The sequence below is a fragment of the Strix aluco genome, chromosome 4, assembly GCF_031877795.1.
Source record: "Strix aluco isolate bStrAlu1 chromosome 4, bStrAlu1.hap1, whole genome shotgun sequence".
In the NCBI taxonomy this organism is placed as follows: Eukaryota; Metazoa; Chordata; class Aves; order Strigiformes; family Strigidae; genus Strix; species Strix aluco.
The window spans coordinates 50,132,515-50,193,462 of record NC_133934.1 but is presented as its reverse complement, the minus strand read 5'-3'; the positions used below and the strand labels follow the sequence as shown (position 1 = coordinate 50,193,462).

Genomic DNA, 60,948 nt, shown 5'->3' with positions numbered 1-60,948 from the left:
CCTCTTCCTGCTGGCCACACTTCTCTTGATGCAGCCCAGGATACTGTTGGCTTTCTGGGCTGTGAGCACACATTGCTGGCTCATAGTCAGTTTTCCATCCACCAACACCCCCAAGTCCTTCTCTGCAGGGCTGCTCTCAATCCACTCATCTCCCAGCCTGTATTTGTGCTTGGGATTGCCCTGACCCATGTGCAGGACCTTGCACTCTGCTTGGTTGACCTTCATGATGTTCATATGGCCCCACCTCTCAAGCCTGTCCAGGTCCCTCTGGATGGCCCATCCCTTCCCTCCAGCATGTCAACTGCACCACACAGCTTGGTGTTGTTGGCAACTTGCTGAGGGTGCACTCGATCCCACTGTCCGTGTCCCCAACAAAGATGTTAAACAGCGCTGGTCCCAACACTGACCCCTGAGGAACACCACTCGTCACTGCTCTCCACTCGGACATCGAGCCATTGACTGCAACTCTTTGAGTGTGAGCATCCAGCCAATTCCTTATCCACTGAGTGGTCCACCCATCACATCCGTATCTCTCCAATTTAAATACAAGGATGTTGTGCAGGACAGTGTCAGATGCTTTGCACAAGTCCAGGTAGATGATGTCAGTTGCTCTTCCGGTAGCCATTTACAGCTCTAATGCTGTACTTGTATAGATTCTACTCATATAGAACTTGACTTATGATTTTTAACAGATTTTTGTACCATATTAGCAAAGTGTAATTACATGGGAAAAGCGTGGCTAAGAAGAAGTAGCCATGAAAAAACCATTTCCCAGCAGTAGCCGTGCTACAGTAGTGGAGATCCTTCTTTTAAATATAACTTAATTATTACTCTTCCAAATACATCGTTTTGCTTTCTCTTTTTTAAGAGGCACCCACTGCAGCAGCAGGGAAGCGCAGCACAGCAGCATCAAGCTGTGCAACAAAAAGCATTGACCTTTTGGAAGCACCTTTTGGAACAATTGCGTTTTACTAAACTGAGGAAGTACTTTTAAATTAAGATTCAAGATTTCATGCAGAAGCCCTTGTGCCTTTTTGTTTCTTGCTGCCATGGCAAGAGTTGAACAGAATCCAAAATTTAAAGTTTGCTGTATAATCTAAACTTCTATTGACTGAACACTTACCCACACACTGTAAGTAAAAATGGTACTTTTTTGTTTATGATGTGAAAAGTGATAGTAAAGCCTTTGTGTGAAGTCAGGTGACAGGAAAATCCAGGGTGGTTGGTTTGGGGTTTTGGGAAGTTTTTGGAGGTTGAGGTTTGGGTTTTTTTGATGGGTCACAGTTTTTGATTGCAACCACATTACTGCTTTTTGTCAGCTGTATGACTTTTGAACTGTAAAGTTATTTTTATGTGAATAATGGGTATACATTTTATTCATTAAATGTATTTGAAAACCAGGGGATTTTTTTCCTTCTAATTAAGAGTTCACGCTTGAACTGGGAGCCAGTCTGTACAGAAACGTCCTCCTTGAGACATACATTAGCACTACTCCTCACTGCCCTCAACCTCGTCTGAGCTGGTGTCGCAAGCACCACATTTGCAAAAGGTGACTGAAGTCCCAGGGCCACAGCTGCTGTGCCTGTGACAATGTCTGCCCTGCAGGCACATCCTAAAGAACAATTCTGAAGAAGCATCTCCGAGGTCTGAGATAAATGTGATCTTTAAAATGTACGGCTTAGCAACCTCCAGAAGGGATTTAAGAACTTCAAACCCCTGGTACTAAATGGGATTTCTTTCCCTAATAAATGTAAGTGTGATAGGCTGCCTCAGGTTGCGTTTCCTCTTAATGGTTTGATCAGCTAAAGTGGGTTGGGACTGGGAAGTTAACCCTGGATTTCAGGGGATACTTAAAGCTGGAGCCGAAAAATGGAAGGTATAAAAAAACCAGCATAAAACACTCTTCAGGATTAAATAGCAGAGCAGCCCCTGGAAGCCAGCTGCACCCTGTGCAATTGTGGTAAGCCAGCTGCCTGTTCACTTCCTTCCCCACTGTGGAACAGTTCCAGGGGCCAGCAGCCAGCCCTGTGCTCCGAGCCCTCTGGCACAGGGGCAGGTTCTCCCCAGCAGAGATAAAACCAAATGGGAGCAACTGGTCCCTTGACTGAGCTGCAGCCTGAGAGCTGGGCTCTGCTTGGGCCCTGCGGGGCCGGCAAGCGCACGTCTGCTCTGCTGAACCTCGCTGCCCAAACTGGGATGGGAGCTGCCCAAGGGCTCAGGCAAACCTTGGTCAGGCATGCGAGCAGCTTGCGGGCAAAGTGGAGGGTTGGGCATGGAACAAGAAGGGGAGCAAAGAGCCTGATGCCAGTTCTTAGATAGAGGCACTTACCTGTGTGTGTGTGGCACTAGCCTCAGGCATGCACTTAAGCAGCTGGAGACTGCATCATCTCCCTGTCCCTCAGAAACCAGGAACGGTGAGAGCAGTGGATATTTTTTCCCTTTTGCTAGGCATGCAGGCACATGGGGTCCTCTTAATTACTGGTAGGTGTTTTAATCTGGGGGGTATGGTGTAGGGGAGAACGTTGTAGAGTAGGGCTGATGGTTGGACTCGATGATCCCAAGGGTCTTTTCCAACCTGAATGATTCTGTGATTCTAATCATTGCTACTAGTGTGCTCACACTAATTTACAGCAAGTTGTTTGTGTGCACCACCTGATTTTGCATTCAAGATCTGTGAACTTCCCCTCCCACAAAAAGGCAGCTAGAGAAGGTGAGTTTACACTTGCTGTATTACAAAACCAACCAGTACAGCTTCAGCTCTCCGTGCACTCATGGACACCCCCAGGAACCTGCTTCCCCTGGCTGTGTGGAAACCACCTTTCCGAAGGCCACACCGAAGTGAGGGAGATGCAAATGTCTGGGTCAGCTTCTGCTGTTCTTTTGCTCTCTGCCTTTGGCTGGGGAAGGCGAGGATGCAACGCTGCCTGAAGTACAACCAATAACCCCGATGCTACACGAGGAGGCGCTGAAGTTCATTTGCAGTGAACCAGACAGAATGAAGCACGTGTTTTCTGTAGACACTTGGGCAGTTTTCTCTTGTGGCTACTCTGACAGCTTCTTCTCTAGTAATTGCTTCACCAGAACAGGATTGGAGCGTCCTTGTGTTTCCCTTTGCACCAGGCCAATTAACTTATTTAGAACTTTTCGATTTCCTGCTTTGATCGCCATAACCTTTAAAGAAAAAACCCAACAGACACCACTGTTAGAGTAAACCTGGACATTTTCATTCATTCACAGCCAAGGTATGAATATTTTTGTCCTTGGGATCATTGTGGTAGAATACTATATTTTGGGCTAGGATGTTATTGATAAATAACTGCCTTCAGCTTTGCAATAAGCTCCTGCTGTGCTCCCATGAGACAACAGCAAGTCCCTACAGCAGCAGGGCCTTACAACTAATAGAAAGCTCTCCTCTTATTGAAAAAGTCAAAAAACACTTCTGCATTTTAACAGCGTCTGTAACTTGAACAGCAACTTCCTGGAAAGGAGCCAGAAAAATGAGGCTGGCTTTTTGCTAATAGGATCTACCTTTTTACTCAATGTAAAGCTCAGTTATAACAAGTAATTTGCATGGAATCATAATCTATTTGATAATATTTGTGAGGTCCTTCAAGCACAGACGTAGGTGTTTCTGTAACAGCATGTTGTTTCCCTTAAGCAAGGAACCCTTTGCAACATAGCAATTAATTAACCAATAAGAAATACAACCTCCTATCAGACAGCTTAGTAGTTGATGCACAAGCACCTACAAAATAGCAAGGGCCACATTTAAAAGCTAAGTAAAGACACTGAAAAAAAACACTGGAAATTTCACTTCTGGGCATTCCTCAAGGAGATGCTACTGCTGAAAGACAAGCGTCCAGCCTTCATGTTTGTGCAGCAGGAAGACGTTCTCTATGTCGTCAAGAGTTACTGAGCAAAACACGATAGCTTCAGTTAAACAGGATGTCATATTTACAGATATTATGGGAAGGATTGTGAACATATGAATCACCAACTGTGCCAATACCAAGCACAAATGCAAATATTGCTACTCATTACGGTATCCAAATTATTGGCAGGCTACAATCTTCTCTGTAATGCCACAATCTGGAAAGGACTCACTATTCCCGCTCTGCTCGAAATTACCTATATGGGGCAGAGTGCGGTACAATCCAGACACTGCATCTTCATAAAGGGCTCAGAGGTGGCTTGAGAAACTGTTTGCAAGTTAGTTCATTTTAAAGAAAGTTTACTGTCAAAAAGCATGCATTACTACTATTTTTTTTTTTTCCCGTCAAGTACTCAGCTAATGCTATTTTGCAAGGTAAGCTCTTGCAGCAGTTAAAAGCAGGGAATTACAGGCCTTCAAGGCAGCTTTTGCCTTGGTGAAAGATCACCTGGAGAAAGTAGGGAAGTGAGGCCATTCTACTGCATTTGGCTTGACTGAAACAGTGGCAAACAGAGAGGAATTACGTCTCGGAGAAAGCATTATTATTGAAATGGGAGCGTAGTTATGGACCTTCGGCTTCTGCACTTCCCAATCAGTTCTAATGTTCTCTCTATCCACACTTGTGCTTCCGTACCACTCTGAAAATACAGCAGCACTTTCATCAGGCTCTGCAAATGAGTCAGTCTGATGGAGGTCACACCGACCTACTGCAAGCTTATTTTATCAAAAGCTCTTGCAGAGCTGTTAGCATCCCCCAGTGAGATCTGGGGTGGGTGGTATTGTTCTCAAAAGATGTTAATGCTTTTTTCCAAATGGCAAATGTATCTAGACAATGTTTATATTAGAAGCAAGCTATTCACTTCTGCTTTTACATTTTCGCTCCAGAGAACATGTAAGCACTTGTTTTCATTTTGCTTTTTAAAAAGCAGATTTTAGGCTGTCAGGATCCCTTCCTACTCCTTCCCTTCACAATCAACAAGGGTTTTTTTTTTTTTCCCTTTTTCCCAGCTCAGACCTTTTTAGACCGACGAGCCAGGCAGGCTGCTGTGTGTCCTTCCAAGGAGATGGGGAAGAGCCAAAACCCCATCTTTCCTACTGCAGCATTTGCGCTGCTGCCACAGCCCAGCAGCAGAACAGCAGAGCAGAGAGCAGCTCTGGAGCCATGGCTGCCGCTGCCACGGGGGGCCAGCTCCTCCCCACCCCACAGCAGCCATCAGGCAGGAGAGCCAGCTAGACCCGGCTTTTGGCAGTGGAGGCAGGCAGGGACATGGCAAAGAGACACAGGCAAGTAAAATTTTTGCCCTGCCAGCTCTGATACAGTTTCTAATTCCATAACCAATATATGCCTTGCTGGCAGGTAACTTCAATCTCCAGCTTCAGAACAGTTTCACAGAGTTGCCCTAATCTCACAACAGATGACCAAAAAAAAAAAAAAAAAAAAAAAAAGTCAGAGTTATGTGGCTGGGTGGCCAGGTCAGGTTAATGGCAGTACAGCTGAAGAGCAACAGGGCCCTGCAGTTTTGCTTTGCTGCATTAAATTTTTACAGCCTTTCAAAATGACTTAGCGCATTAGCCAGACCGCTAATTTCTTTTGCTGATCATTTCGTGTAAGCTTCAATTTCTAAAAAATCACTTAGTAAAATAAGAAAGGAGAAGAAAAGCCTGATAATATCTCAGCAGCAGCTTTAATGCTCCTATACTGGCTCTAGAGCTCAGATGCCAATCAAAAGGAAAAAAAGAGAGGTCATTTTAACCCCCTTTTTAGCGCCACAGCCTGCTGTAGTGCACAAGCTTCCCAGCACCACTGGCAAATAATCACCTCATTTTCTTGTCCATCAATCACCGCCTGGCAGATCTGTTCAAGATCTTTTTGATCCTGTATCAGTTGAAGTTTCTTTTCTTTAACAATTTCAAGAGGAGTCTTCCCTTCTCCCTTCCACAATTCTGCAAACACCTGAAAAATCACAATGAGTAGCGAAGGTCAGTGTCTTGATGAATCAATGTTGTTTACACACAGTATTTCAGCTACTGATCCCAGAAGCCAGATTTCAGTTAAAGCAAAAGCAGATTGTCTAAATGTGAACAAACCCAAGATTTTATTCTGTGCCTCACTCAAAGACCTCTTATACCCTCCCTCCTTTTCTGCATCCTGAAGTAAGATGAAGCATTTTCACTTAAGGCATGAGCACAGGTGAATGGTTTGCAACTGGTGCTCTGCAGCCTCCGGCCATACCGGGAGCTGCCCGCTACCACCAGCGACGGTGCCTCTTCAACAACGGCAGTTTGCCGAGCGCAGCCCCCACGTACCTTGCTGCACTGAGAAAGGGGGGCACCCCGGCAGAGACCGTCTCTGACTGCAAGGCTGCTCCTCCGGCCGCACACGCGCTCATCTCGCATTATTCACAAGAACCACCCGAGAGCAGTAAGGAAACGCATTTCCATGAGCAATGTCTCTGCCTGGGAAGTGACGATTAACTGACTGGTGTACCAAGTCCAATCCCAGGTAACTCATCCCATTATCGGTGCTCATCAGCAAGGTGTAATGAGGATACGTATGACAAAGCAGAAGAAAAATAGCACCAAGTGGAATGAATGCAGCAGCTCCGGCCCACCTATGCATCACCTCCAAGTACTGGACTGCTGGGCGAACCCGGGCCTCTGGAATAATTACTTGTTAATGCTAGTGTGCTTTCCTACACTGTAGCAGGGCTTCGCCCTGGAATAAACTTGAGAGAAGAGAACATTTATAAAAAACCAATTTCCTTGGGCAGTCATTTTCTGTATTCCCTTTGCTCTTATTTCAGAGCTGTGGGAGGAGAGAAAGAAAGGCCTTATTAAAACAGCTGCTTGTGCTCCATCCTGAGCTGAAGATGTAATTGTGAGTTTGGGCCATTGCTGTGTACCAACATGGAAATGGATGTCATGTCAAAATTTCAGTATTAAACACTCTCCATAAGATGAAGAAGGGGCTGGGATGGGGGGACAAGAAGGGGCATTCCAACTGCATGTTAAATAATTAGCAGGGCAGCAAGACAACTTGGGAAAAATGAAGTTAAGTGTCTTAACTACCCCAGCAATTTTCTTCAGCATGAAGAATTTTCTGATACAAAAGACCTTCAAGTTAAACACCTCTGTAGCTGCAACAGGTATTTAAGAACCATGCATTGCCGCAATTCCTGCAAGAGGAGATTTGTTTGCCAGCAGTACCCCAAAGCTTTTTACAGGATCTTATCACTCTGCTGGAGCCCTTGAGAGAGGTAATGACACGCAGCTGTATCGTGGCAGCTACAGCTTGTTTTTTCCCTGTAAGAGGGTTAAAGGCAGATCACAATATTAAAGTTACTGATAAGCAGCCAGAGTTCCAACCACTGTTAAGTAATGCCTTTAGCTGTTTATATCTAAATAAATCAGTGCAGTGTATGTCTTCAAGATCTTCCTTCTAGTGCAGTACTTAAAAATCATCATGCCAATGCTACCTGGAATACCCCTAGAAAGAAACACATCCCACAGAGATTCAAGCTGTCTGCAGCCGCTTGCCTTTTCTTTGTTGCACTCCACTGCTAACCCAGGCACCCCCTTCCGCTCTTTCCCTGAGGGCGCAGGCAGGAAGCTCCCTGTTCTCGAGGCCTCCCGAGGCACCGGGAGGGTACATCACAGCACCTCTCACATCCTCTCACAGCACAGCCCACAGCAAAACACCCCGGAGAGTCTGAAGCGCTGCACAAATCATGGGCTGGACAATGAATAAGCCATATCGCTCTCCTGGAAAAAGGCAGATGTGTTTTTTAGGACTTCAAGCAGGATGCCATGGGCTGCAGGGGGGAAAATCTGCAACAAACAAAATCTATGCAGCTGACCACGGCAGAGTTACCCAGGAGCAACTCATACCTCAGGCTGACTTAGATCAGGGGCAGGACAGCCTGACAGTCAGAGATCCAGCTCTGATTCCCTGCAATTCCTGTGCCAAGCGTCTCCTGGCACTGAGAAAAGCTTGCCCATTAGAAACCTCGAAGGCACCAGATTTTCCCTGTGACATCTGCATTGTTTGTACTTTTTAATTTGGTAACCAGCATCTCCACTTGGCTAGTAGAGCAACGATGTTATCAAGGCCCTTGCTTGTTTACAGGTATGTAGGAAAGCAGAAAGAGATGTGGCCAAGACCTGTCAAAGATGCACTTTTAAAAATGTGTTTCTCCACTTGGCAAGGAGTACGAATCTAAAGAAAGCAGTTTAAAAAATGATTTCAACTCATTTACACAAACTGCCTGCACCAGAACAGGAGGATCAAATTATGAAGCCTCCAGAGCCAAAACGAGAATCTCAGGCCTCATTTCCATTACTGAAATCTCAGTAGTTTCTACTATTGATTCTTGCCTGAGCGTGATTAGATTTTAATGATGTTCTGCAGTCTCTACCTACACAGGCGTAGCCACAAACCATTGGTCAAGATGAATTAATCAGGACTTACACGTCTGGCTGCCACAGGCATCACATCAAACATTTTGCAACTGGTGAATGTGCCAGCTGACTGCTGTGTCTGAGAACGCTCCAACTGGAAACCCTATCTGCAGTGATTTGCTGCCAAGGGTGGGAGGGAAGCAGCAGGCAGCACCACTCCAGTCAGCCCTCTGGGCATCTCTCCCTTCCAGCGATGGAAGCCTCCATGTCTGGCAGTTGTCCCTCAGCCTCTGAGAAGAGTGAGGGGCAGGCTGGGTCCAGTCCTCCAGATGGTATAGCCATAATTGTCAAAGCAGATGGTTCTGTTTAGGTTTGTGTACTGTACTCATTTCCCTGCTATCTACTTTAAAGTGACCTGGGCAACTGCAGAAGCAAACAAGACCTGGGATCTGCTCTGCTCCACACCCTGCTACAGATCCCCGACAAACATGTGACAAAGGGGGTCCACGCGGAGTTGCTCCAGCGCGGCTCTCGGCAGCAGGGCGAGTTTCTGCTTCCCTGGCCCAGGAACCAGCCTGCTCCCACATGGCCATGACCCAGAGGCAGGCCCCTTGCACCAGACGCTTATTCACCGCCAGCCCGGCAAATGAGGACCGAGGGAGGCGCCGTCTCGGGCACACTTCCCATCAGGCTGGTTTCAGCCCTGGGTGAGCAGCACCGGCACCCCCCTCCCACCGTGGGCTTCAAAATGGTGCCTCTGGGGTGGGCCACAGCACATGCCTGCACAGGTCCCCTGACCGTGGACCGGCTCACCCCACGGCCCTGCATGCCGGCAGAGCTGGAAGCTGCTCCCCTTTGCACAGGCGGAAACTGCTTTGGAGACCTCTGGAGTAGGATGCTATATCTGATGGCAAGTTGGGCATGAGCTCTGTAATTACCTAAGTGGTAATTATGTAAGCACGTAGTGCCCTTTCCTTGGCAGATGCATCCTACCATACAATGTTCTGTGTTGACAATCAGTGCTCACAGCTTCTATCTGCCTGTGTTTTAGTGCCTTGTACAGCAGAGACCAAACACAAAACCTTTAAAAAATTTAAACTGTTAACAGCTTCCTGCAGCAACCATATATGTGTATGCGTGTCTGCGCGCTCACGCCATCAAACCCTTCCATCCCTCCACATTCGATCTGGCTCTACCACTGCAGTTCATTCTCCCCCACTGCAAGTGCTGCAATTCATCTGCTGTTGTGTATATATAGCCTTTCCTGCCCTCGGGCCATCCAGTATCTCTGCCTACTGCTGAGAATTGCTATAAACATTTGTTATTCTTCCGACATCCAGGCAACCAAAATACTTTTCTAAATGTGGCAAGGTTTCTGCAGTTTGATAGCATCACTCAGTGATGGCGAACAGTACTGTTATTTCTCTGTGTCCAGTTTCAGAACACCAAGGACAACATGCACATTACAAGGAGTTGGTAATTAAACAAGAAAAGCGTCTCTGAAATTCTTGATATTTCATAACCTGTCAGAAGTGCTGGCACCCAAATATATCACAAGACAAGAAACTCCGGTAGAAGAGCATTAGTACCCTGCATCCACCTCCACAAGGAAGCTGGGAGTGAAGGCTGGAGCTCTGAAGCTTCCCTTCCAAATGCAGACACCAAACTGACGGGTGTGCCGCAACCCCGCTGGCACAGAACTGCTCTGCCATCCAATGCTTTTCCTATTAATACTTTAAATTCTTTTCTGAAGCTTTTACTTTTCCAATCCAAAATTTCCAAATGCACGTGCCTGAAGTCAGGCACTTAAATCCTTATTTATGACACCTGTCATATGCAGCTGGCTATTGAAGCAGACCACCAACAAGACCAACTTAATTAAGACCCACAAGCATCTCCAAAAAAGAAAACAAACCAGGAAGTTTAGGGGTCTCCAAGTAGGGTAAAGAGCCACATTTGCAACAATTACACTTGGTTTATAATCATCCAAAAAAAAAAAAGTGAACTGACTTCAATACTATTCCAAAGTTGTATTTGATTGAATCAATAGAAAGATGGAAAAAGATGGAAACCCGCCCTGTGTATCTCAGAGTGAAAGCACATAAGGCAAGTTAAAGATCTTCATTGCAATTTAAATATCTTCATTAACCATTTCACAGATGAACACCTTAGAAGAAGCACTCATCTAATGTACTTATCAAGAGGATAATAATTAATCTGAAAAGACAATGCATTCCACATAAATGAGCGGGCAACAATTTAAGGTGAATGACAGATTATTCCCTATCACACAAAAACTCCAAATTTTGTCTACAGACACAGCAGTCACTGTACCCATCATAACCAGCTCACAATTTTAGATACAAATCATTGAGAGCTGATTTTTCAGACTGTCCTAAGAAAGATGCTATTTCAAGAGGGAGAAACTAGCTTTTCCATCAGTACTTGCTTGAAATGTCTATGATAGCACTTGCTCAAAGAAGCAAGGATAAAAGGAAGGCCAGACCTCTCCCCTTTTGACTCAGGGATACACCAAAGCAGAACTCTTTTTGTGACTACACTCAGGTGAATTCTATCCTTTTCTACATGCTAATGCTTGGGCACTTAGATCTTACTGTCCTTAGTACCTAGTAACTGATACTCTCAGTTTAAGTGCAAGTCATGGATTAGCTCGCACTGACCTTTCACTCTGGTCTGACTCGACCTGTGAAATTGAGATCTAGTGTCCGGTCTGTTCAGAAATGGGATTTATTTGACTTCAGTTCACTTTGCTTCAATCAACTATTTGGCTCGTGCCCCCTTCTAACACTGACTATGCAGAGGTATTTGTAACATTATATACACATGAGGCATTTTCATCTATTTTATATATGTATTATAGATACAAAATTTATCCTTCATCAACACTCTAAATAATTTCCTTTTAAAGCAACCGATGTACCGGTACACACTGATTATAATAAAATCGCTACACGAATGGAGTAAGCAGATTCAAACTACAGTAAAATCAAACAGGTACTTACCTGCTTTGCTGCTGTAGAAGAAATTTCTTTTTCTTCTAGACAGTTCAGAAGGTCAGCCAGGAGAAAAGAACTGACTGGGCTAGGAAAGAAGGCAGAAGAAGCTACCTCAGAGAATAAGGTGAAGTAGTATAGCTAGGCTACTGTTGCTTGCCTAAAGATCACAAAGTTTAGCATGACAAGCTAGTATTCTTCCTCGTGATCCACTATATTCAACTTCAGTATTGATGGCCTGACTATGCCTTACCATTGCCATATTCCAAAGAAGGCAGACTGATCACTACTCTTAACTACATGGTCCTCTTCTCTGCAAGGTATTTGGTTAACTTCATTCAGCATGACAGCATCAAGGCCTATGTAACAAACTTCACAGATAGTAACTAAAGCAGAAGCAAGCAACAGAGTGACACGATGCTATTCATGGTACATGAGAAAAGGATCACTTTTGTTTCACAACTGTATTAATCAAGAAGCCTGACCTTTCCTTTACTGTAAGGGAATGTTGTTTCAAATAACTGAGCAGGTCTTTCAGAATCCAGCCGATCACTTTCTTTGGCTTCATTTGGGTCTGTTTTATCACATCTTCAAAGAATTCTGTTAATCCATCTTCATTCTGTTTAGGAAGAGTTAAATGCATCAAAAAGATACCAGAGTGCAAACATGATTAATTATACAATTACATTCAGAGTATCAATACTCAATCCTAAAGTAAACTTGGTTTTGTGAATTCATTGCAAAGTCACAAGACTTTGGAGTCATTTTATTAACATAACGGCAAACAAACTATGTTATGTCTAGAATAGGTACATACAGCTTATCTGCCAGCCTGTTTCAATGGAACATAGCTCCTCCCTAAAATTAACATTTGGGGAGAAGTTTTCTCATCTTCTCATGTGTTTTAAGTACATATAAGGCTAGAAAATGTAATGCTGCCATCTAACAGGCTGTCAGGCTACCTTTTACCGAGAAGAGATTTTTCCTGAAACTGTCTACAGGTATTTCACTCCTGATTTTGCAATCACTTCTATTTATTTTGGATTGAAGGAATAAGTTTAGCTTGCATTCACCCTTCAACGATATGGAAAGGTCACACTGTAAGAAGCAGGGTTTTATTTTTCTATTTTTTTCAGAGAAGCTATGTAAGCTTTTCCACAGCAACCTAAATGCTCAGAAGGTATGACAGTAGGGGATTCAATTTATAGCCTAAGAGATATCTGAGATTGTTTTTAGAAGAACAGATACTGCACAGTCTGTTGAATGCTGTGCTGTTTGTCATCAAGGCATTGATGGATCTTTAACTGTAGCACAGGACTCATTAGGTCTACTGAGGGCTGAAGAGCTATTAAGCAGCAGCTCCTACCTTTTCAAGGAGGAAACCAAATGCAGTGTGCCACTGGACTTCTGCAGTGTGTGGCATAAACGCACAGGAAGACAAGCCAGCTCTCAGGAGTTGAGAGGTAACAGTTTAGAGACAGCCAAGGAGCTATTCTAAGTATATTGTCATCACAGCAAAAACATTTCCCAAGCACGTACTGACTGCAGCCAGATCTCTGAACAGTTCTGAGCAAAAAGAGTGCAGGTACACACTAAACCAAAGCCTGACTTTTCCACTCAAACACATCCCATTTTGCCCTTGTTTTTAAAGGCAATTTATCATAATAGCAATACAGAATTTTAGACTTGCCTCCTTAAAACTTTCATAACATAAACTTCTAACAGCTCTAGATACCACATTTTTCATTGGTAATGAGGTATGGCTTTTGAGAAGACTGCAAACTACTGCTCTCTGTTCTATGAAACAGAACAAAATGTACTTAGATTATTGGTTGGTATGCTGTAAAACTGGTTGTGACAAAAGTGAGACACGTCCCCTTTACCTTGAGACCGCAAGCAAAGAAACCAAGTTCTCAACCTGTAAACCTTGTAACTCCCCCTAGTTATCTATCTAATACACACAGACAAAATTTATCTAGCAGTTACTTTGTAATCAAATCATGTAAAATCGAAGGTGAAATAGACTAGAGGAACAAATCTGGCTTAAAAAAAACAGTAAAGGAATGACATGATTACCAAAGTGCAGTAAACTTGATTAAAAACTGCGTGTGTGTTAAGTGGAATTACTAAAATGATGCATTACTAAATACTGTACTCTTTCTAATTCACCTCAGGATTCAATAGCACAAACAAACACTGATTATTTAAACAGCGGGTTCCCTTCCACAAAAACACCTGTCCAATTTAGGCAGGAAAAAGTGAGCACGTATAAATGCTGGTTTCTTTACACGTGCTGCAGAAGGTTTTACAAACACTCCAGGCAGAGTAGGTCTAGCTACAACATTATGCACAGGAAAACAATGTCTGCAGATGCCACATGTCTGAATGCAGGCTGCACAACTCAGACGCAGCACATCCAACACTTCCATCGTGTATAGGCAAGAGAGCATATCTCTAGCAGCGGGCACATTCAGATTTCTAGATACCAACAGCCTGGCTGGAGTGACAGCTCTGACCCTGGTGCCAGACCTTTAAAAAATCAAGGACAAACATACCCAGCCTTCACGTTTTATTCAGATGATTTCCAGGCAGCAAGAACAGAAAAGCCCAAGAATACTCAGACAGACAGCCCTCATATGCTACCAGGTACCGAACCCCATACTCACTACTTGTGCCCATAAAACCAGACATATTCCCCCAAATTCCTTTGCATTTCATTTTAGGTTTTTTAAAGTGACTGTCATTTTCTGTAGCCAAAGAGTGGGAAAACCCAGCAATGCTAGACTGAAATGAGTAAGGCAGAATGTCAAAACATCAAAATGACTGACAGAAATGAAACATTTTCCTCATTTTCTTGCCATATTAGAAAGATGTAGGCATAACTTGATTAGTTGCAATTTCTAGATACTGTATTACTTGAGCCTGACTTTAATTTGTTCTGCATTTTGGTCAACTTTCTTCATGCCACATTCCCTCCAACTACCAACACACATAGAGCTGTCCCTTGCGATAGATCTGAGCTGAAAACCACTGCATGCTCTAACGTGCTGGTTTACAGGAATGATAACTGACTGTTCTCACTTAATTCTGAGTATTTTAATATTCATAGAAGGAAAACCAGAAATCTGGAATTGCAGCACCGTGTTTGTGATCCAGGCCCACTCGGTGCTCCCATTACACACCAAATATGCTGTAATTTATTCATTAGTTTCACTGGCATGAAATCTGACATACCAATATTTCAGCCAGATGCAAATTTCTTTCTTAAATGTGGTTTAAAAATGATCATTTAATAGTACTGAGATATCAAAAAAATCTAGCGGGGCGTGATTTCAGATGCTTTTTAAACCAGTTTAAAACAGTACATTATTTCACAGAATACCATGGGTACAATCTTTAGGGACATTGGGTCTGTAATGCAAACTTATGCTTTTAAAAACCAATAATGTTTCCCAAGGAACTAAAGAAGAAAACTACATCAATGTTCATAAATGTCATTTCCTGCTTTCTTATTCCCATTTTCACCATCACAGTTCCCACAATAACCAACTGTGAGGTAACAACTGCTGCAAAAATGTGCAAGATTGTCAGGGGAAAAAACCAGAAAATTTAGCCTATTAAAGCAGACAAGCAGAGCAGTCAAAGAAGGTTCAAACTTTTTCCTACAGCTTCTTATAAAGTTATTTAAGTTCTAAAAATAAGCATAAATTCACCTGCACACCAACATGTATGAGGACGGCATGTCATAAACAAAATGGTCAAAATCAATTTCTACAGCATCCCACTTCTGACTGAAAGATTCACCCATGTAATTGTTCCACCAAAGCAATAAGCCAAAGCCCAAGTAGAACGGCCACTTATCTGAGCAAGCAGAGGAACAGTAAATTAAGAAAATCAGAAACTCCATTTATTTTTGCAATTTATACATAATTGTCAAAAATGGAGCAGTTTACACTTAAGACATTCCAGATATGAAGGTATTAATAGGTAATGCTCTCCTTCCATCTCAGTGAATCTTGTCATTAGGCAAAGCAGGAGTCTCAGATTCTCAATACAGCCAGTACAGGCAGCTATTGTATATGAGAATAAAGCTCATGAAGCAAGTTCGGAAACTAACTTGCATGCTGAAGTATGGTATTGTTTTATTATAACTTTGGCACATAATGTTTTCTCTAACAAGTTGGCGCAGAACAGACATTTTGCATTTTAGAGTCATCCCTCTACCACTGCCATTTATTTAATGAGCACCCCTGGGTGCTCTAACTTGAAAGAACGCTCATTAGATTGGTGCATCTGGCCCTATAAGCAATCTTCTGCAACTTCTGATGTAAGCTTAACACAGCAACGGACACACCGTTTTCAGATGAATTAAGGTTAACTAGTCTCCCAGTGAACAGGCAAGCAACTTTTATAGAGAGTATACATGCTGACATTCTAATGCACAATAAAAGAAGACCCGCAATGAAGAACATGTTCACTTCATGCATTCAAATGGATGCATTATCTTATTACAAGCTGAATCCCAAATTTCAGCTTGGAGCTCATTAATTGTCTTATATGTTGCAAAAAGGAAAAAAAGTTAAAAGGGAAAAAGTGAAGGCAGGAGTGGATTTCAGAGAACAGCTGGAAAGATAGGGCAGTTGATGAGGCAAATACATAGGGCTAGTTGATAGAGACAACAGAAACCACACAGCAGAAGCCATCAATACTAGCAAAATTGAAACACGTGAGAAGTGGGTTGATGCCAAGTGAAAGGAGTGGGTGTGCTGGGTCTGGCTGGGATGGAGCTTATTTTCTTAAGAGGGTGCTGTGTTCTGGATTTGTGACTAAAGCAGTGCTGACAACACACCAGTGTTTTGGCTACTGCTGAGCAGCACTTTCTCTTTTTCCCCACTCTGCCCCCCACAGCGACTAGGCCAAGGGTGGGCACACAACCTGGACAGCTAACCCAGACTGACCAAGGGTCATATGAAGCCCTATAAAGCCCTGCTCAACAAGGAAAACCAAGGGAAGGGGATTTGGGGGGAGGTAGTCTTTGTCATTGCTCAGAGACTGGTTGGGCATCAGTCTACTTGTGCGAGGTGGTGAGTGATTGCATTTGCATCACTTTTGGGTTTTTCCCTTCCTGGGAGGTGGTAAGTGATTGCATTTGCGTGACTTGGATTTTTCCCTTCCTCTTTCCTTCACTTATTTGTCTTTATCTCAAGCCACCAGTTTTCTGGCTTTAGCTCTTCCTATTCTCTTTCCTGTTGCACTGGTGGAGGAATGAGCAGGAAGCTATGCTGCTTAGCAGCTGGCCAGGGTCAACCCACCACAGAGGGGGAGAAGAAGAAAAAAAAGTCAGAAAAGGGTCCAGGACCTATCCACCCTTCTGAGCGCTCTTTATTTTCATATGTGAGAAGTATGTTGATGTGAAAAAATGCGTGCATGAATAGGAATACTGACTGCGAAATCACTTTTTGGAGCTTATACAATGAAATAGAAAGGTAAGAATTACTGACACCTCTTGAGGCTATCACTGCTGCCTCGTGACTTTGACGAGACTTATGACTCACCTGCCCACCAAACAGTAAAAGATCTACAACTCACTAAAATGGCACACCACCACAAAAGCAGTTTTCCTAACAGCTTTCCTCAGAAGAAAGAACCATTTTTTTTCCGTACAACTAGCTTCTGTACAAGTGTATTAAATTACAGACACACAAAGGAGGGATATTAGGTAGTTAAGTTATGTGCATGGCTCTCCCTCCATTTATAGTCAAAGAAAAGGAACTCCTCTAGAGGACAATTGAAAGTACTTGTGGTTCTGCTCTGAATCTTACTCTAAGTAAGTCCTTTTACTTCTGTCTCCACTAATCACAGAGGTAACTAAAGCAGGACACTGTCCTAGCTTAGCTGGCTATGTGAAACATCTGATCTTGGGTGGGTGTACTAACCCCCCCCCCCCGGAAGTTATCACTGGCAAACAGAGATGATGCAGTTTGTATTTAAGAAGCTCAAAGTCCTTCAGAATAATTTTGGAAGTTATGAGATTTATATCCACATTTGCCACCTCCTTTTCTTGTTCATCCCCTCTGCTGACCCTATCCCTGGTATATTGCATTGTGAGGTCAAAGTTGATGTTGTACAGCCATTTTGTGTATTTACTTAAGAATGTCTGGGTGTTTTTCAAAATAATGCAGAAGCCAGATCAATGGGCATGTGAAACTGAAAGATTTAAGCTTTGGGTTTTGCTTCGCCATCAGGAAAACACATCTACTAATTTGTTAAATACTGACAATGTGCCCAGCCTTGTACCAGACCCAAAGACAAGAAGAGCCGGCACTTGCAGACAAGGATTTGTCAGCAGGAAGTTGTACATTTGTTCCAGTCAGTCACAGGTGCATCCATGTGTAGACAGACAATATTAAATAATTGTCTGTGTAGACAAGATCAATATTAAATAATAGTTATTTGACTGCACCTTGCATGAGAAACACTTCTAGGCGCATTATGTATGGCTTCTTTTCCCTGCCATTCTGTGTATATGGCTCTAAGGTATAAAGTATGCATTGGACATATTTCCAGCTAAAGAACATCCACAAGAACTGACAGCTGGTTAACGTGACATTGGTAAATCTTTTCAAGAACCGTGCAACTTTCAAGTTTCTAGGCTTATTTTAGCACTTGATCAATAGACCTACCAATAAGGTGAAGCTGTGTTCAGGAAGAATCCCATACCGTTCAACAAGCTTTGCTCTCTTCACACTGGGGAGGTCAGGAAGTCTCTCATGAATCCAGTCAATATTTACCACTTGCTGATGGTTCATATTAGCTGGCAAAGATTTGGCATCGTACAGAATCAATGGAGGAAGGTTTGGCTCTGGCATAAACCTAGTAAAAATGAAGAAATTCTTTATAATTATTTTCAGTCAGAAGCTGAACAACAAGGAATAAAATTTATGTCACAAGTTTATACTTAACTGGAAGTTGTATTACTACAACTGTTTTTCAACTAAACAAAACATTAAAAAATCATGACTTGGTATATCACCGTTAAGTAGGAAGAGATCAGCCCCTGAACTGCTGCAAAGCCTCTATTTTCTTTCCTCGAGTATTTGACACTGACTGTCAAAGAGTTGATGATAGAAAAGGGGTAATTAGCACCTCTGCACCCAAAATAATAATAAAAAAATAACAGAGCCAATAATAATAGATATGGAGACAAACCACTCCTTTTGGCATCAGGCATGAATTGTGGATCTGGCCAAAAGCAGAAGTGGATGGCAGGGAAAAACCCAGATTGACAGCCAACTGCCAGGAGCGATCTGGGCAGGTTGTAACCTTTTCCAGACTAACTTCAAAAATCTTGATGAAATCTCATGCTGCGCTAAAAGCAAAGTTACTGTGCTCAGCAGGGTGCCATCACAGAACAAAAGGCTCCCTTAAAGAGAAGGCCAATTCAAACCACTTGAATAACTGCGATTGAAGCAGAAACCTCACTCTTACATGATCAAATAAGGGGTTCAAAAACATCAGAATAAAGGACATTGGGCACCCTCTACATTTACTATAATAATTTCTATTTTGAATCTGCCTAAACATAGATTTAAATTTAATGTATAATGTGCAGCAGTAAGTTACAAAAAAATCTGAAAAACACAGATTAATACTCATTCTAATCTTAGTAATCTTCTTTCTGGTCTTTACTAGAAATATCTTAGACTCACCAGTTTTGCCTAGGTCTTCATGAATTTTCTTTTGCATTTTTTCAAATTAGTCTTGTTAAATAACCCTCATGCCAGCCCCTACTATAATAAGGAATTCACAAAATGATCACTGCCTTTTCTGCTGCATTTCTACAAACAATAATTTAAAAAGCAGATTTAGTTTATGAGATGTTTTCAAAATCCTTGCTCTGCTCTAGTAAGATCAATGGTAGAGTACATGTAGATCTAACAGGAACACAGATATGGCAAAGCAAAGAGGCTCTGAAAGTTCTCCTGCAGAACTACAATTCTCCAGCTGGGAAGTGAACTCTGGGAGTAACAGGAAGACTGCCTCTGGGATGCAAAGCTAGGGAACTACTGGGAGGATCAGCCCTAACCAGGGGAAGAGGCAGACACACAGAGCAGGAAAAAGGGTGCCCAGAGCAATCGGCAATCACTGAGCTGCATCCCTCTTCCCCATCCCACTCAGACACCACAGTGATTTCCTCCCCTGCTAGAGCACTAAGCAGCTGTGCTGCTGCTTTGCAGCGCTGCCCCAGCACTTGTTCCCAGCAGCATTGCTTCCCAACAGGACCTGTGCCTCGTCCCCTCGCCCTCTGGCTGAACCCTTCTTGGGTAGCTGTTTATGGTTTGATGGCTGTCATCTCACACTGGTGGAAGGCAAGAAGTACTTAGCAAGGTAACATCTTCAGTAGGTCTACAAAAATCTTAAGGTAGAAACCTGGTTATGAATGCTGACACTTTTCAATAGTAGTTAGGATTTTCAAACAGTGATTGTGATCTATGATCACAGAATTTAAGCATGGAGAGGCAGGGCCTGGTATCTAAAAACAGTTACCCCCAGTATTTTCTTAAAGTGGGAGCAATGCTTAACTCAGAATATTCTTACATTTTGCATCTGGCATTCTTAAGAATATATGTGCACTGGCCACAGAGCAAACCTTCAACTTACCCACTTTGAGCTAAGGTACTTCAGCTTAGGTTTTGGGAAAGGCCTATGCGTTTAAGCAGAGATGAGACAGTTCTAGATCTGAACTGCTCAGACTAGCACTGATTTTGATAGGTCTCTTCCCCTTTCAGTGGAAGGTAAACTTCCAATACATACTCATATGCTGACTATAGGCTCATTACACTGACTACACTTAAAAGTGAAATAAATTCTCAGTCCTGAAATGTTAAATTTATTAAAAAAAATAAATACCGATAATCCTGTTTTCCTTCTTTGTCTCTCATTGGTACAGTGCACCTAAAATAAAAACAAAACAAGGAAGATGTGCTAAGCGGTACACCACAGAATTAGTTTTATGGTAGAAACACAAAACAAACTTTGCCTCATGAAGATCAGGAGAGCTTCTTAAAGCTGCTTCAAAGAATGCATGTATGTAAGAGGGCAGTCATTTTCGCACAGACACTGCTTGATGTAGCACACAATCCGTTGTGAAAAAGCCTTGACTTTGAGAATAAATTACTACCTGTGAGGAGATAAGCTTGTGGACATTAGCTTTAGAAGACACAAGTTGAGCAATACTACATTACATCTCCTGATCATTTCTCTAGTTATCACTGGCACTCTGAAGCTGCTATTTGCAATGCCAACACAAAAACTCACCCAAGCTTGGAATCAAAGGCTCTTGTTTCATTCAGAATTGTTCTTCCACTTTCAAGTTCTTCAATTTGCCTCTGTATTTCATAGTCTGACAGAAACAAAAGAAAAAAGAGTAAGCATGTTACACTGCACTATTAGCTTTTGTACACTCCACCATTTCATTTTTCATTGCTATGCACTAATGGAATAGTTTGTTGTTTTAAACTTAATGAAATAAACAGCACTAGTTACAGGCAGAATTAACAGTCACTGTCTCTCTCTTCAGCATGGTTTCTTTCTCTGCATGTTTTCCTCATCTTCTTTCATTCCCTTTAAACAGAAAACATCTTTCTCCCAGGCACTGCAGCCAAGCCATACATTCCTAGTGGCCTTCCTATCACCCAGTTGAGTTTTCTTTTGGAGATGTAATAACATACCCAAGCTGCATCTGAACTTCATACACACCAGCAACCGTACTCAGTGGAAAGCAATCACCTACACTGGAGGACACAGATACTGTGAACGTATTTCCATACTAAACATGCTAGGCATTGAATCATCTGCTTTATTCTTCTTGCAGGCAGAGGGTTACCTCTGCAAGAAAAATACAGACTAACACGGCTGCTATCCCCACAGTACCCCATACTAGATTTATTGTGTCAGGGAGCAGCAAGAGCAAGGCTGCTTCACAAGGGGGGACAAGCCAGGAGCCAAGGGTGATCACAGCACAGACAGTGCCCTCACTGCCCAGGGCAGCCCCACCAGTCTGAACAGCAAGGGCAAAGGCACGTGTTATTAACAGGGTCCACTGAGAGTCTCAGTCGAGGTGAGGGGATGAGCTGGGTTCAGGGTCCATCCAGGGAGTTCAGTCAGAAGCAGCAGGAGGTAAGTCCAGAGTCAGGACTGGGAACAAGACTACAGAACAGGTCCGAGGTCCATCAGGAGACAGGACTGAAAACTGGCACACCTGTGGTGTAGCTCGGGCAAAGCATGAAGGCCCCAGCCTGAGCTTAAATAGGACTTCTGGACCCATGGGCAAGGTGCATGGATGAGACAGCCAGATGAAGCTGATCAGGGCATTTAAGGCCAATTACTACACTCAGGAGCCTGACATATTTCATGTCAGACTGCATAAAACATCTACAATGCTCCTGTAATGAAGCAACCATCATTTACCTACTGCTTTTGCCAGGAATCGTATGCTATTGATATTCTTCACCTCAGTCCTCACTCCATAAGGCTCTCCAGGGTGATGCACAGAAACATTGGCATCCACTCTCAGCTGACCCTCTGTGAAAGGAAACTTCATCAACAGAATAGTCTTCCCTGTAAACTACAGTAAAAACCTTGTCATGCATTAACAAACTGCATGTTATGTGCAGAGCATTAATAGCAGACTTCCATATGTTCAGAAAGGAGTAACAACCACCTCATCATAGCGTTCTGTTTGTAATTCCATCTCAAGACTCTGCCTACAATCATTCAAAATTTTCTGAGAATACTACCTTTTAAAAAAAATTACTGCCCATAATTCCTCTCAGAGAAAACTGCATGGTGCAGTGCAGCACAGATCCTCTAAGCCATACAGTGAAAAAAGCTTCTGATTCACAGCTCTTAAATAAAGGCCTGAATTAGACAAGCAATTTACAGTGGTGGATTGTGAGCTTCCATTCCTCTAAAACCAGCATAAAAATACCGTTTGGAATTACAATTTGACGGATATATACTACCCTAGCGTAGAATACAAGAACTTACAGTTATGTTGAACAGATTTACTAAGGTGTTCTTGGAAATTTACAGCTCAAGGACAAAATGTGACTAGTGGTGGATTGTTTTTGTAATTTTCTTCCTCGCCTTCAAGAAACTGCAATATCCCGCCCCCCCCCCCCCCCAATTCCCCTGGCTGCCAAAAACTGAAACTGAATACAAAGTTACACAGAAAAGTATCCTGCACTTTTAGTCCAAATGGAACAATGTCCTTGGAGATCTCTAATGACTCAACCACAAGTAACTCGTAATTGTATCTTTCTAAGTTTTGTCCCTCTAAAGACATCCCTTCTGAGAAGAAAAGGCTTGCCACAGTTATTCAACTGGTGGGAGTAAACAAACAGGAGAGGTTGTACTAAAAAGAAACATCATTTTTCCCCATACTGCACAGTGAACATCTGTAGCCTTCCTCTTTTTTTTTTTTTTTAATTTCAAATACAGATAAAAAGAAACAAACACTTCCTGTTTAGATACAGTAGCATTATTAAGGAGAGCACAAAATAGCTCAGAGTTAAACCTGTGAAGATGCCTACAGCTTCAGAATCCATTCCGGTCAATAGATGTAAATTGACTAGAGAGGCCTTTGGTACACTTTGTAAAAGTAGGCTGGATGATAGCACACTGATTTCCTCTGTCTTCATAGAGTCTTGCCAGACATGCAAATGAAGGACAAAGGTGCTGGAATGACCCAAAATCTCTTTCAAGAGAAGTGTTTTGCATGTGCTCCCTCTTTGGGGTGAAATGAGTACTTGTTCCAAAAGAGGAATAGTCTTGTCCCGCCCTTGCTTCATTTTGAGACATGACCTGCTTCTACTTGGATGTAGGTGTCAATGTGACAAGACAATGAAGTTAATCAGGCATAAGTGAAACGAGAGCCAGGCCCCAAACGTTCTTAAAAAAGGTTTTTTCCTTTAAGCCCAATTTAAGCCCCATTTCTTTTCCTTTCACTTCACAATGAAATCATCTTTTTATCTGTTTGTTGTTAATGAAATAACACCTGATAAAACTGGGCACTTGTCTTCACTGAACACCAGGTAGAATGAAGGTAAAATATGAGAATGTAAAGCCCCTATTTGAAAGAAAGTAATTATGATGAGGGAAAACCACAGTAGAAAGTCCCTAAAAACACCACCTTGAAAAAAAAAAAAATCCAAATACTTTTAAAGCCAACTATACTGGAGAAAAAATATTCCCAACACTGGAATTCTCCTCTAAAGTCAGAAATTTCACTGCTATAAAAGATATCTTTGTGCAATTCCAATCCTAGGGGCAAATTCAGCAGTGACACACAATAGTATATGAGTATGTCCATGAAGGATTTGAAGAAGCATGCAAACTGGCTGCTTGATAGTAACAACTGTGCCCCGTTTGACACGTGAAACACTAGTGTGAGAAAAGATTCAGAAGCGTATATAATGTCTAGCAATTATTATTTCCCCCTACATTAAATTAGATTTGCATCACTAGCCAGCATTTATTGGATCCCATTTACTGGGTGATACATGGACCACTCTGACTCAGTTCTCTAGGATGCATCTCACACTATGGACCAAATTTGTTGCCAGAACAGCGAGGCCAACTGCCACAGGCAAAAATACAGCTTACACTGTGAACACTAATAGGCAGCTGATAATTGGCTGTATGTGTGGAAGGGATGAATGGCCAAAATTGTACTTTTAAACTCTCAAGCAGCCGCCTGCTATTTGCTAGCAGTAACCATGGGCTGGTTGTAAATTTTGGTAACATTAAGACTGAGCAAAAATGGCATGACCTGAATCCTCCAATTAATAGACACATGAGACAGACTCACCAGTTAGAAGGCTGATCACACGCTGTGCTTCTGCACATCATCTATAGCAAAAACTAGGGCCTTAGGGTTCCAGAAAGAAGAGCTGGTGCCAAAAGCAGGGGTTCCCAAAAAAGGAAGTGGTCTCAGAAAGACAGCAGTGATCTTGGCTAGAGAGATCCTAGAGGTGGGGGAGGATCCTGTAGATCAGAGCAATGCATGGAGACAAATGCCAGGGGATGCCTAGGGACCCTGGCCTCTAACACCTGAGACTGGTACCTGCAAGCCTGCTGCACAGCAACACAATTTTCTGGCCCACCTCCCCAGACCAGCAGTGATCTCCCTAGTGGGAAGAGAAATTGAGAACTAGTGAACATAATGCTGGAGGGGAGGGAGAGACAATGAGTGTGTGAAATACTCAAGTAGGGTATTTCCAGCTCTCGCTGGTTCTTAAATTAACCCCAGCACCCATGTCTGCTATGTGCTGTTGTTTACTCCATCTCACCCATGACACCAGCACAAGTTTACTACCAACACCCATTTTATGACTGAGACCTGACACACAAGATGATCCATGCTCCCACTACTTTGTCCCATAACTTCCATATTCTACAACTAATCCTTACTACAGATCTTCTGTGCTGCAGTGCTGTGGCAAGCAAGATGAGGACAGACAGGGAGAAACACGACAAGAACCCTGGGGACATTCCTCCCTGCCTAGGTTTATCCTGTAAAATTATTGTGTGAAGTGATATAAAATCTAGCACTGCAAAGCTCTGCAGATGAAGGCAGGCTCATAAGAACCCCTCAAGCATGGCAGACATTAGGACAGGCTTGGAGGATTGTAAAAACATCTAGAAAAGGCTATGCATTGTAAGCAACCACAGAGCAAAATAACTAGAAGCTGCAAAACTCCTGCAAATGCAGAGAATTACTGGTGACAAGGGAACATGCCCGTCCCCCTTCTGTACCTGCCATGACTGCTTGGCTGCTCCCAAGTGTTTGAAGAATGAGCTGAAGCTCTCTGACTGCTGCAGCTGCTTCTTCCCCACAGCACATATCAGGCTCCATGACAACCTCCATGAGGCCGACTCCTATCAGAGAAAGAGACAGGAGATTTTCAACAACAGCTTTTGATCTTGGCATATTAGAGTGCAACTGGCTAAACACATGAAAGCACTTGGGCTTTTTTTGAAAAAAATAAACTCCCATGTATTATTTAGTAACTGTCACTGTGGGGCTAGCTGCAGATTGCTATAAAAACTTTTCTTCCTATTTTTTTAAAGGAACAGACAAACAGCAGAGAGTCCTCCACCCTTTGATGACATGCAGATCAGAAGGACACATTCCTCTTCTGCCTTTCTCTAGGAGAGCTCCCATTTAAGGTCAATTCAATTTCAGATTCAAATTAATTTATCTTAAACAGATGCATTCTCTTTTGTAGCTTCAGGTTTCAGCTTTCAAAGAATATGAGCAGTCATAGCCCTTAACTTCAATAGACACCGGAGCACTGTCCCCCATCCAGGCTAGGCCATTCAGGTTGCTGCACATGTTGTGTGCTAATTTGGTTCATTCCGTTTACAATTTTGAAGTTTAAAGAGAAAATCTACATTTTTTCAAAGCCAATAATTAAAAGAAATGTCTGACTCATGCACTAGACAAATTTCAACAGCTGCTCCTTCTATACAAACTTGATTCACTACATCTGTGATTTTTTAATTTTTTTTTTTAAAAAAAACAATGCAAGCAGTGGCAAGAGCTTAAATAGCTGAATGGCTGTATGTGACTGACATATACAGTTTTGAGCAAACTGGAGCCAACATATTTCTAACTGGCTACTGCCAATTGCCATCAAGCAACAGCAATGGGAAAAATCCACTGGCCATTAACAAATTCAAGTACGCCCCTGCTTCAAGTGTAATAATAATTTTGATTAATTTTTATTTTCAAGAAGAGAGACATCAGGCTATTTTTATTTTTCACCTCTTCCCTATCACCAATTTACCTCTAAAGATTCATCTTAAACAGAAAAGAGGAGAAGAAAAGGAAAATAATCTAAGCCTACCAGCTCTATTCAAGTCAATGAGAGTCTGGCTCCTTGTGTCATCATGGAGACTCTTTCCACTGTCTTGCTCCAACTGAATTTGTTTAATCCTCACAGTTTTGGTCACCATCTGGCTCATTTTGTTGTCTATGCAGAGACTGTATGACAGACTTCCATTCACCGCAATAGGAACTCTTTGCTGAGTGATTTGATAGCCAGCCTGTCAACAAAATTAGCTTTATACTCAAATAAAACATTTGCTTTTCAGAAAGCAGCAGCATGGCCAAATGCAGATATTATAGGCTAAGAACAAAACTCAGAATGCAACATCTTCTATAGTGACCTGTATAAGAGGATAGAACACATTAACATGTAAATTCAGAAGTTATTTTGCTTAGCTGGATAAGAAGCAAGCTAGAAGATGGGTCTAGAATTCAACATAGTTGAGAAGCTGGAGGTCTGGAAAAAAATAAGAGCACTCCTCAATACAGGCAAGTATAAGACACTATGCTAATGCAGACATAATCAATAATCAACTGCACAACCACTTGCCAAGGACAACGTAAATTTCACTGATACTGCCTTGGGGCAGGAAACAGACTAGAAGAGGTTCTTCCACACCTGTGGTTCCATGATCATGTTAAATCTTGTCTGAAGCCAGTTAGGGTACCTTCACCCCCAAGCTGGGACTATCACTCATCCTCCTATCAGGCTCAATATCCCTCTCTGTCTCTTCAGAACATTATTCATTAGAGGGAAGGAGAGGGAGAGGGAAGGCGAGGGCAGGGGGTGGAAATCAAGAAAATGAGAAAGCTCAATTTCATTAATGTAACAATTTAAAAGATAGACACTGCAACCCCACATAAAGCACACAGCCGATAAATGCCACCTCGTGCCTGGGACTCCACTCAAAGGGCAAACTGCTAGCCAGAAAAGGGGCTGCCAGCCACAAGGTATTGCAATAACTGTAATGATGTAAAAATATAGAAGTGAATCAATTACTCTGTTGAGGTAGGGTCCCCTTCTCTTCCTCCTTCCTAGCCTGCTCGTGCCCCCAGTCGTGAGAATTAAAAATAAAGCCTGCCAGATTTTAGTGAATTGGGAGGAGCATTTGCATGTTTTGCAGGGAGGACAAGTTCGCTCTAAAATGTCGAGATGGTGACAGTGCAATGGAATGGAGAACAATGGTCTGGCCCTGTGAACAGATCAATTTATATATGCAATAAAGTGCATGACCATCTAGCCATAATCACTGTAAGAAAATAACTGACTCTATGCAGCCTATGCTAATCACACAGCTCTTCCCATCTCCTAAAACTTCTCATTAAAATGATTTTTTTAAAGCCTGAAATAGTGAGTGACAATAAATAACAAGAATCCCATTTCCCATCTAAAGCCCCGTTTTCAGGAGTAACAATAATCCCATTGTCAAACGACCCTAAGAGCTGGATTTATTTTATCTGTTCTATACAGCTCATTAGCCTAAACTCTCCATCTTATTACAGGGTTCCAGACTAGACTGTTTCACTATGAAATGCGCGTTAGGCAGCTTATTGTCAGTGCTTAAACTGTGGAAGTCAGCCAGTAGAAAGACAGAATTACATGTTTCAAGCTAATAAAACGTGTCACCATCTCCTTGACCAAATTTCCATCCTTATCTGACCAGAGGATCCTGTAACTCATGTCTGCAGACAACAGCAGCCCACTTGGTGCCGTACACACCTTCTTCCACCTCACTCTTCTCCGAACACATGGATGCAGTTTCTTTCCTATGACAACATTCTTCTACACAGCTTCTATGCAGTAGACTGATAGCAGCAGACACCACAAGAATATGAGAGATTGTTTTCAGTTTAACAGCAGAAGCACCAAAGGTAGCTTGCAAACAAGTCTGGGATGTTTTTGGTGTTTCTTTATGATGCATAAAGGAATTGTGAAAGTCATGTTTATTTCTTGGTATTTCACTTTTTTCTCCTTCAGGTCTGGAAATAGGCTTTAAGATAGTTTTACAAGTTAAAAAAAGTACTGGCAATTCAAACTGGTAAGTTTGCATTTCACATTGCCAGGAGCTCACCACAGAGCCCCCAACAAAAGGGCCTCTTAACGGCTCACAAATATTAGCAGTTATCCCCAGAAACAAAATCAGTAATTACATTAACTTCACAGAAGAGCCACAAGTCCCCAACCTAGAAGAAAAGAGAACATAAATCTCTTCTGAGATCCAGCTCTCCAGTGGACAACTATAACATAATAGCCTTTCTAAGGTGAAAAGCAATTGTATTTTAATATATTATGTGTAACTTCAAAATATTTCTGATGTCTGAACACAAGAGTAGGAGGAGAGAAAGCAGTTGGGTTAATAATACACTACCTCTACACATTAATTTGAGACCTGAGAAATCCACTGTGCTTCTCTGTATGTCCGGGACACCTCACCTAAAGAGAGGATAAGCTAACATGCCTGATCTTTCTCAGATAAAACAGATTTTTTTCTTTTAATGCAGTCATCATATCTTCACCCCAAGATCAGAGGAAGTAAAACTAGTATCCTCCCTTTGACAGATTAGTATTAAACTGAACATTCAGTACAAATAAGCCGACAGAAAAATAAATTGTTTAAAAAGGTTCAATTTCATTAAAATAGAAAAAAAGGCCCAAACACTGCTGCATCCTCAAAAGTTGCTGCATCCTGTTGCAATGACAGAAGTCAGGTTCTTAAAGATTTCCATATCTCTACACCCATATCAAGAGTGGCAAAATGCACTTGACTTCCAGTGACACCTTCTACCAAATAAGCAAGCTACAACAAACCATACTGTAAAGACTCAGTTTCTCAGTTTTTTGGTGGTTTGGTTTTTTTTTTTTAATTTATTGGAACTACTGACTGAGAAAATTTTAAAGGGAAATTAAATATTTTTAGGCCCGTAAGCACACACACAAAAAGACACTATTATGTTTATACCACTGGAACCTGTGTTTGTTATACATTCACTTTAAATGAAGGACTATTATCAGGCTGCTTTTACCCTAACAGACAATTAGTACTAAACAACAGGAATGGAGAACTGAAGGGGCAAAGCAGCTCCAGCTCCCAATTCAATTATATTAAGCTACTGGAATCGTGCAGCTAAGCAAGGAGTCAGCAATCAGAGCAATCATATTCAATCAGTGAGCACCAGGGTACAGCTCTCTATTCATCAGGGCACAGCACAATATCCTGTTGGGGTGAGCAGAACACTGACTGCAAACAGAAAAAGCATCTCTTCATTCATCCCCTACTGCCATCCATACTCCAGACTTGTCCTTTCCTACAGCCGTAAAGGGACCAGCTATACTGCATACTTACAGGCAGATCTGCATAGAAATAGTGTTTTCTGTCAAACAAGGACTTCTTGTTTATGCTGCAGTTGAGAGCCAGGCCTGTCATCACTGCTGCTTCTACACATCTCCTGTTGAGAACCTAAGAAAACATGACACATGGTTTTACTCAGATACTCAGTATGTAACAAATGTGTCTCCCACACATTGCCTTATACGGAGCATATATTCCACATTGCTTGCCTTCAGCCACCATTAGATCTCTTTCCTTGTGTGGGTAGTTCTTATTCATCATTAAAGTCGTGGTAGCTACAAATCTGCAAAGCATTAAGATGAAAAAACAAGCCATTCAGTCATTTTGGCATGCCACATAAGGAAGTGTGCACTGTTCTGGCTTGCTACTTCTGCAAATATTCCAGTAATTTTGAATCTTCAAGGGTGCAAGAGACAAATCATGGCAAATTATAATTGACTTGTAATCAGCTGTCAACTCATACTGGGATCTGGAAACACAGGGGATTTGCATTAGGGACTGTAGTGCGGTTTCAGTAAAGCACTTCAGAACACCTGTAACCACAGAACCACAGTGAATTAATCAATCTACATATAGATTTCAATGCTTTGCTTAACCTGGATGAAGTTAAGCACACTTACATGCTTTGCCAAAACAGACGCAAAGAGACATCAGTTAATCCCATGGCTACAGGCATATATGCATTTCCAGTACCCAGGTAACCCATGGGATTAAGGTTCTCGCAGAATGCCACCTGATCTGAAGACCCAGCAAGGGCTTAATGAAGAAATAAAGGAGTCAAATGTGGTTTCTTACCATGGACTCTCAGCACTACACCCTTTTATCTCCTCAGCAGTGTCAGGATCCAGAGAAGAAAGTAAGTTCCACTCCAAAAAGTACTAACAAGCGGTGTTTCAAAGTTATGATTTTTTCAAATGTGCTCTCATTAATTTAATAGTTGGTTTAACTAACATCAAACAGATAAAACTGAGAAGAAAAAAAGACTGAATTTGTCTTAGCACAACTCTGACATGCTCATGCTTATAATATTTTGGAACAGGAACAGAACTTTATCCATCTTATCCTGCACTGTACAGCTGCCAAGAAGTCAATTTCCAGCAGGACCATTAAAAGGGGCACATAATGTAGAAGAATCTACATGACTTCATCTGTATTGACCAGAACATAAAAGGCTTAAATAATGTTTTCTTCAATGTTTCTGACAGTATTTACTTTTTATATTCTCCAGCCTGATTTCTGAAAACAGATTAAGCAGCTGTACATTTCCCATCATCCAATGTCTTCAGCTGGAAGAGGACTCTCTTTGCTTTACTCATCTAGTATTTCAAAAATCAAAATAATAAGAGAAAATATAAGAAACTCTTCATGTAACAGAAACTTAAAAATTACTTATACAAACAAGAAATTAAATATTTAAGACATTTAATGAGGGAACTTTCAGATCTTTGGTGTAGCTATATATGGCTAACTAGAACGCATCATCTGTTCGGGCATATTTTATTTATTAAAAAATGTAAACGATACATAAAGAAAATTTTAAATGAGAAAAGGAAGAACAATTCCTCTTCGAAATACTGATCTGCAGCAAAATAATGAATGCAATCAGTCTTGACTGTAATCAAAAGCAAAACTGGTAACTACAAATATTAATTTATTTTAGTATCATAGCTGCAGTTCACTATTCAGTAGATGCTCCTTTGTTCAACAATTAATTACTTCCAGACACTACAGATACTTTTTTATTTTTACTATCAAAGGAAGCTTGTAACAGCGCAGTGCTAGTCAAATTGTTCAATGTTTAAAGTATCATAATATTTCTAAATACACAGGCAAAATTTCCTCCTACTAAAGCCTTATGGCACGATCCTGTTCAGCTTTACAAATTCAGGAGGACCGCGCCAGTCAGCCCTTCAGCAGCTGGTCACCAGAAACCATTAAGGCTTCATAAAGACTGGGTAGACTCAGAATACGACTGCATCGAAGTAGTGAACTGGTGTCTTGCTACACTTTCTGATGGTGCAGGGGTTGTGACTGATAGTAATTGGAGAATGAGACCAAATCCAACTCCTGAGTCACAGTCAATTAGAGCCTCATAGCACTTCTTCAAAGACAGGTGAAGTTTAGCTAACAATTACACTACAACTACTGCCTTTGACCACTTGCTCTTCAATTTTTGCTTCAGAGACGAGTGTTTTTCCTTCAAAAAACATCCACTTTTGCTTCAAGCAAGAGTGTAACTTACTCATCGTCCTAAGTGATAACACTGTTTTGAGGTGAAAGAAGTAATTCCCACATACATACTACTTACACCACTGAGAAGCTTTTGCACTACTGCTGATGAAGCATTTTGGTGGGTCCGGGGAAAAACTGGCATAAAAATCTGAAGTATGATTATTTTCTATGTAGTACTAGTAAGCATTTAGATGACTGTAACGTATATGTGTCTCCTGTGTACTGGGTCATACCAGCCAAACCACTGTACGTGCGCTGTTACTCATTCACTAGTACCACTTCCTGTGCTACTTTGTTATTGACTTCTGTGGTGATCGAAGGCATTGCAAAGCAGGTATTTCCCACTAGGGCATACTGAGATGTCTACCACGCCAATCTGCTTCCTCTGCCCTGTTTGACTCTCAAAAAAAAAAACCCAAACAAAAAAAACCCCAAAATCCCCAAACCAGATCAAAACTAGATGACCCTCTACTTCCTCAAAAATCAAAACTTATCTGTTTAATACTGGTCCATTTCTGAAGTGACTGCTACTACCCATTCCAGTGATCAAGGCTGTGTGCATAAAGTGGATTTGGTTAATGTTGGAAGTGTGGGAAAAGCAAAACAGCAAAACAGTGAAAAAACTGCAAAACACACATTTCCTTAACACATGGTGCCCAGAACAAACACAGGACAGGATGGAGATCCAGTGATTTGTGTTGCCGTGGCACCAAGGAGGAATACAAAGCTAGGTGGAGGCCACGCAGTCCCATTCTTCCACTTTTCTCAAGGAACATTTGACATGACTATGCAGATTTATCTCCTGCTCTTCCCCTTCTCTCAAGGACTGTTTTGCAGTACTCCACAGACCTTATCTCTCATTCTTCCTCTTTTTCCACAAATCCAGTGCACACCTTGCACCAAGGAATGTGCTGTGTCGTTACTCAAGAAACAATGGCTTGACCACAGTCCCACCCACTCATACATACATACTTAGATAAATACTACCCCGAGTTTGTATCTAACTTGGAGGGACTATAATCCAATGTCAAATCGGAGGGACAGATCAATGGGTTTGTGCTCCTCACCGCCCCCCCCACCCCCCGCCAAGGTATGCCTTTTGGTAAGATTTGGGCCCTCAGCTACGCCGAGTGATTACCAAGGAATTGTGTGTGTGATTAAAATCGTTTTTTGTGTGTAGTGCTATATAGCCAACCTGCAGTTTGGGCATTTATCGTAGGCAATCTCAAAGAGTCTGTAGAGGTTGCATAAGAATAAACCGTACTACTCATGAACCTGACTGCTTCTCTTGAATGCAACCGGACCTACAGGATACGGGCTGTTTGTTCATCTGGTCTCAGGCCTACAGTTACAGCCATGATTGGCACACCTATTAAGAGATAAGTCCAGCTGCCCCTAGCCCCTCTAATCTCTGAGGACCAGCTAGAGCACAAGGGGATTCATCTCTTACCAAATGAATTCATTACCTTAAATGCAACAGTTAGGCAAACTACTACTTTTCCTTCAAACAAACACGGCTTTTCAAATAATCTGCAGTGATAAACATCAATTCAGTATGTGAAACTTCCCATACTAATGACCTAGAATAAGTCCTCCAAGCTTCGTTATGCAGTAAGCTGTTATTAAGTCGACAGTTTTGACTAGCAAGGATTTAAATTACTGGCTTGAACCAACAAGCTGCCAGTCTGGTATATTAGTGAAGTGGTGGCCTTGAAAGAAAGCTATGTAGTTTCTGCATAGCTATGGACAAAACACAAGAGCTTATAAAGCCTTCTTAAATATTTCTCGTCTTCCAAAATGGAAGCATCTCTCCTAGGTATTTAAGGAAAATCCTAGAGAGCTATCACAAAAGGAAATGTAAATTGTTTGTATTGGAAACTCATGAAAAACCTTAACACCACCAGCACCATTTCCCTTGTAGCTACGCTATCCTGCTCAAGCACCATGGTAACTAAGCGCTAAATGAATGAAAGAACAACCCAACCAAGATCTCTCTTTCTGATACTCGTCTATTCTTTATATCTAGTTCACAAGTGGAAAGACTCTTTTTAAAAATTTATCATCTTTATTTGCAAGGTCAGTTTCGCCAAGACCTTGGTTTTTAAATACAAGACTATTCAATAGCTATACAAAACTATACACAATACCTTCAACGGCATAAATTCCCACCAAAAGCAATTTTTTAACAGCTTTTTTCTTTAACAGCAGGTTTACTCCTTATATTAATACATTAAAGAAAGCTGGTCCCCTTTTAGGTTAAGGTATATGTTTCTGTATTTAGTAAATGATCATTTTTACATTTTAAAGAGTAGGTATGCAGCTTCTTGTTTTGCTAATGAGTATTATATAGAATAAGTGAGGGGAAAAAAAAGAAGAAACATCTAGAACTCTCTCCTGAAAAAAGTTTATTTTTGCCACCTTTAAAAAAAAAAAGTAATCTTTGCCATAACAGTAGCACACAGGAAGCCTAAGTTATAGAACAAAGTATTCCTTGTACTAAACACAGTAAAATCAAAATAATTCTGTGGAAATTTTAAAAGTTTTTGATTCTAGGTCACACATTTTAATAAAGTAGATTTCATATTAATTGGCTATCTTAAGACCTTCATTCCTACTTATAATCATGAAGAAATCAGCATTATCAGATTAACTACAGGACCATTTATCTAAGAAACATTTAATTTTAGCTCCTTTTCATTCAAAATAACGGCTGGAAGAAGGAAATAGTGCAATGTACCCAGCCAGCTCTCTGTAGACCAGGCAGTAATCTTTAGAAACCTCAACAGATACATCTAATCATATTTCCCAGTACTCCCATTTCATATCACTCTGATTTTTATTTGCTTCCACTAATGGATATATCCAGTCTTCCTATTCTTCCTGTGTTAAAAGTATCAACTTGCTGCAATATATGGTTCTTTGAAGTACAATCATAAGTTAAACTCCAAAATAAACGACTCATATCTACTTAGTCTAAATGTAATTGTGACTGTTCAGTCTGACACTGCAGATGAGTACCTCAACGCAGCCTTCCTCCTTGGCATCCTCCCACACACACAGAAGGGCATAACTGTCTTGTAGCTCTGCATTTACAGAATGTATGTTACAATAAATGAAGAACTAATCATTTCTCAAATGACCCATTTACTTCAATAGGTCTAGAATCAGACCCCATCCCTCTAAGCATACAGTAAAAATTTAAAAAACAAGCCAAACTAAGTCTTGCCATTTGTTTGGTCTGCAAAGAGCTCACATGTTCCAAAAATGGAAGTCTCTAACTGCAAGGGAAATGTAAAGAGAAGGCCAGCTTCAGTTTAGGGTCTTCTGCATTTCAGCCCAGCATCTACTTCACAGCATATTTCCTGCCCTAACATGAGCATTATGTTCTTATCCCTAAGGAAAGCGGCAAGAGAGTAGGGAAGGAAGCACCAGACATTTTAAATTAAAATCTTTGATTAATAGAGACAGATCCCAGCTTAAGAAAAGAGAACAAAATGGCAACTGAGAAGTGGAAGCAGCAAAGGAAGATGGGGGGGGGGGGGGGGGGGGCATTAAATATACACCTTAATACATTTTGTAACTTCATCTTTCTGCAGTCTAGTACCGAGGATATATGCCGCTATACAAAACGTATTATTATTCCTAACCTTGTTCAGTGGCAAAGTTGGCTTGCGATGATGCAGCACACACTCATTCAAATCGTATCTTAAAACCCGAAATTTTAAGAAGTACCCAGCTCCCAAGAATGTTACTTTATGTGTACTCAAAGGATAAGAGAGCACACTCTCTCGAAGCTGAAGAGCTAGTCTGAGAGCTCCTATCATAAGGTTTAGAATTGGAGGAAGCATCTTCCAGTGTCAGAAATTACCAGAAAAATTCAGTAGCAGTATTGAGAAATGTTGAACCCCGGGAATAAGAAAAATAGGAAGGTATCACCAGATACAGAGCTACTGAAATACTGACCACCTTCTGCATTTCTCAGTCCTTTGAGACAGAGTTTGCTAAAAAAACCCCACAGAATGAAAAATCCACGCATACCACTGTGTAGGCAAAGGGGTCAATGGTCTCAATGGACTAAATCTATTTTCAGGGGTGGCAGGGAAGCAGCCAATCCAGGGGCATTACCCCAAACTAGTGACCTTCATGTCTCAGATCGTGTCTCAGATCCCATCATCAGTGGCTAAAATCAAATAAACTTCTACTGTGCAGAGCTGGTTCCAAGCAAGAGAACCCACAGGGAAAATAGAACAATGCAGTGGAAATACAATGGTTCATGATATCCATAAACAAACACTGTGTTTCTATGGTATTCCCATCAAGAAGTCCAGTATCTCTCTAACATCCATGCCCTCTCTGTTGACAGTGGAGTCTCCTGTGTCTGTCACATATCTTTTTTTGCCCTGTCAGAAGGATGCTCCCTCTCTTACACCAGTTGAAATTTAAACCATTGATAATGCTATCTGATCCAGGACAAGTTAAATACAGGAAGATTCAGTGAAAACACTTCACTGCTGCTGGAGGTAGGGTGCTGAGCGATGGCTAAAATCCAAGTTGCAGAATGTGATCAAATCCAAAGTCAACCAAAGCTTTGAGGTGGACCTTCTCAGACCTTTTTTCCTGCCAAGCTCCACAAAAAAGGCTAAAAAAGGCTTTTAAACATTAATAACATCTGTCTTCTTCAGTATAACCTAGATTGTTTAACTTGTTAAATAGAGAAAATACAGAGCACTTAGGACAGAACAGAGTCTATAAACCAACCCCTGCCCTGTCTATCTTTGTGGATGGTCCTTTGCTTGTAGGCCTGGTGAGGGCCAGCTCTGTGGTATTCTGAGTTGCTACAAATTCTGACCTTTGATACATATTGACTGTCATTTTCTCCCTCTGCTCCTTCTTGAAATCTTTGTGTGTCTGAGAGCCCACACTAAATACACACCAAAAACTCCTAGTCCTTTGCTCTGCCTCACTTTTTCCTCCATTTGCTGTCTCCTGAAACATGCTTATTTACTCCCCAAAGAGGTAGCCATCTTTCCCTCCAGTCTGACCCAGATCTCTTAAAAGAGCAAAACATAAAAATTGAGAGTAAGCCAGAAGTGGTCTATCACACATAGAGAGAAGAATATACTAATTCAGGAAAATAATAGGCAATATAATGCATCAAGTCTTGCAAAAAGCTATTAAGAAAACAAACTAAAATTCTTTGTTTTTAACAAAGCTGTTCCAGAACAGCAGAAACAATGAAAACTAACTTCCTATGAATAATTGCCCTAGTTTGTTTTACCTAAGCAGTGACCTCAACACTCCCTCCTCCATGGTTCCCCCATCTTCTCCCCATTTCATCAAACACCCCAAATTGAGAATAAAGTGTCACAAATACCTTAATAGCAGCAGCCCAAATAAAGCTGAGAGCAGTGGGGAGAAGAGAGAAGAGACTCAATTGCTAATTTCCTCTTCATGTGCTTGTTAACATATTCACAAAAACCCCTACAAACCTAAAATTTTTTGAGGCAAATTTGGCTAACTCGGCAGTCAAACTGCAAAACTAGCATCTCTGTATAGAAAATAATGGTTGCAGTGGCAAAATCTGCACATGTAACTAAAACATCGGTTGCAGAAGTTTACATAATCCTCTCAAAATCGAATACATAGTCATAATATATTTAAGGTGGCAAGGTGGCTGATAATCAGAGAGAACACAAAGAAATTAATTTTACCCTAGGAGTCAATTACAGCCTAACTGCACCAAGATAAGTTTCAAACAAAATACATAAACGTGACAGTTATGCAACACTACACACAAGACAGCTAACCATGAAGAGAACAAAGACCCAGCCTACAACTACTGTTGGACAACGTTTCCTAAATACCTTTCAATGAAAAAGCTCTTCAGAGAAAGAATTGTTAAGAAGAATGAAGAAGCAAGATGTCAGTTTGCAAAGTTAAAATGCTAACAAATTCCTAGAACCATGATTGTCACAGAAACTTTTGCTTAACAGAGCACTGCTTTCATACACATGTACACAATATACTACCTTGGATTTCCTCAAAACGAGTCACCTGGAACCAGACTGTTTGTCCACATACTGAGAGAAAATGAAATCAAACACTTAACAATGCCAGAGCATATATAGAGACTGTTAACAGAAGTAATAGAAATTTGCCCCAAAAAATCCACTCACAGTTCAAACTTTTAAAATAAAGAAATTCCCAGCCCAAGAAAAACTATGGGAAAAAGCTAACGTGTGTTTCAGCAGCAATTTCAGACTGAAAACAGAAAGAGGGGACAATGATCTGTCTAGCTGTCATGTAATGGTCATGCTCTCCAAAAGTATCAAAGATGGCACAATAACTGCAGTAACAGAGCTGTGTGAAAGAAAGGAAACAAGCCTGCTCCCTACTAAGAAGTAGAAAAATATCTGTATAAAGCAAAAGGTAAAGCAATAAAAAAAAACCAAAACAAAAAGCAACACAAAAGGAGATAAGAGAAAATACATAGATAACATCACTGATGCATTTGAAGGATCTACTGAAATAGGTGATAGCAAGATGTTTTATCAGCTCAATGCTGTTCTAACTGGCAAGTTTACATCAGCCAGAGGGACCTGTTAAGGATGGACAGGAAAGCCAACAAGAACAACAAAAAGAAAGAGAGCTCAATAGGTAGCACAGTTACTGAGGTGCTAAGGAGACAAAGCCCTACAGGAATTGTTAGCCTTGACAAAAAGATTAAAACACCCAGAATGAGTGTCATAACTTCTCACAAATAAATGAGACATAGCAAAAAGAAAGAGAAAACCTTATGGGGGACTCATCCAAAGCTTGAGAGAAGAGCAACAAATGTCATCAAATACTTCAAAGCATAAAAGCAGAGGCGTTTCCTGAAAAATGGCATTTACAGTTAAGTATAAAATAAAGCTGAGCTAAGCAACTGCAGTAACTGAGGAAGTATATACACTTCTCAGACCTCAGTGAAGGAGATTAGTTCCACAGGTAACCCTGGGGTTGTGAATGATCCTATGAAAGAGAAAGAAATAGAATGAGGAACAACTCCCACCATAACCCAGCCCTGAAAGTTGCCTGAAGCAGGCCTCCCTCATCTTTCAAAGACCACTCCTGACCAGTACAATGGCACTGAACTGATTAACAGCTTGAAATTATGTAGGCAGGCTTTAATCCATCATGCACTCAGAAATTTAAGGGTCTATGAACTGCAAAGGCATTCTCAGGGAGCAATGGTTTGAAAGCCTATTTCACTCCCCTAGTTTTTTTCTAAATTATGTGGGATTTTCTTTTGAGAGGCTTACTGGGACTCCAAGTCCAGACAGCTGGGACTGTGTGAGCAACAAAAGACTGAACCACTGATGATACAATGCATGTCGCAAACCCAAATATTATCAGGAAAGGACTGCAACAGGAAGGTACCATCAGTTTCTAAGAAAATATCTTTTTGCCCCTCAGCACAATTATTACAGTTTTACTGAAAGAAGTAACAAGCAGTTAAAGTGAACCTAGACATAAGTAAATGGTTTAAAACAAGCATGAACTCACTTTTTCCTTCAGGCACTGCCACCAATTTATTTTGAGAGGAGAGCTCATGGATACAACAACCTAGGCATCATGTGGTTTCAAAGAAAAGAAGAAAATTTATGTAATGGAAACTAAGCCAACATGCATATAAAGATCAGAAGATTGTCCAGTTCCCCAAGAAAGCTGCGTGCAATTAAAAATGTGGTTATCAAAAGTCAAGCTAAGAAGCAGATTTTTTTCAAAGCAAGTACTACAAGAAGGGAGTAAATTCATATGCATGCCAGCAGGAATGTCAAAACAAAACTGAAATCACAAGTTGGTAAAGCAGCTGTTGCAATCACCAGATTTAACAGGCACAGGATATCAAAAAATCTAGTTTCAAGGTGTAAAGTATAAATTCTGGTCTCAAATGCTGTTTCTGTTCCAATATGTACAGCTGACAGACACATCCACCAAAATCTCACACAAACTTCTCAGTGCCTTTGAAAGCAAATGCATCGGGTAAATTCTGTATATGAACAACATTTAAAATGCATCATAAATTCTGATAATCTATCACCCAAGACATCTGGAAAAACACTGGGCATCTGCCACTGCCAAGGATGGTTACAGTGTCAATATAGGAAGGGAAACTAAAGCACCCTCTACATCCCCAAACTGGGTATTAACCCTGTCACATCCCTGGGCAGCCTTCTCAACAGCACAGCACTGCAGGGTGGGAAAGGCAACAGCACAATACATGTGCTCTCTGCTACTGCACACTGTTGCAGTGACATTCCTTAGCTTTGGAGAAGTTAGAGTTTGTAGTTTAAGTTGCCAGTGGTGCAATACCAGAAGGAACAAGGGCTAATAGTTGTTCTTGCCCTGCTTTCTTCCATGAAAAGGTGCATCTGGTTGCCCGACTGTCATTATACAGGTAAGAGAAGATACAGTAGGACCCAAATGCTTCCTTCTATCACTAGTTACAGAGGGAAAACTAAAGGAGTTTACTACAAGAGGATATAAAAATCTAGGTGCAGGATAACAGCTATGAGTGAGTTGTCAAGTCCTAAAGGATGTCCAGTTGAACAGGAAAAAATTGTATATTCAGATAAAATTATGTATCTCACATGATATTCTACAGCACTGTGCAACACAGATCTTACTCTGCTTCTTGAGGTCAGAAGGTATTTACCTTTTCTTCATTAGAAATAGAGACTGATCATTGCCAAGTGTTTCCGAAAACTCTTATCTTAAAAAAAGATAAAAAAGATGCTATTCACACTGTGAAGAGAATGAAATTCAAATGCATGAGAAGGTGTCAAAAATTTCAAAATACTTAAGACTCTAGGGCTAACATTCATTCAAATCTTATTAATTTAAACCTCGGTTATGTAAATCCTAGATTATTTCTTGCCTACAAAGAAACAGGATCAGGCTTTAGTCATGCAGGAGACAAACGTAAATGTGCATCTTTTCGTGTGATTAACAACAAAGACTGTAAGCACAGACAAAAGGGTTTCAGCCTTTAGCTACTAGATCTACTATCTCATTTCTGTGGCTGAGCTATAATTAACCTTTAGTCAGCCACCTCAATCATGAGAATAGATAATCATGGATTCTCTTTCTATGAGCCCACTCTTTATAAACCTCAGAATTTTCAAAGAGGATAAATCAGACTGGGAGTGCAATCGCCTTTACGGATCCTCAGAAGAATTTTAGATCAACCTGCAGGGATGACCCGCTACAGGCCACCACGTATAGCGTAAAACTTATAACAGGTCCTCTAAAGACACCAAGCTAAGATCATTGCCAAGTCCATTCAGGAGGTAAAAAAAAAAAAACAGGCCTTTGCACATTTCCTTACATGAAATGTAATGTATGTAATCACATGTAGTCCCAAAGAAAGGAGATCCTTACAGTAATTTGAGTAAGATGCTATCTGGTCTAGTAGTGAGGGGCTCCATCATCACAGGGCACAAGAAGCGTAGCATGGGGTATGCCATCTAGTCTCAGTACTTCTACTTTTTTAATCACAGCTTTGCCACATTATTTTTTCTGTTTCACGCCAAACAAGAGTGCACCTGCATAGCTGTTCTTGCCTGTAGCTGTCTCTCAGAGGCACGTTATGAGAGCAGCAGTGACATGGCCTTGACACTAACACTGTGATGGTCCTCCTAAGGGCCTACTTGCAGCAGAAGCATAAAATAAGCTGTGTTACAGTACGGGAAGAAAACAGAGAGAGGAAAGATGGAGGAGGACTAAACACATTCTTCTAGTTTCCCCTCTCCTGTGCAGAGCACAGCAAAGGCTCACACCCACACTCATCAGTGACCCAGAAATGTATAACAACCAGAAAAGCTCCCTTTAGTACCATTCTTTCTGGTCCCATTGTGAAGCAACAAATGCTAGCATGGTTGTCTACCACAACCGTCTCATGGTCCCAAAGTAAATTTAAATCCCTGTGACACTGAAAACTGCCCCTATAGTTCTCAGTTAATAACAGCAGTTATTCTCTGCTATGGACAGCACAGCTACTGTATTAAAACTCTTATTATTTTTTTCATTTCTCAACTAAACAGAGTCAAAGTAAAGGCCAAATATTTACCTTCTGAAGAAACTTATTAGGCAATAATCTTAACATTTGTTAAGATGTTTTGGGGTTTTTTTACAAATACTTGGAAATTTTCAAAAACAACCCTCCATCTTTCAAAATCCAATTCTACTTCAGATACTATTCCATATACAAACATGTACAGTTATTTCAAGAAAATAAGCCCAACCGTTTGATTCCAGAACAAACATCGATCTCTAATTCCTGTGCAGCAAGTACAACAGGAAAATAAAGCTGTAACTACTGACTGGATATTGTACCACATTCTGACATGCAAGAACATGTATTTCGTAACATTCACTTGCAACTATTATTTTCACCAGTACTACAGTGAGAAAAATTTTTCTTCTCTTTGTATAGATAAAAGCAGCTGGTAGAAGCTAAGATAGTATCACTACTTTTAAAGTAACCTAACCATTCTGGTTTTTGTTTCTCAGGTGCAGTTATATTCTCTGCCAAAGCCCACATGTATTGGGGTTTTCTTACAAAGGTCATACTAAGCCTCATTTGTAAAGCACTTTAACAGAGGAAAAAGCAAAAAAAGCCCTTCCAGTAACACACATAAAAATGAAACTCTTCATAAATACTCATTTTTGTTCATTCAAGAACAGTTTTATACTTGACTGAAGATAAGCACTAGACAATTTACAAGGATTTCTGTGCATTAACAGAACGTTAAGTAGAAGGTCTAAAACCAAAATCTTGAACCCTTTCACATTTTGTGACTATTAACTCTCTAACCTAGCCCTGTCCCCAACAAAAGGAACTAATTTTCCATGTTTAAGTCTAACCAGATTCTTCTAAAACCAAACAATTGCATAAGATTCCCAGGTGCTCTGGAAAGTATGCAAAATATCCATATAGTTAGATCTGAAACTCAGCCCTGAATTGCCACTGAAACCAGAGTGAAGTCCAAATTTTATCAGCATCTAAACTTCACTTCCTTAGGTTTCAATACCTTCACAAATACAGAATGAATATATCAACTCATTTAACTTTTTAAGGATCACATGGCATATATCGAGACCCTAGAAGCCCAGCTATAAGTTAATTCTCAATTTCAGAATATTATTTAAGGCTGTGTTATGGTGATGAAATGCTTCCAATAGATTAAAAAAAAGTATCTGCAACTGGAATTCAAACCTCCAGTGAAACACTTTTGCATTAAACACTTTGACTCCATTTGTCCTGGTTTCAGCTGGAAAAAAGTTTATTTTCTTCCTAGTAGCTGGTATAGTGCTGTTTTGGATTTGTATTTGCTGGTTTAGTTGTTGCTAAGGAGTGTTATACTAAGTCAAAGACTTTTCAGCTTCTCATACTGCCCTTCCATACCATATGACATCATGGCCATCATATAAACTGGGGTGAGTTGGGCAGGGGACACCACGGCTTGGGGATTGGCTGGGTATTGGTCAGCAGGTGGTGAGCAATTGTATTGTGCATCATTTGTTTTGTATATTCTATTATTATTATTATTTTCCCTTCCTCTTCTGTCTTATTAAACTCTCTTTATCTCAACCCATGAATTTTACTTTTTTTTTCACCCCTAATTCTATCCCCCATCCCACTGAAGGGGAGTAAGCGAGCGGCTCTATGGTGCTTAATTGCTGGCTGGGGTTAAACCACACCACCATTATAGTCTCTGCATGCTTGTCACATGAGGCAATGTTAAGTCATTCAATATTTATTTTCACTGTTTAGTAAACACTTATGCTATACTTTTTAAATTATTATTTTTATATTAAACTTGTTAGATTCCGAGAGAATTCTACAGCAGTACTGTCATAGCCTTCACAAAGTTATAACTAAGCTGTGACTTCAAAAATTTATTACGTTGTCACTAATAAATCTCATTGCTAAGTGCTAGCTAGCTATTCTGACTTATTCACAATGTCTCACAAAAATTTTTTTTTTTTTTTTTTAAAAAAATAAATTGTTTTGCTCTGGAAATAGGAACAGTTGACACTTTCCTAAATCAGAGACTTTCTACTTAGGAAGCAAAGTACCTCTACAGTGAGATATTCCAAATGGCAAATGACAGATACATAAACAAACATATGGCAACATAACATCAAATGGCCACTCGGAATCTAAGATGTTCTTCTCTCATAGGATTTATGTACCTCTCATATTTAAGGAATTTCGTGTGTGGCATACTAACCAAATACATCCTCTCTGGCCTCAAAGAAGTATTGCAATTCCTTCAGTATGCTGAAGTGACACTCCTTATTTTTTTCCCTTTGCAGAGGATATCAAGTGTCTGTAGTGACAGACAGGGAGTGAGTAAACCGAAAAGAAACAGTACTAAGCATCTCATGCTGTCAAACAACCAGAAAATATAAAACTACTGCAAAAGTAGTTCTATAGTCAAATCTAGGGAAGAACAAAATATTAGAAACATACTCAAAGTTGTCTGACATTAATCCTGATATAAATTAAGTTGAAGAATAACTTACTGGTAAAGTTCCTGGTAAAGAAGCATCAAAGAAAGATACCAAAGAGTTCGGAGGTGCTGCAAACTGGACTTGGGAACCAGAGAAAAGTTTTGAGTTGGAACTGATCTGTGCATGAATTTCCAGGCCCACAACTGGTACCCATGGAGCAAGACTGAAAAAAAAAAAAAGGGAAATACAATTTAAATATAGATGACATTAAACCACATAAACATCTAAAAATAGGAGAATTAAGAACTTCTCATTTATTAACAAGAAATAAATTGTAACTGTAAAAAAATTGCAAGTGATATTGTAAATACATCTACAGTGTAATGGCAAAAGTTGTGCTGCAGTACTGGAGAACTGAGACTGACAATATATATGGAGAGGACACTATGGCAAAGCATCTTCATTATATACAGAAAAGAATGCCGTAAAAAAGAAATGTAATGGTCTGGAACTTTTAACTTTTCCTTACATGAGAAACCTTAGAGAAATTAATGAGGCAAACTTGCATGCTGGATGAACCCTAATTTGGTACCTCGTGAAAATCACAAAATCATCATAAATATCAATTACTTCTCAGGTAGTTTGATAAATCTCCAACAGACAGGTGGCATAATAAATTATGTATTCTTTGTCAGCTAGTCACTTGCATGCTGGGAAAGGTGGCTCTCCAGAGCAGTGTTAGTAGCATATTAGCATAAACATTAGTAATCTGGTAATAGAGAAATCATCATTTCAACTACAGAGTGACTGCTCTCTGAACATATTCCACAGAATAAAGCTTCTCCATATCATCTAAAAAGTAATTGCAATTCTCACATCCATAACCTTTATACGGACAAGAGAAAAAGGTCACCTTTACAGTATGAATTGCTTGACAATTTCTCTAAGTAATTATCTGGCCTTGTACAAATGAAGTGGCACAAATAATATTTCAGTGATGAAATCACATTTCTATGGCAGAATACTTCAGCAGTGTAAGTACCCAGATAGCTATAGGAGATAAGCAAGCTATTGAAAAACATCAAATATATCAAGTACAGTGTTCCTTCGAAAGGTGAACATAATACATTGCCAAGATTTTAGTTCTGTCTGCCCTCCAACAGATGAGGACATCCCTACAAACACCAGACTAGTGATGCAGATGACACTTATATCACTGCTTTAGAAATATTATCATAAAGCATTAAGATTCAGATGTCTAAAGGAGATAACGTATTTTCTTTTACTGAAACATGATATTTTGGTATTTTCAACTATTCATAAAAATATCCCAAAGTTTAGGGAAAAAACATTGGTGTCTTTTGTTGTTTTTAATTTTGTAGGCCAATTTATTTCAGCATTTCCTGTGTTCTTTAGACATACATCCCCATCACATTATGGCATTAAAAATTACATCAGGTTTCGCTTAATCAGTGTGCTGGCTTACACTCAGATAAAAAGGTATGTGCATCCAGTCCTACTAACAAAACCAATGAGAAACCTGGAATTTCTTGCCATATTTGTTCAAGGTTTATTTGTGTCTCTAAAGAATCATCAGCATACTTCTGCCGGTGTCTGCACAACTTCACTTAAGTGATCAGCTGTGCAGAGAAAAACCTGAATTTCACCAGAGAACATGAAAGCTTGTACAGGCTGTAACTTTCAGTTGCAGGAGGAATAAAATGCTCCGTTCCGGGCACACTGTCGAAGTTTCACGATTCTCCCTGAAGAGAAAGTTTCCTTTGGACCAGAATAAACCTTCAAAAATACTTATGAAAATTGGTGCAGTCCTTGCTGTTTATACTCCGAACACGTGAATGTTAACGCTTTCTAATTTGCTTGCATTGCGCCTGGCTCTTATCAAACATGGGAAAGGGACACAGCCCCCCTGCCAAGACAAATACCGTTTGGGGTTTTTGAGGGAGGGGTGCAAGATAAATGCATGCTGAGAAGGTGCTGCCAGCCACCAACAAGCTGCAGATGCCTTACACCGCTCAGAAAATGGTATTTAAAGCGGGCCCTCCTGCTATCACCATGCCGCCGCCCAGCTCCCACAGTCGTTGCTCTGCCGCCCAAGCCCGGCGACCCGAACCGGGGCCCAGCCCCCACCCTGCGGCTCCGCCCTGAGGGCGGACTGCTCCAGCGGAGAACCACCTCCACCGGCCCCTCTCCCCGCACCGTCCGCCACCGTACCCGCTCTTCCCCGCCGGCACCGCCCCTCCTCTCACGTTACAGGCGAGAGCCCGCTGCCCGCGGGGGGCGGGACCCCCAGCGCCGCGCTGCCACGCCCGGCGCCAAACCCCACCGCACGCCCGCACCGCCGCCTCCGCCATTTTGCCTTGCTTGCTGCTGAGGGGCTCCCGCAGCGCCCCCTGGGAAACGTAGTGCGGCGCGCGGGGCGGCTGCGCGGAGCGGCGGGCTGGGCGCGCGGACTACAACTCCCGCCAGGCCCCACCCCCTGGCTCCGCCCTCCCCGCGCACCGCCTGAGGGGGGCGGCTGGGGCAGGCGGGAAGGAAGGCGGGTCTGGCGAGGTGGAGGCTTCGCGAAAGGTTCTGCTGTTCCTCAGGGTGGAGGTGCGGAGCCAGGTGCAGGCGCACACCTCCCCGCCTTCATCAGGGGTGGGGGAAGACTGGCTCTGCTCAGCTTGTGGTGGACGTCCCTCAGCTTTGCCGTGGAAAGGTCTCCCCTGCCTTCGTGGCTCAGTGTGATGGCGGCCTGTTATTAGGCAGGTGTAAGTCCTCCTCACACACAGCTCTCCTGCTTACTTCCTTCCATTGAGGTGTTTCCCCAGGCACCCAAAAATGCAATAGCGTTAATGTGGGAAGCAGCTGTGTTACAATCTGAGAGGGTTTTGAGAGTTCTTGATATTTGTGTCTACAGGTCCTCTGCCTGTCCTGACAAAATTAACACCCTAGAAATGCTGGAGCACAAGACAGTGATTGCATTTGTGTCTTTCTTCAGCTGTTGTTTGAAGTGTCTTAGGCTCAGGTCCTCAAAGGGGTTGTGTATGCTTTTCCTTTGGGTTCACACTGATACAAAATGAGCTGCTGTTTTATAGATGACATTTTGCAGATCTTGGGCATCAAATGATACAGTACCATGCAGTTGAAATCTTGGATCTTAACTCTGTATTTAGAGCAGCAAGGTCCAGTCTCTGCAGGGCCTGGGAGTGTTATTGCTGTACAAATATATGGTAATAAAGAACACTGTCCGGGGCATATGCAAACATCTTAAATGCTGTTTATGCAGCTACATTTCCTAGACAATAGAATTAACAACCTTCTGTCCTAAGCCGCAGGCCTGTGGAGCTTAAATGGGAATGTACATTAGCTGTTGCTTATGTCATCTTTGCTCTATGTGAGCTACTGCTAATAGAAGCTAATCAGTCACAAACATAGGAGTAAGACTGATTTCTTCCAGCAGAGGACAGTGGTGCACATAAGCCCTGACAGTATCTTGCAACCTTTATGCCCTCTTGTCTTCCCAAGCTCACATATGCGATGTGGAGTGGTTCAGAATCATGTGGAAGATAATTCATCCAACTAAGAAAATGTTTTATAATGGTTGTTCCATAGCACCGATTTTATAATATATTTATATTTTAAATGAGTTAAATTAACAGGAGGTTCTTTATAAGAAGAACCAGTTGAGAGATAACCTTCAGCAGACACTGATCTACAGTTATTTGTACAATATAGCTTAGTTTATTAGTTTGTCACATTCCTTTTCTTGGGGAATATCCCTCCCTTATACACCAAAGTGTGACCAAGAAAAAATTCCTTTCCAGTAGAGAGAACTGGCCACATGTGGAGAATGAAAGGACATCAGAGTGACCCTTTTCCTTTTCTCCTGTTGTGAACCTCTTCACATATGAGATAACCTATTGTAAAGCCTGTATAGCAGTCTTTAAGCCAGTGGAATAGGTAAGAGTTTTTGATAATTTTGATATGAGGAAAACCCCATTAGTTTTGGGCTTAGTGGGGGCCTATGCAATGTATTGTGATGAAGAATGCATTTCAGGCTAAACCTTTAGTATATGATTGTTATTTCTGCAACAAATTTATTCCTTTAACAATTGTCCTTCGTGAACTCTGGATTTAATTATTATTTGATACTTTGTAGGGATTGACAGTTCATTTCAAACCAGCTATGATGATGTGTTCTGAATATAGCTCTAAAATATTTTCACTGGTGTAAAAATGGTAAGTTTCGAATTATTTTACTTTCTTTTAAACCTGTTATCCTGATGTAATAGAAGATTTCATAAATAATCACTAAGAAGTTAAAACCTTATGAATATTAAAATCATGTTACATAAAGCCTTACTCTGCCTTGATTGCACAGACTTCTGCCCTTTGTGCATATTATTTAAAAGGGAGTAGACAATACAGAGGGGTTGAAATCCACCTTCTGCATCCCAAACAATTCCCCTGGAACTTTTAGCTGTATGGGTGCTGTCTTACATAGAGACGAGGATTGGAAAGTGCCATTGTTTGTCATTTAAATTGTCTCAATGCTATTTTAATTTCTTTCCCAGAAAAAATCCTATTAGAAAGACCTTTTTCTTTGCAGCCCTGTGCCAGTGACCAAGTAGGTAATAAATGAAAGCTCACACATCCATATATATACAGGAAGCTGATCAATCACAGACAAGCAGGGAATAATTGCCTTTCCCAGCAGCTTACTTTGAGGTACGAAAGGCTACATATTTGTTCCTTATATACCCTGGGCAGCAGCCTGTACTTTGCAGTGTGTTTATAGATCATGCTGTGGCTTGGAATAGGAAAATATCTCCAGCACTGCATAAAGATTTGAACAATGGTAGTTCTGTACTAACTATGTAGACTTCTGTCTTAGAGAGGGTAGACCCAGGAGGCAGTTTGCTCAGAGTTTCTTATTGCTGTAGGAATTTAACCAATGCCTGAGAGGAAATTGGAATTTTGTAGAGGACAAAAACCCAACAAGATACCATTTAAGCCATAAACATGCAGTCTGTCCCATTTATTTGAAAGAAGATACCTTTGAATTTCAGTTTATAGGGTCTGAGCTCTAAATTCTGCTTTCTTGCAAGCCATGTTTAGCATGCTACTTACTGCTTTTGTGGACTGTGAGATCTTCTTTTGGTATAGCAGGGAATGGGGTATTCAGACTGGGGTGTTTGTTAGATACCTCACAGGCTGCCTGCAGTGTCTTATTTCAGCATGTGAAAGAAGGAACAGGCAGGAACCTCTGATAGATTTTGAAGCAGAGGGTGTGGCGTTTGGAAGAGTAAATCCATAGTCTATCAAATAATGAGACATTGCCCTACAGGGAAGAGTAATGAAGAGGATTGTTAAGTTTGGAAGGAAACTATCGTAAGGGATGTTTTCAAACTTTTAGGCCCCTCTGTACCTTGAGATCACCTCTGTACCTTGAAAGCCTTTTTTTCTCTACAGGTATAAAGAGAGAAATTTTCTTCTTTTTCTGCAACTTTCAGCTAATAATGGCAATGATTTTCAGTCTGGACTATTGATTCAATTTGTCTATCTACCAATAGTGGGAGATGGCAAATATAAAAAATTATACCTAATCTTGTAGACTGGAAAAGGCTACTTCTCTTGACTATAGGAGACAGTATTTAGGGAGCTAATAGAGCTGCCTTGTATGATCTGCTGGCCATGTGTGCATGCATGCATGCAGTAATAGACTGGGTAATATGAAGGGCCTCATGGTTTGAAGGGTCTTGTATCGAAGTCTGTTAATATACAAATTGGCATCAATTTCTACTGACAGCGCCATTTTATTTCATAAAAGTTATTACTCAGGTTGAAGGGCCAGACTTAGCTAGAAAAACCTACCACAATAAATATGTATGCACAAGCAATTTCTGTAAACAGTAATGGAAATATGGAAGTAACATGCAGATACTGATATTACTGTAGAAGGTGAATTCACTATTCCTCAAAGGTTGTGTTGTGGGAGAGAACCTGTATCTTTGGTTCAGCCCTGAGAAACCCTTATACTATGGCTCTTCTGTACTGGTTTTCACACGGTGTTTCTTGCCCGGGAGTGCTGCAATGAGCAAGTGACCGCACCTGTGATTTGAATCAGGTGTTGGCAATCTTGAAAACTAGCACTTTGGTACATAGTACGCTCCTGGTCTCTCAGAACAATGAGTTAGTTGGAAGCAAAGTGGTTACTGGGTTTATTGTAGCTGGGAAGCCTTACAGCCTGTTCGCTAAAGGTAAAGGCAGTGTTTATTTGAGGGAGTTTAGCACCATTAACTTTGTTTTATGGTGAGTACTACTGCTAATCCTATTGTTTAATAAATTAAACTCTTCCTTTTTCCATTGTGAAGTTTGGCTATTATAGGCATAAGAGGTTTTCCTAGTATGTCATTGCCATATTGATGTTGTATCTTGATTAGAAAATTCATGTTATGAGCCTATGCTACCTTTGGTGTGACTTCTAGCTGCCTAGGGATTAATTTCTTTTAGTCAGAAATCAGTATGATTCATTTCTAGGGTGACTGCTCCTTTTGGTTTGGACCTCTTATTATATACTATGTTTCCTAAATGCTTGAGTTGTAATTTAGGAATCATGTTGGGTTTATATTTAGATGCAGTTCCATCTATGAGGAATATATTTTGGTGGTGGTGGTTTTCTTTTATAGTATGTTATTCAAGCTAATGGGGACTACATTTGGAAACAGCAGAGAATAGGCTAAAGTGTCTAGATTAGAGAGGAGTCCATAAACCTGTATGAATTTCATGTGTGTACTGTCTGAGATGGAGTATGCAGAAGAAAGTGATTAATAATATTTCAGCTGATCTAAAATTTACTAGTATATTCTCTCTAATTGTATTGGCATCTGCAAGAAAGCCTTTAAAATGTCTTTCCAGCCTTTGGTTTTCATTTTGCTCCATATAGTAAAGAACAAGGAAGGATAAGGAAGAAGCATGTGGAAGGGAGACTAATTTGTTCCTGTGTTTTATTACTTTATGCATTGTATTTTTGTGTATTCTGTTTCTTCTGTTTACAATTTGCAACTGAAATTTCAAAGAGCTGCTTTATGTCCGAGGCCTGTTACTTCCTAAATTAAGAGTCATAACTCTTGTTATAAGTCTTGTTGCAGGCTATCTATGACTAACACATAAAGTTAAGGATATAAGATTTCAGTAGCTTATGGTTTCACATAACCAGTACTCAAACAAGAACTTTCTCCATTGACCCCAGGATAAGGGAAGGAACTAAATGCTGTTGTACAAAGTGCAAGACTAAATCCGAATCTTTGGTTTCTGAAGGTAGTCTGATGTAGTCTTGATGCTTGTCAAAGTATCTAATTTTAGAGAAACTATACCTTCTAAATGGCACTTGAGGTATATATTGTCCATTCTGATATCTTTTTAAATTGTTTACGGCTTCAGTTTCATACAGTCATTTATAAGATTCCAGCTGATAACCCCACCCCAGGAAAAAATAGGCACAAAGATCTATGCTAAATTTGTTAAAGAAGAAAAATTTTAGTTGAACAGTCAAATCAAGAATATGTGTCAAAGTGTTTTCCCTGACTAAGGGATGGCATTAATAATCAACAAAACCTGCAATTATTATTGACTTCTCTGTCATGAATAAAGTGAAGGAATTGTTTGAAAGAGTTGTCAAGCAACATAATGCTTGGAGTAAGCCAGTTACAATAATGACATTAGTTTAGTCTAAAACTAATTTTTTACTCAAAAACAATCTAAAGATAGTCTCAAGTGTTAAATCCTGTCAAGGTGCTGCTTTTCAGACAGGGATTTCTTTAAAACATGAGATTACTTGTAGGTTGAAACCAATTTGAAGAGGTTATATTTTAAAAGAAAATTATGTTCTAGAGCCTTAGCACAGTGCTTCTAGGGGCTGCCTTTATTGTTCTTAGCACTAAGAGTTGTTTTTAATTGTCTGAAGCAATAAGGGTGTGAACTAAAACTGTTGACCAGATGGAACTTTGTGATTAATTACCGCACTAAAAGCGCAGTAGAAATGTAAATGAAGGAAAAGAAGGAAAATACTGCACATAAATGCTCAAAAGCTTTGAATAAGGTTCCAGATCCTGAAGTGAGACAGTCTTGTCTCACCTTTTTTCTATGCAATAACACAGACTTTTGTTTTGCTTATTTAGGATTGATTTGTAAGGGGTTATTTATTTTCAAGACTGTATATTCCTTGCCTTCAGATGTGTACACCTATACCTTGCGTTATGCATCACCCAAGTGGGCTTGAAGAACACAGGGTGAAACTGCTAGATATAAAGTCTTTACTCTGGGACACAATTTTTTTTTTTCTTTACTTACATAGTTGCACTGCTGTCCTCATCTTTCCACAGTGCCTGTGGCATTTGAAGCAAAATCTAATTTATGTTCTTCTTTTTTTTAATAAGTGATAACAATGTTTGTGGTGTGTGTTTAGTTTTTTCCCTCTCTGTGCTGTATTTATGCCATACCTATGTGTTTGGTAACTTTTTTTATAGTGAAATAAAAAATATAAACATTGCTTCCTCCTGAGAATGAAAACAGAATGGAAGTGCCCTTCAAATTGTTCATCCATCTCACAATTTAGATAATGCTTATTCCTATGTAAGCGCCAAATACATACCAAAGTGACAAGTGAAATACAGAAGTACCACTATTTAGTAGATTAGATAGAGGGATGCTGTTTGTTATGGGGTTTGGGGTGTTTTGTTTGCTTTTCTGCAGACTCAGAAAGGCTCATTGCTTTTGAATCCTGGTTATGTTTTCTCCATGGATCTCTCTGGTAAAGATAGTGTGTTAGTCACAATCATTAACTGAGAGCCTGTAAGCAGAGCCATGTTGTGACAACCTGGAGAAATGAGTGCCTTTGGGTACAAAACAGGGCAGAACATGCAGAAACAGCACAAATGTATTTCCTGTTTTGTTACTTGTGTATTTAGTGAAAGGATGGCTAACAAAGTTGAATCAAGTATTTCATCTTGTGTCGTTTATTCTGTCCTTGGGCTTTCTGTGGCACCATCAGTTCATGGTGACTAGTGTGAACTGCTGCCCACCAGTAAATTTTTTAACTAACCAGAATCTTTTTTATTTTGTTTTAAACTTGTGATCTGGTTGCTTATGGGATAACTTGGCCCTATTGAAGGCTCTTGGGATGGTGTTTTGTACATGTTATATCACAGAGCTTCTGTTTTGCAATTTATTCTTTAGAAAAAATATGAATGATTGTACAGTCTTATGGACAACAGCCATATTAAAGCCATATGCCAGTGTAGAAAACCATTGATAGTAGAATACCTCTCTTACTATTAATTTTAAAGGTAAGGAAAAGAACGAAGTGCTGTCTTTTCAGGGGGTTGTTTGTTTTTTTTGTTGTTTTTTTTTTTTTTTTTTTTACATTATCGCAGATTTGCGCCTTAAACTTCCAATTACGGAAGTGAAATTCTCTCTGTAGAAACTTTTATTAACTGATCAATCAGTAACTGTTTTGGGACTGAGGTGCTTCAACTTCAGTAACTGATTAGTAAATTGCAGTCTGAAGCCAGAATGTAAGAGGTGTTGTGTGCTTTGCACATATTGGGGCAATGGCTCATTAAGTTTTAATAAATTGGATAATCTTTGAAGTCTGTATTTCTTCCTTGCCTTGTCCAGTATAGCAGCATGTGCAAGGAATTCAGTACAAGCCAGCAGCAGCACAGTGTACTTTGTGTCAGAAGGCTGCTTCTACAGGCCTTGTTCAAATAAAACTCTCGTGGACCTCAGTGAGAGTTTGGGATTGATACCAAAACTACTGCTAAAGCAGAACTGGAAGAGTTAGTATGTGTTAAATAATTACAGTAATACCTTTGCCTAAGGGACTTTAGAGACCAACCTTCCTAGCTTTGCCATATGCCCTTCTCTTTCTGAAGTATTCGCATTTATAGTATGGTAGCACAGCTTTCTGTCTACACTAGTAGTATTTCCTCTCTCCCCCTGACGCTCACTGTAGTGACCTAAGTCATGGTAATGTCATATTGCTGGCTTTTGTACTTTTGACCTCCTCTTGTGTCTTATTCTACTACTGTGTAGATTAAGGCAATCCCTAAGTGATTGCATAGGAAGCCTTTTTACATCAGGGTAGTATCAGTATGAGGAAAAATGATACTCTACCAAGTCGTTAGACAATTCATATGTTTTTAATGGATGTACAGAAGAACCTTTCTGCTAGGCCAGGCGTGCAGTAGCGACTGTGTGTTGGAAGGCTATGTGATGGGTAGCACCCTTTGGATTACTGCTTCCCGTGTTACTGAGCTGGAAATTCAGTGAGACACTACTTTGAATAGATACGCAGCTGCCTTATGCATGGATGACATACATCTGTGTTTCAAGAGATTTGATTTTTCCAGTTATGATCTGCTAACTCATGGTACTAGATAGGAACTGTCTAGTTCAGGGAGCATTTTGTTACCGCTATATGAGTCATGCAAAGCTTACTATTTCTATTAGGTCCTGAGAAAGAGAGATTTAACTTCTTGGAGTCCTCTTCCCCAAAGCATGTCTGTCTTCTTACAATGTTCTGAACTGGAATTAAGCATTAATTGGGAAAAACACCATACAAAACAAATGGCCAGAAATTAAAACAAAGATTACTACTGGCAGTCTTTCACTGACAAGAAGACACAAAGGACAAGAGCAGTACAAGCTGTGCTCTGAAATATGCAGGTCTGGACATACTGTATTTTAAGTATGTGTATAGAGTGTTTGGTTATGTAAAGTAGCTTATACCCTCAATGAAAAACAGTAAACTACCTTCCATGGTAGTTTCTCTGTGAATTCTGTTGTCTTGTAATTACACAGTCATGTTTAATTGGTCTTTTCCAATCACTAAATGTCTCCCAGTCTCCAGCTATTTCGTTTTAAAATCCATGTTTACACAGAAAGCAAAGACATACATTTAGTCAGGATGATTCTACTCTAACTTAAGAAAGAATAAGAACACTTCCACGAAAAATATAGTCAGTGTATCTACTAACCTCTTCAGAACTGAACACAAAATGAATTTGTTGTCTTTTTGTACCAAAGAGTGCTTGAAAGATTTGCAAATGTGTGGTAGTAGCATAATAAATAAGCAGCACATTGTGAATATATCTTTCAAAGGCCAAGGAATAGCTTAAATGCTATTTTAAATGGTGGTTGATAGAAAACATTTCCAGTTGGATCATGTATGGAGTAATTACTTTTGACAAGTTAATTTTGAAAGTGTCCAATTAAGCTATTCAGTCATAGCTTATCTCTTCACAGTGTGGCTGTATTCACTTAGATGTTCAGGCTTGAATTTCTATTATTCATTTAAGCATGGATCCAAATCCATGCAATGTGAATTCATTGAAAGGGCAGTTCTTAGCATTGAGAGTTTCAACCCCCCCAAATCCAGATCACAAGACTGGCTTAAATCAAGAGGGGTGTGAGGTTATTTTATTTTTTTTCTTTTTTAAGTAGTACTAGGCGTTTGCTTCTCAGCTTCTATTTTTTTTTTTTTAGCCTGTTAAATTAAAGCTGAGAATATGAATCTGAAACTCACTTTAATTAACAATATAAAATCAAATTTAGGGATGTGGTTTCTTATGAAGCCACCAGACTCCCAAAGCTGGGACTTTAAATGAAATACCAAATACAGAAATGTACCTTAGAATTAGAAGATAGAGAACTACTAACTCTGTATCAATGTTATAAAGTAAATATGAAGGGAGTATGGAGTATCAAATCTTTGAGATCCCAGGATGACACTAGCTATTTTCAGATGATAATAGAAGCTGTTGATTCACTGCTGTTGATAGCAGTGGAAATAAACCAAGTCAGGAGCATACTGTGATTATTCAAAAGGTTCAAGGGCATCTGTAACCTGCTTCAATCAGTCAGGTGTTTGGTTTTTAGGAATGAACTAATAATATGCATTAAAGATGGACTTTGGCCTCTAGAAGCTTTTAAAAAAGAACTTTAAAAAAAATTAGTATCCAGTACTTATCCTCTGAGTGAGCAGAGCAGGATTAGAGAACTGCCACACAATTAATCAAGCTAGTGATTATACCAAACTGAAAACTCAAGGGACCAAACTTACTAGGCCCTGGGCAGGTAATTTACATGATCGGCGCTGACATTAGTGAGGCGAATTCAACAAGATGTATGATAGTGATGGTAGCTAGTGTTTCTTCTCTGTCATCTATTCAGTTTTTCACTTGCACAGAAATGTCTCTAGTAGTAATGGGACCAGGTCAGAGCATAACTGAACCTTTATGGTTCTTTGCTGCTGACACAGCAGTTTGTAGGCTGCTGTTCTAAATCCCTCTGAGGAAAGAGAGAAGCATGTTCATCACAGACATGACAGAAAACCTAGACTAATGGTTTCGGACTTCTTTTTTTCCCCCTTCTTGGAAGCCTACTGCCCAAACCTGAGAGACATTGATTTAGCTATGCCCCCCCCCCCCCCCTTCCTTATGCTTAAATTCACGTGGAGACACACACAGGCTCAGGTACCTGCGTGGCTCTTTCCAGTCAAGACTTTAGTACTTTCGAGTTCTTTCAATTCCTTTGTATGTTTTGAAACTTAAGCTATAAATGGATCTTGACAGCAGGTTTCACACAGGGATCTAGATATCAGGCTGTATCATCCCACACACATATTTGGATTAATTTCATTTCTCTTCTGCAACTTGGGTTGACACCTGTTTGAACACAGCAAAAGCCTAGCTTTCCCTTGCGTGGCTGGAAGTCACTAACATGAGAGGAGGGTCCTCTCAGCCAGTCAGAGAGGGACCTGGGGGTGTTGATTGACAGCCAGCTGAACATGAGCCAGCAGTGTGCCCAGGTGGCCAAGAAGGCCAATGGCATCCTGGCTTGCATCAGAAATAGCGTGGCCAGCAGGGACAGGGAAGGGATCTTACCCCTGGACTCAGCACTGGTGAGGCCGCACCTCGATGACTGTGTTCAGTTTTGGGCCCCTCACTACAAAAAGGACATTGAATTACTCGGGCGTGTCCAGAGAAGGACAACGAAGCTGGTGAAGGGTCTGGAGCACATGTCGTACAAGGAGCGGCTGAGGGAACTGGGGTTGTTTAGTCTGGAGAAGAGGAGGCTGAGGGGAGACCTCATCGGCCTCTACAACTACCTGAAAGGAGGTTGCAGAGAACTGAGGATGAGCCTCTTTAACTAAGTAATAAGCAATAGGACAAGAGGGAATGGCCTCAAGTTGCACCAGGGAAGGTTTAGACTAGATATTAGGAAGCATTTCTTTACAGAACAGGTGTTAGGTGTTGGAATAGGCTGCCCAGGGAGGTGGTGGAGTCCCCATCCCTGGAGATGTTTAAGAGTCGGGTCGACATAGCGCTGAGGGACATGGTGTAGTTGGGAAGTGTCAGTGTTAGGTTAATGGTTGGACTGGATGATCTTCAAGGTCTTTTCCAACCTAGATGATTCTGTGAGGGGAGGGGCAGGCCAGGCCAGAACACATGTTGGGAAAGGTAATTGGAAGTTTTGAACCTGACATGGATTTCTAAGATTGACAGGTGAGCCCAGCAGATTTATCATCAAGTTTCATTAGTGCCACCCAGCAATGCAGTCTGTAAGTAGCAGTGATTTTTTTTTTAATTTTTTTTTTTTTTCCCCCTGGACTCTGTGTAGCTTGACTTTTTCTGAAGCTCTGCACTCTGAAGAAGACCCTCCTCTATAACTTACTGAGTGGCTCAGGATGCCAAGAAACTTTGTCTCCCCGAAAGCTTCTGCGTTTATGTTCATCCCACGCGCTATTTAAATAACTGTTGACCTAGGCTTCCTAAACATGGCTTGTCTAACGCTATTTATCTACCTACTTATTAAACCAAAAAAATCTGACCTTCAGTATTTGTCCACTGGGCTATTTCTCTAAGATTAATTTTGTAAGAGACAGCTGAAAATCACTTTATATATTGGCTTTTATATCCAACTGTGGAATTATCTAGAGGATAATAGTAATATAAATCTTCCACCCAGATTTTACAGCATTGTTTCTAATTTTTTTCAACACAGTTACAGTAGGTCTGGGTTCAGGTTCACATTGTTCCCCCTTGCATCATTGCTTGTATGTGAGAAAATAACTGCAAAAAGCATGGTGTTCCAGGGTACACATCTGTGACCTCTGTTTTGGTGCAGATAATGTGATAACTGCTGACCAATAGTACAAACACACACCAGTTTTAGTATAATTACCCTTTGCTGAGGCAAGAAAGTGTCCCTAAATTCCATTCCAAGGGCAGAAAAACAGCAAACAAACGGAACTCCCATGGCCTGAATTTTAGCGACAACAGCGTTCATGATGTAGAAGAAATATGTATTGCAGGGTCTTCGAAAGGACATTAAACCTATAAGGGTTTTCCAGGTAAAAAAGCATGTTCAGATAGTGCAGTCTTAAGCAGATTGTCCCAAAGTTGGTGTGAGGAAGCTGAAAAGGCGGTAAGATTTTGGCTGAAGAAATAAAGCGTTATTAGTGTTCCTCTGAGTGTTGGCAATGCAGGACTTCAGAAAAACTGGTTAAGTACTGTTGGATTGAAATGGGATTTAAAACCAACCTGATGCTCTTCTAAGTTATAATGGAAGTCAAATTGCTTCTCAGCAGTCCTGTATGTTAGCAAAATGCTGATGTGGCTGAATGTTTTCTTCCCATGATCAGTGGCAGTGAACAGAATTGTGGTGTGATTGAAGCTTGGTTTTCATCAATGCTATTTGAAATCAAACTGTGGTGTGATGAGGACAGTGTCATTACAGCCCTATGAAATGAATAAAGTCTGGGCTGGTATCCAGTCCGGAAAGTCTTGTTCACTGGGTAGAGGATTTTATGAACGGGCTGCACCTGCCATGCTGCCCAGTAGTAAACTGGGGAATGCAGTGCCTGATGTTTTATGGCTTAGGCTCCATCCTGCTTGGACTACTGACTTGCCACAGCAATTATCACAGATGTAATACAGTAATTTGTATTGCATGCTGGCAATGAGTTGTGTATTTGTTTTTGATGTCTAAATTCAAAGATGTTTTAACCTTCAGTTTCAGAGTTTGTTCACATATTTCATAAATTCATCATTAGTAAAATTTAGTACTCTCGTGCTTTCTATTTTATGTCACTGCACTAGTCTTTAATTAATCTTCATTAGTTATATATTCATTAGCATAGGTAAACACTTGGGGCTAGATTCATTGTCCATGTAATGTGTGGTACAATGATTTAAATGCAGGAAAAATTGCTCTCTAGGGTATTTAAGTAAGGGGGGAGTCTAATTTACATATTGGGACAATTTAGGGCTAGCCAAGCAGTGGCTGACAGCCCATTCAACTAGATTGGAATGGAAATGGAGGGAAAACATAGTCAGCAGAGAAACTGTGGTTTACTGAAATGTGTATATATATGGGCCTTTAGGGGAGTTCCTTAGGAAAGGGGAAGTGAGTGCCCTACCTGTTCTTCCCTTCTTTATGCAAGAGGAAAGTAAATGATCTTTTACAGTCTGACCCAATCTGAATATTCAGCAAGTGAGTCTCTACTAGGGCGGTAGCAGCATTGTCACCTCTGCTACCAGGTCTTGGGAGCAGGCAACTTTTACTGTATCTTATTTTCTCCACCTGTGTGCCGGGCGTAAACACCATCTCTCCTGCAGCAGAGAATGAGCTGTGTGTCCATGCTTTGGTGTATTGGCACAAGCCACAACAGAGAGGGGGTTTGTGCTCATGTGCTGGACTGTGAGGAGGGCTGGCTGAGCTACAGTCATGGTATTGCCATCCTGTCTAGGATTCCAGTTGTGCTGCTTCTACATTCGTTCCAGTGGTAGAACAAACTATTCGCTTATTTTGTGCCTTGGCATAGGCATGTGAAACTAATGGTGCACTCGTCCTTTCAATTCAGTGAGCTTGAGGTGTAAATTACTACTCATGAATACGTTGTTTGACTCTGTCCTTCACAAAAGTAGATGAAGTTCCGGATGCTGATAATAGTGCTTGTGTTAAATTGTTTCCTCATTCCACAGTTAATCTTAAGGATGGAGGAAAAAATATTTTGGGTCAAACCCTTCAGTCTTTTCTAACCTGGGTAATTCCTTGATTGCACAAATAATCCCGTAAGATTTCATACTAATAGAGACTATTGACTCAACTGGACACGTATATCTTAAACTATTAAAAAAATAAGCTTGTGATGTAGCAAGATTTTAAGACAAAATAAGCATAAGTAGCAATCTGACTATAATATTAACTTGCCATTTTTGTCCTGTACAGTTGCATGAATTTGGTAATGTTCATCCTACTGGAGCCTGTAGGCATCCTATTGGTTGTTAGTTCTTACTGGAAGATAAATAATGAAGCTAAGAGGTTGATAAGTGTGGTGGTGCAACAGCTATTTTTATAAAGAAAAAGACCTTCAGAGACTTCTTGCCCGTGTGCAAAGCTTCATGTACTTTAGTAATAAATAATTTTATTATTTGCCCCGTCCTCCCCCACACTTATTAATGCTACTGTGCTACCCATTAATAAACCTTTTAATTAACTCCCCCTTATCTACCACCTCCTTCTTCCGCAAATAAATACTAGAGTTTTGAAATCATGTGC

At 40.7% G+C, this 60,948-nt stretch overlaps 1 protein-coding gene across 2 annotated transcripts; it reads right to left on the bottom strand.

Moving 5' to 3' along the window:
- Positions 1-2,711: 2,711 nt before the first annotated feature.
- GATB (glutamyl-tRNA amidotransferase subunit B) lies at positions 2,712-46,691 on the bottom strand. 2 transcript variants are annotated; one of them, XM_074823033.1, is made up of 13 exons: positions 46,552-46,691; positions 44,392-44,542; positions 29,581-29,694; positions 26,256-26,454; positions 25,162-25,284; positions 21,814-21,927; positions 20,662-20,746; positions 20,254-20,298; positions 18,027-18,216; positions 11,829-11,962; positions 11,353-11,431; positions 5,751-5,885; positions 2,712-3,171 (listed from the first exon to the last, which is right to left on the bottom strand). In XM_074823033.1, exons 1-13 carry the CDS (start codon positions 46,689-46,691, stop codon positions 3,043-3,045), a joined length of 1,638 nt encoding a protein of 545 aa, XP_074679134.1. In that variant the 3' UTR covers positions 2,712-3,042. The 2 variants fall into 2 exon arrangements, 1 of the variants encoding a protein (XP_074679134.1); XR_012623137.1 differs by lacking the exon at positions 11,353-11,431.
- Positions 46,692-60,948: the final 14,257 nt, after the last annotated feature.

Coding starts and splice junctions, on each gene's coding strand:
- GATB (XM_074823033.1), bottom strand. CDS start 46,691: ATGGCGGAGGCGGCGGTGCGGGCGTGCGGTGGGGTTTGGCGCCGGGCG. Junction 44,543..46,551: donor GTGCCGGCGGGGAAGAGCGG/GTACGGTGGCGG, acceptor TTTTTTTTTCAG/TCTTGCTCCATGGGTACCAG. Junction 3,172..5,750: donor TTGATGGACAAGAAAATGAG/GTGATTATTTGC, acceptor TTTTCTTTAAAG/GTTATGGCGATCAAAGCAGG.